We start from the raw sequence: 72,089 nt of genomic DNA on the forward strand, positions 1-72,089 counted from the left end.
GTAAACAGCACTTCTGTGCGTTCTACTTCCATCACAGTGTTCCAGAAGCGTTTGCACCAGAAGGGATATAGTTATGCTGGCCACGTGACCTGGAAAGCTGTTTGTGGACAAACGCTGGCTCCCTCGACCTAAAGCAAGATGAGTGCTGCACCCCATAGTCACCTTTGACTGGATTTAACCTTTACCTTTACCTATCTTGTTCTGGAGTTACCTGATATTGGGACAGTAAGTGTCAAAATGTTGATGGCCATGTATATATGTATATTTTTCTACCCAGAGAGATGGTTGCTGGGTAGGAAAGATGTAATGTGTGTTACAATCCTAAGGGCCCAAGCATCCTAAATAAAAATACTAATGAAATAACCCATGTTTTCTGGGGGCCAAGAAGCACTGTTCATCTGTGTGATAAGAGCTGACATGCCTGAAGATCCAGTGTTTTATATTTGAAAACATTGGATACAATGTTGAGCAGTGAAATCTTTTGTAATGTAACAACCAGCATTTTAGTTTATTTAATTAGATTAATTACTCTAAATCATCGATCGCCTCCAGCAGTATGTAGAATATTTAATTGGATCAATGGCTTTTTAGAAGTAATTGATTGCCTTTAGCAGTAATCTAGAATGGACTGTTCTAAGCTTCTCCACCTCCTGATCAGATTTTATTAAACTGTCCTCAATAAACCATAGGGCTGCACATTTTCTTTTGCCTTATTGTTCTAGTGCATAATGAATAAAGTCAACTTTTAAATAAACAAATTTTCCCTCACACTTTGACTATATGGGTCAATTTAATCAAATGCCTCATATCTCAAATTTTCAACTGCCATTCAGCTATTTCTTTCGCATAATTCTAGGCAACCTTTCAGGATGCCTAGATACGAGTAACTGCACATGACTAGAAAGGGAATAAACTTGCTCAATAGTTTATAGTAAGTATCCTGCAAGGACACAGATGGGATGTGTTAAAAAACTTCACTCCCTGTACAAAGATGTTTCAGAAGGCATTACAAGGAAATAAACAACTATCTGACTTTTAGAAGACATCTGAAGGAAGTTTTTATTATTATCATTAATTCTGTTGGGAGTCTCCCAGAGTGGCTGGGGAAACCCAGCCAGATGAACGGGGCATAAATAATAAATTATTATTAGTAGTAGTAGTAGTAGTAGTAGTATTTTTGTTGTTGTTGTTGTTGTTGTTGTTGTTGTTGTTGTTGTTGTTACACCTTTTCCCTATCCTGCTCTCCTGGCTATCCCCTTGATCATAACTATAAAGTACTGTAAGAACATAGGGATCTGACTTATTCAAAGGCAGGCTATTTGTTTATCTAGTTCAGCATTCTCTTCTTAGACCAGGGGGGAAATGTGGAATTTTGAGAGAGCGCTGTGGGGACCAGTGATAAAATGGCTGCCATGCAGGGTAAGGCATAACACAAAACCGATGCCATGGAGGTGTGGCATGACTCAAAATGGCTGCTAAATCCACAGAAGCAGAAAAAGAGATATGACCACAAAAGGTGAGGACATGCCCCTCTTCAGTCTGCCCAGTCCCAGTCGAAGGGGAAAAGGCACCTACACTGCTACCACCACACTGTCTCACAGAAAGAAGCTCTTTGCACCTCTCCGCTGTTCAGAAAAGAAGGGAGGGTAGCTGTCCAGTCCTGGCATCCAGTGAGTTGTGGGCATGTCTGAGGGAGCACGTTCAATGGGGAAAGGCCGAGCCAATGCAAACAGGACTGAGTACCAAGAGCAGACAGAGCAGGTTGTTTGAGGCTATTGGTGAATTCATGACACTAGCAAGATCTAAACCAGACTTCATGACTCACAGAATAGTCTCTATGTGGGCCAAACTAGACATGGTGCTCATCATGGGATTGTAAAACATACTTGTTTTTCTCCCTTTTTACTAAACAGCAGCCAAGAGGAGGAGAGGGGGGATCAGGTCTAAAATATAGTGGAGGGTGGCTAACACTTTGTACACATCCTATTTCAACCATCCCAATTGAAATTAGTGGATTTGTCTACATGGTGTGGGAATGCCTTGCAGACTAGCATAGTGCCTGGAGGCAGACAGGTCATGTATCCACAGCAGTGACCAGAGAAGCAGCGATGCAGACAGAAGAAATACCATGGTGCATCTGTAGCAGCACAACCAGATGCCTTCACCTGCCCCACCTGCAACAAAACATGTCTCTCTGATATTGGTCTCTACGGCCACAGCTGGTCCTATTACCTTCCAACATTTCGACTTCACCTCCAAAGGGGCATTTCTCTATTTTCTTGAGTCTCCTCCAGCACCATAATTCAAAAGCATCAATTCTTTGGCGATCAGCCTTCTTTATGGTCCAGCTCTCACTTCCATGCATCACTACTGGGAAAACCATAGCTTTAACTAAACAGACCTTTGTTGGCAAGGTGATGTCTCTCCTTATTAAGATGCTGTCTAGGTTTGTCATTGCTTTTCTCCCAAGAAGCAGGCGTCTTTTAATTTTGTGGCGAGCAGTATTCAGTGGGACTTTATTTATTTATTTTTAAAAAGGTAAAGGTAAAGGTACCCCTGCCCGTACGGGCCAGTCTTGACAGACTCTGGGGTTGTGCGCCCATCTCACTTAAGAGGCCAGGGGCCAGCGCTGTCCGAAGACACTTCCGGGTCACGTGGCCAGCGTGACATCGCTGCTCTGGCGAGCCAGAGCCGCACACGGAAACGCCGTTTACCTTCCCGCTGGTAAGCGGTCCCTATTTATCTACTTGCACCCGGAGGTGCTTTCGAACTGCTAGGTTGGCAGGCGCTGGGACCGAGCAGCGAGAGCGCACCCCGCCGCAGGGATTCGAACCGCCGACCTTTCAATCGGCAAGTCCTAGGTGCTGAGGCTTTAACCCACAGCGCCACCTGCGTCCCGTTTAAAAAGGTAGACACATACAATACAATTGTTAGGAAGAGAAAGTTTTCTATGCTTGACCTTAAGTGGCCGAAGGGTATGAGTGTAGCCTGTTCTTAATGGGCTCTTGGGGGTGGAGAAGGTTTCATCAGCTATTGTGAAACTTCACTGTCCTCCGAGCAACATTTGCCACTCCTGTTCTGTGAGTCAGAATGACAATTCAGTGCTGTGTTGGGAGTGAAATATTTATATAACTTTTCTAAAATTCCACCACTTTATACAATCCACTCTGTGATGTGATGTGGGTGAAAACAAGAAAATAATGGTTTGTTGTTGGGTGTGTTTTTTTTAAAATCAATACAGTGAACAGTTATAAAAAGTGTAACAAACACTCCTAAACTGCCAGAAGCCAACTCAAACGGGATCAATAAAATTCTTTGAAATGCCCATATAAATGAGTCATATTTGCCTGCTTTTTATTGGCTTTAACTGCAGCAGTAGTGGCAGGAGCTTGTTCTATGAGAAGGATTATAGCTTAGTGGTAGAGCATCTGCCTTGCAAGTAGAAGGTACCAGGTTCAATCCCTGGTATCTCCATAAAGGGCTGGGAGAGGTTCCTGCCTGGACAGCTGCTACCAATCAGTGCTGCTGGCATCTATCTATTTCAAGAGACAATGGAGTAAACCTCCGGGAGTGAAGTTAAACCACTGCGTTAGCAGCACTGAAGTGACTTCCCTGGGGCACAAGGCTGGACAAATGTGTGTGGAGGTCTTGGGTTGCCCATTTGACAAGACCACACTCTCAGCCTCACTGATGTGGTCCAACAACAACAACAACAATTTATTTATACCCCACCCATCTGGCTGGGTTTCCCCAGCCACTCTGGGCAGCTCCCAACAGAATATTTAAAGCATGATAAAACATCAAACATTAAAAACTTCCCTAAACAGGGTTGTCTTCAGATGTCTTCTAAAAGTCAAATAGTTGCTTATTTCCTTGACATCTGATGGGAGGACGTTCCACAGGGCGGGTGCCACTACCGAGAATGCCCTCTGCCTGGTTTCCTGTAACTTTGCTTCTCGCAGTGAGGGACCTGCCAGAAGGCCTTCGGAGCTGGACCTCAGTGTCTGGGCTGAACGATGGAGGTGGAGATGCTCCTTTGAGTATACTGGGCCGAAGCCATTTAGGGCTTTAAAGGTCAGCACCAACACTTTGAATTGTGCTCGGAAACGTACTGGGAGCCAATGTAGGTCTTTCAGGATTGGTGTTATATGGTCTCGGCGGCCGCTCCCAGTCACCAGTCTAGCTACCGTATTCTGGAAGTCTAGCTGCTGTAGTCCAAAGAAAAACAGAGCAATACATTTGGCACCAGCTTGGCTGCAGGAACTGCTGAAAGGAAGTGTATAAGACACCATCCAACTGTCCCGTGGACTCCACTCCATATTTGTGTAGGGTTTACTCCTTTGCCTTTTCTTCTCCCAGAGATGTCGCACAAGGCAATGGAGCTTTAGGACCAGAGTTTTCCTTCTCGTAAATGGACCACTTTTCCAGGCTGATGAACCCATCTGCCCCTCACTTCCCAGTACAGCATGTGCAGAAACCACCTTCTTGACTGTTGGACCCACTCTTTGTCTTGTCTGCTCAATCTGCCAGAGCCTCTCTTCGCATGCAGGGGAAGACCCTAACTCATTGAGGGTTTGAGACCGAAGCCGTTCCTGGGGTGTGGCCACAGTCACATGCTGACAGTTTCTAGGCGCCACAGGTAGACAAACTACCCCAGAAGGAGCATGACGTGTTCCCCACCACTACCCCTCCCCTAATGCCTATGTGCCATTCAGTGTAAACAACATGGACCTAGACGGACCAATGGTCTGACTCAGCAGGAGGCACCTTCCTAGGTTCCTAGAAGAGGAGCATGGGAACCGAAACTGATAATTCTGCTAGCTGACAAGAGCAGAGATAGATAGCTCTGTCTGTCTATCCTGTTTTTGCTTCTGGCATCCTGCCTTGGTTTCGCAACATTCCGGCATTCCACTCACCTCCCTTGGGCATTTTTCTTACTTTGAATAAGTGTGACCTCTTGCATACCTATTCAGCCCAGGTTCAGTTCTCCTGCTTGGTGTGAACATAATAATAACTTGCAACTGACATTTGTAGCCAGCATTGCCCGCTTTTGTATCTGAATTTAGCGTCTGAATAACTAAAAGGCTCGCTACCCTAGCTGGATAAATGAGACCATTCACTCAGCTCCGCTGCTTGCTTCCACTGCAGTGAATGCAAAACCCCTTTAAACATGTGCTTGTTTAAACAAACAGATAAGAAAGCCTTTTGAGGTTTTGGAGCTCATCAGCGGTCTCTCTCTCACACACAGACACACACCATTGGATGACTAATCCTTTCAGTGAATCTGAATCCCTTGTCACCTTGGGTGTCTCACTAAAGTGCATTGAAATAAGAAGGAATGTCAATAAGATAGCAAATGGTGCTCAAAAGGTTTCTGGCACATTGTCCCAAGTCATAATCTCCCCATTGTCCCCTTACCATAAGGAAGTCAAGTCGGCTGAATTACACCAGCATATGTGAGACATGGATCTAGGCCTCTGAAGGCCATCAGACCCTCAAGGCTGGTGCCTTTTGTTTGGAAATGTAAAACCCCAGACTACATTTGGTCATCAATGTTCATTTAACTAGATAAGGGTGATTACGGGTAAGAGGCTTAACTTTCTTCTGAAGATGTCAGTTGCCATTTGGCTACTTGTTTTTTTCCACTTAAGTCGGAAGCACCAGCCTCCCTGTATTGATTAGAACCAAGCTCAAAATATGAAGCAGACATAATTTCTAAACTACGTTTGCCCAAAAGTTTCAGTTTACCAGAATCTGATTTTCAGATTGCTACGATGTGGGGACAAAAATAATACAACAGAAGTTTCAAAGGATCTGTGTAAAAGAAAACAAGAAGCGGGTCTCATATTCCCCTGAAGTCATGCAGGTAGATTTAGACATATCCCTGAAGGAGATGAAATTTTCATAGAATTGTAGAGTTAAAAGGGACCACAAGGGTCATCTAGTCCAACCCCTTGCTTGAATATGTTGCCCATCATGAGGCTTTAATTCATGACACTGAGATCAAGAGTCTCATGTTCTATATTTTTGTCCCAGTTTGTAGTGTACTATGATTAGGGCAAAACAAAAAAAATTCCTTCCAGTAGCACCTTAAAGACCAACTAAGTCAGTTCTTGGTATGAGCTTTCGTGTGCATGCACACTTCTTCAGATACCTGTGTGCATGCACACGAAAGCTCATACCAAGAACTGACTTAGTTGGTCTTTAAGGTGCTACTGGAAGGATTTTTTTTTTGTTTTGACTATGGCAGACCAACACGGCTACCTATCTGTAACTGGAACTATGATTAGGGCAATAGATGTACCCGCCTCAGGCACAACCCAAACAGAGACACTAATTAGGGAGGGGTTTGTGATATATTTACAACCATTAAACTAAAACCGTGTAATGATTGGTTTTGATACTCTTCCCAAAACTGGTATTGGGAAATGGATGCAGACATTGCCCTTCTAGCTCACACAGTGGAGCAAAAATGTGCAATGACGCAGCCATTCTTATGTTACACACACGTTTTGATATGACGCTGTAAAAAAAAGCGATAGAACTGAACTTAGCAAATAACAATATTGCTTCCTTTGGAGGGAACCAATGCCTCTTGATCCCTTTCCTGAATTTGGCCCCAAATGCTTTGAAACTGAGCCAGTGGGTAAAGCTTAAATAATAATAAAAACCCCCATGGAACTGCACGACTCACTAAATCAGTGAGTGAGGTGAAGACAAACAGCTGTCAAAGGGCAGAAAACACAATCCTCGCACTTTAGAAATGGTTACCTTTTACAATGCAGCATTGTCTCTGGCCCCATATATGCCATTGTTTCCTTTGTGGCTTTCTGACATCTAACAAAGGGTCTGATAGTATGAATCCCCCCTCTGCAAGCTGTGAGGAACATGTAAAGTCATGTGGGCGACAGAGCAGCACTAACTCCCCTGGATCAGCCGCATGGGTCACACAAAGCCTGCCCTGGAGGAAAATTTCAAAAAGAGTTGGCAAAAAGCCCAAGCGGTTTGTTTCAATAGTGGTTCAGGGTTTCTTGGTGTGTTTTTTTAGTGTGGGTTTTTATTGGTTTTTCTATTAATTCCTCCCCCCCCCCCCCGTAAGGTTCACCTAGGTTTCAGCTTTAAAACCAGTTTTTCATGTTGTGAATCAGGCATGGAGCTAAGATGGCCGCATACTCTGCTTCGCAACAGACAGGCCTCTGTTTGAGAAGCGGTCATAAGACACTCCTCTGTCTGAAGGGCTGTGGATGTAGAAGATGGGAGTGCAAAAGCTCTGAAATGGCCTGTCAAAGTTAACATCTGAAAAGCAGGCTGAGCAGACACATAGACTACTTAAGAAGAGCCTGATGGATTGGGGTCAGCAAACATTTTCAGCAGGAGGCCGGTCCATTGTCCCTCAGACCTTGTGACTACATTTTGAAGAGGGGAGGGGGAAAGAACAAATTCCTATGCCCCACAAATAACCCAGAGATGCATTTTAAATAAAAGGACACATTCTACTCATGTAAAAACATGCTGGTTCCTGAACCGTCCATGGGCCGGATTTAGAAGGCTATTGGGCTGGATCCGCAACCCAGGTTTGCCTACCCATGGATTAAGCCAATGGCCCATCTTAGCTAGACTGGAGACTGGGAGCAGTCCCTGAGACCATATGACACTGGTCCTGAAGGATCTACACTGGCTCCCAGTACGTTTCCGAGCACAATTTAAAGCCCTGAACGGCCTTGGCCCTGTATACTTTGATATAGGGGTGGTTGGCTTTTGCTGCCCAACTCCCCAAGGGACTGAGTCCCCTAAGTCCATGATCGGTGAGAGATGAATGGATGGAGGCTGGAGTGAAAGCAAGGCAGTGTTAGAAACATCTATTTTAAGGGTTTGCAATTTGGCATTGAGAAGCTTCACACCCCCTCTACAAACAGTCAGAATTTACATCACACACAAGGTGGAGTTACTGTGGCTCAGGCAGGCCAAGTTGTGATTGCTATCTGCCTATCTGTTCACAGGCAAGGGGGATTAAGAAAGCAGAGGAAAATTTAGAGTCTTTAGGAGAGTCAAAATGGCTTTTGGATTGCTCTCCTGTACTATTTTAGATATGCGTATTATATATACTTATGTATGTGTGTTTACCTTATGCAATTATCAACATTTATTCTATATTTAAGGCCTTATAATTCATATAACAACCTGAAGGAGCGATTTCACCACCATCGTCCAACCCAAACACTGAGATCCAGTTCTGAGGGCCTTCTGGTGGCTCCCTCACTGCAAGATGTGAAGCTATAGGGAACCAGGCAGAAGGCCTTCTTGGTAGTGGCACCTGCCTTGTGAAACACCCTCCCTTCAGATGTCAAACATATAGACAGATGGGTAGCCACCATCATTTACTCCCTAGGGGTGGGAGAAGACCATCAGCACCTCCTATTAGCTAAGAGGTCCCTGTGGAGGTGACATGGGGGGCTACCGAGGTGATACATCCCTTGGAAGCTGGATCTGCCACCCCGTGGATCTTGCCGCCTGAGAAGGTTGCCTAATTTTGCCTTATGGGTGGGCCAGTCCTGTTCACACCACTTCCAAATGTGAGCACCAGTCCGAAAAGATTGCTGACCCCTGACCTAATGTTGCCTACCCTAAAAGTCAACAGAAGAACACAACCATTTCTGCAGGTTGCCTGTCAGCCATCTGTTGTACCTCATCCCCCCCCCCACCAATGCTGCAAATTGTCATCTAAATTACAATAATCATGAATCCATCAATTATTTTCTCAGCTCCAAGATTGTGAAACGGCAACATTTTCACTTTGCTTCAGAAGCAGTGGACTGGATGAGCAACCAGCTCCTCGTTCTTCAGTTTGTGAACCCGTCTGGCTCTCCAAAAAAACGTGGCATTATCTTAAATTGCACACATTCCAATTCTGTTATTATCTGTCATAATTATTTATTAAGCATGATATGCAGCAGTACGATCATACTTGTGTTCAGGGAGGTGGTACAACGCAGGCCAAGGCAGCTCGATAAGACACCTACGCACTTCATTTTCTTACTTGCTAATGGGAAATTACTCTGGGATTCTCATTTTGTATTAATATCCAGGGAACATTTAGAAAGAAAAGAAAAGAAAAAACCTACTTGCTGTTTAATTTTTGCTTTCAATTCTTTGATTGCTTCATGCTTGTTTGACTTCGTGGGCAGCAGCCGAACATTTCTTCCAGCTATATACTGGAGTGGGCAGGGAATTGTAATAAAAAGCTCAGTTTACTCAAAAAGGTGCCCCCAGCTCTATCCTGAACCATATAATTTGGGAACAAGGAGTGGTAGTTGTGCTTTGCAGGCAAGACCCTGTTAAATTTGGAATTCCAGATAACTGCAGGATATCTCTGGTTTTAGGCCAATTAGAGGCAGTCAGAATTTTTTTAATAAGAAGCAAACTTGCTTGGAGGGATGACTCCAGAGAGTTTAGGGGAGCAATGGGCTGGCATAGGTCATCATTAGGGCAGCAAGGATTTCATCCACACAATGGAGGCGCTAAATATACATTGGAACATAGGAAGGAAACTGCCTTATTATACAGAGTCAAACCATTGCTCCATCTAGTTCAGAACTGTCTATAGCGCTACACCAACTGTCCAGAATTTCAGCAGAGAACATTCCCAGCCCTTCCTGGAGATGTCAGGATTTGAACCTGAGACCTTCCACATGCAAGGCAGATGCTCTGCCACTGAGCTACAGTACAGCCCTTCTCCAAAATACCGAACAATTGGGGAGTGGGCAGGATAGTAGCAAGTATTTTCGCTACCTGGAGTCATCCTTGCTTGTTTGACAGCTTCAAACAGTCCTGCTACATGTAAAGCACACACACCTATCCCAAAGAATCCTGGGAACTGTAGTTTGTTTAAATGTTCCGGGAGGATTCTTGGGGAGGGTGTGTGTGCTTTAAATGGCCTCGGCCCAGTGTACCTGAAGGATATACACCTCCATCGTTCAGCCCGGACACTGAGGTCCAGCTCCGAGGGCCTTCTGGAGGTTCCCTCACTGCACGAAGTGAGGTTGCAGAGAACCAGACAGAAGGCCTTCTCGGTAGTGGCGCCCACCCTGTGGAACGCCCTCCCATTAGATGTCAAAGAGATAAACAAGTACAGTGGTACCTTGGGTTACATACGCTTCAGGTTACAGACTCCGCTAACCCAGAAATAGTACCTCAGGTTGAGAACTTTGCTTCAGGATGAGATCAGAAATCATGCTCTGGCAGCACAGCAGCAGCAGAAGGCCCCATTAGCTAAAGTGGTGCCTCAGGTTAAGAACAGTTTCAGCTTAGGAACAGACCTCCGGAACGAACTAAGTACTTAAACAGAGGTACCACTGTACCTGACATTTAGAAGACATCTGGAGACAGCCCTGTTTCAGGAAGTTTTTAATGTTTGGTGTTTTATCATGTTTTTAATATTCTGTTGGGAGCTGCCCAGGGTGACTGAGGAGACCTGGCCAGATGGGTGGGGTATAAATAAAAAATATATTATATTATTATTATTATTATTATTATTATTATTATTATTATTATTATTATTACTATTTGCACACCAGTCCCACTGCTGCTTGCTTTGCAGCATCTTGCTCTGCTTCACCCCTGCCCTTCCATCCATGCCCATTCCCAAACAGCTTTCTCTCCCCCCTCCACACACAACACACAGTTTAAAAGGCTATAGGGTTTTTAATTAGCCAAAGGTCTGAGAGAAGAGGAATGTTTTTGCCTGGCACCAAAAGATACCGAATGTAGCAAAGGCACCAGGCAAGCCTCCCAGGGGAGAGCATTCCACAGAAAGAGACTCGCCATAATAAATTTCCTGTTGGGTCAGATCCAAGGCCTATGTGGCCCAGCTTCCTGACTGTCACAGCGGTTACCCGAAGCACCCTGGGAAGCCCACAAGCCAAGCATGAGCGCAATAAGCCATGCTGTCCCTGAATGTATATAGCCATCATGACTAACAGCCAGTGATAACTTTGTCCTCCATGAAATTGCCTAATCCAGCTAGCGGCTGTCACCACATATTGTGGCAGCGAATTCCATAGTTCAAATATTCTATTGTGTTTGACCTGGTTTAGCCTCCACTGAAGTCTGAAACACACACTTACCTTGTGAGCTCTGAGCAAGAGAATTAAAAATGCTCCCGAGCGCATGTGTATCATATGACTGTGATACCACACCAGCACCAATGGTGTGGTATGGTGTGTCTAGTTTGGCTCTGAAGAGGATCTCAGAAAGAAGAACTTTGGCTTAATTTACACCAGCTTGCTTATTGCCAGATTCTTGTGCATAGGATTCCACCATAGAGCTCTCAAAGGGCAAAAGTTGCACTGAATCCTTTCGGGCTCATTGACTCCAGAATCGGCTGCCCCATATTTTAATCCCATACCTTCTCCCTGCCTGTTGACCAGTTATTAATCTTTGGAGAGAAAGTGCCATCTCTCCTGCAGAACAACAAGAACATTCCAGAGTACTGATTTCCTTTTAAAGGCAAGTATATCCATGGCAGGAAACGAGCGATCCTATATTATTTTTCATTTATTTATTTCCATGTCTGCATTACCAGTTCAAGACGGTGTGTGAATGACCGTGTCTGTGTCCATGTACAGAAATGGAAGCATTTCAACACTTTGTGCTTGAGTCTAAAGATCCTCAGCGGACCTACCTGCAAAACTACAAAACTTTCGCCTTTGATTTTAAATGCACCTACAAAGGATGGAGTCATGGAGCGAAAATAAGGGGTCCTAGTTTACAGAGAAGAGTGCTGTCTGATGAGCAACCAGGAGACAACCTTCTGCTTGAAGAACAGTCCAGCCCAACTCTAGTACAAAGGTAAAGTATTTTTATTCTTTGGCGATCACTCGTAGCCGAGTAAGGTTGTCTTTCATAAACACGGTTTTAACAATGAGTCCGTAAGTGACTGTGGAGGCCAATTCTGGATCCACACGTCCTTCCACAGTGGGGACACTGGTTTCCAGGTGGGAGTTGATCACGGTGTGGATTTGCCAAGTGTGCCTTCCTCTTAGCACGTTTCTCCCTTGCGTCCTGAGTTCGAGTGTCTTCAAAGCCCATGACACCTTTGGTAAAGGCTGTTCTCCAATTGGAGCGCTCGCAGGCAATTCCCAATTGTTGGTGTTTATACTACGTTTTTTAAAAAAAAAATGGCCTTGAGACAGTCTTTAAACCTCTTTTGTTGACCACCAGCATTACGCTTTCCATTTTTAAGTTCGGAATAGAGTAGTTGCTTTGGAAGATGGTAATCAGGCATCCACACAACATGACCAGTCCAATGAAGTTGATGTTGAAGAATCATTGCTTCAACACTGGTGATCTTTGCTTCTTCCAGTACACTGGTATTAGTTTGCCTGTCTTCCCAAGTGATGTGAAAGAGGAAAGCAAGAGGAACCTTGAAGAGTTTCATCATGAGTTATCACTCGAAGAGCAGACTGAAAAGGCACATGGGTTACCTGCTCATAATCTTCCCAACTGTGGTGAGATGTATTGCATTTCTATGTAAATTACAGCAATTCTTTCAAATGCTCATTCCATACGTACAGATTAGCCCATGGAAATCATATGCAAATCTGTGACCCCTTTTGCTCTTTGGGTGTGATGTGTTTCCCCTTTCTTGGTAATGCGTAAGTGGTCACCCTAGATGGAACACTTTCCCCCATCATAACACTATGAACATGATCTGAATGCCCTTATTTAAAAAGAGAAAAGTGTACTGCTAAATTTTAGCTATATTAGATAATTAAATTCTACCTAAAATAAAATAAAATAGGGGGCTTGAAGTCTTTAGGACAGACTCAAGCTTTGCCAACATATGTCCTTCAAAGGAAAATATAAAAATGAAAATCCTCCTTTCCCTCCCACCTCTATTTACTCGCCCAATTCTTATTTCATAATCTCAGCTACTGGACAGGATTAGCATAACGCATTAGCAGGAAAGCTATGTTAGAATTCTTTAACAGTCCATTATTAAGAACTGCGCAAGGGAAATTACAAGGGTAAAAAATGCTTTTATGCATGTTCATCACAAGCACCAGCCCTTTTAAAAGGCAAAGGATAATGACCTCCACAGCCTTAGTTCCTCAAAAGGTTAAAACAACATCCCAATGTGAATTCAGAAATAAACAGACAAATGCTGCGGAAAGGTAATTAACCAGGTGCTTTCTGGGAAGGCTATGTGCTGAAATATTCTCTTCTCTGATAAATGTGGATCAAACCCCCCACTCCCTTCTTTTTCACTCCAACACAGCAGTTGCATCCCTAGACAAATACAATTAATCTACTTTTTTTGCTCAGTCTGAACTGAAGCCATACTTAATGACTAAAGAAGGGAGGGGGGAGGCCTGTCAAACAGGATTATTCTAAAGGGTGGGTGTGGGGAGAGCTAAGTGGATTTAAAATTGGAACCTGTCATTTGCCTTCTGCAAGTCATTTTGGAACAGCAGAAAACCAGAATAGCTTTTGAGGAGAAACATAAAATCTAAGATGAATAGAGTGGGGGTGGAAGAACTGTGGAGGAACCAATTGGTATGTTAACAGAGAAAGGTTGGCAGAAAGCTTGGAAGGATGTGACAATGCAATTTTAAAGGTGTTTTTCAGCCGGGTCTTGGTGGAAGCCTGAAATGGATGGTGGGACCATAGAGGTCCTAGATCAGGGACCACATTGGACTACAATTCATGTTGTCCATTAGGAATGCTGACCATTGACATTGCTGGCTGGGGTTGATGGGACTGGAGGTTACCATGTGTTGTGTTTAGTAGCAGCCAGCAGAAAGCTATGAAAAGGGATGCTTCAAGATGGGAGGGCGGAGCTTCAGCAGCTTTACCCAAAGCCCCGTGGATCTCCCTCAACTATCCTTCCTTCCTCCCCGGTCTTCATTGTGGGCAGTGCAAGTTATGGTCATGGCAAAGGGGAAACAAGTCTTGTTACACCGAACTTTTTGCCTGCATAGACAAGCCCAATACAGTGGTACCTCGGGTTAAGTACTTAATTCGTTCCGGAGGTCCGCTCTTAACCTGAAACTGTTCTTAACCTGAAGCACCACTTTAGCTAATGGGACCTCCTGCTGCCGCCACGCCACCGGAGCACGATTTCAGTTCTCATCCTGAAGCAAAGTTCTTAACCTGAAGCACTATTTCTGGGTTAGCAGAGTCTATAACCTGAAGCAGATGTAACCTGAAGCGGATGTAACCCGAGGTACCACTGTAGTTCTGATGTAATATCCATGTCTTGTCCAGCTCACACTTTTGTGATTGCTATGCATACTGACACTGTCATGCCTAATATGCTCTGCCAAAATTCGTTGCTCTACACAGTAACTTATAAACAAAGGAGGTTAGCTTATCCATTGCTAGCCATTATGGCTATCTATGACCTCCAATGTCAGAGACAGTATAGCAGTTGCTAGAACTCACAAATGGAGCAAGTGCTATTGCTTGCACTCAGGTCCTCAGCTGTCTGGCCCCTGTAAGAACAGGTTGCAGGATTAGATGGACCTTAGGTCTGATCCAGAAGGGCTTTCTTAACGTTCATTGGATTTTTCCAAAAGTTTACAAATTAGTCAAATTAGTCACCAAGACTTTATTGCTTTTTAAGGAAGTGATCCTCTCTCTCTCTCTCTCTCTCTCTGATCTTTTGACTGATTTACACACACAACCACACACACACCCCTTGTGGTATTTCTGAACTATGATCTCCAAATCATTGGACTGATTTACAAACTACCAGTTATGATTCAGATACTAATGTCACATATGGGCTGCAACTCTATGCTCTCTGATTTCTTTTGGAACTTTCCATAGTAGTTAAGATTAATAAAAGGAGGAGGAAGAGGAGGAGGAGGGGAAGAAGAAGAAGAAGAAGAAGAAGAAGAAGAAGAAGAAGAAGAAGAAGAAGAAGAAGAAGAAGAGGCCACCTACAGCAAATCAAGGGTTGAAAGGTAAGTGATCAGCTGAAACATGTGTCTGAATAAATTTGAATGGATGCCTATATGAATCATGATAGGGAATAAAGGGGGTCCTATCGATTCAGCTGTTAAAACTCAGAAGAAAGTCACACAGTGCAAGAGGTCGTAAAACAAAAATTGATTTTTCCTCAATTTTACAGCACTGTTCTTGGAATTCAGAATAAAGATGACTCAAAATCTATGCAACACTAGGGATGGATAAACATATTTTAGTTCTGCAGCAGCTTCTCGTAAATTGTGCATCCAGTCTGCACAATTCTTTGTGGATTTTTCAAAAATGCACAAAAAATAGCATTTACATTTTATGTATTTTGTACACATTTTATATACATTGTACCTCTAAAACACACATTTCTGAATGCTTTTCAGTATACTTTTTTCTATAAAATATTTTTGGACATTTTTTGAACTGATGGTGGCACCCACCCTGGGAAACGCCCTCCCAACAAATGTCAAGGAAATAAACAACAACCTGATGGAACCTGGTCTCCATCTAGCCTTCCTTCATATGTAAGGGACAAGCCTGATGAATATGGAGAGCAGCTGGAAAATGATAAGTAGGGACGATGGAGGAGTATTCTTACCAGAAGTAGCCTTATCAGTGCTCTTTTTCAGGCAGAATTTGCCAGAACTGAGTTCTGGCACCTCTCAGGTGGGCACCATTGCCATTCTGAGAGAAGAAGGGAGGTGTTCATGGTGAGTTTTAGCACCTTTTTTTCTAGAAAAATATCAAAGCAAGTTCAGACATTGTGCTAAACCACAGAACACCTAACATCCAATGAACCTACCTCCGGTCTGCATTCTCTGCCCTCCTGTATCCTATTCTGTACAAAAGAGGAAAAGCTCAAAAGTGCCTGCTTTCAAATTTGAACTAACCAGAGTTTTCTGTTATGCCCCAACTCAGAGGACTCTGCTTAATTTAGCCTCTGGTTGAATCAAATCCTGGCTTGCTTGCTAGCTAGTGTTTAAAAAACAACAGGGTTCTCTGAGTCCAGGTGTAAAGAGGAGAAAAGAGAGAGCTTGAGAACGCCACATAATGCTATGTTTTGGTTTGGTGTATTATCCCAGTCAGGGACGCAGGTGGCGCTGTGGGTTAAAGCCTCAGCGACTAGGACTTGCCGATCGAAAGGTCGGCGGTTCGAATCCCTGCGGCGGGGTGCGCTCCTGCTGCTCAGTCCCAGCGCCTGCCAACCTAGCAGTTCGAAAGCACCTCCGGGTGCAAGTAGATAAATAGGGACCGCTTACCAGCGGGAAGGTAAACGGCGTTTCCGTGTGCGGTTCTGGCTCGCCAGAGCAGCAATGTCACGCTGGCCACGTGACCCGGAAGTGTCTCCGGACAGCGCTGGCCCCTGGCCTCTTAAGTGAGATGGGCGCACAACCCCAGAGTCTGTCAAGACTGGCCCGTACGGGCAGGGGTACCTTTACCTTTACCTTTTATTATCCCAGTCTCAGACCTGAGAACCTCTGAGGCTGAATGACAACTTCTTCCATTCTTTTGAGATTTGTGTTTTACTGCATTATTTGGCACCACTCTCACATCCTTTCATGCCTGCGCAACACCTTTCAATTGATTGAATTGTATAGCTGAGGCAAATCATGCTGTAAGATCCACAGAAAAATCCATTTTATATGCTTAGTTAAGCCTCACCAGTACTGCAAGCTATCATCATACAATTGATTTCGTCTCCCCTTCATCTTTCATTTTGTGCATGAATAAATCTTCATTATCTTCACTGGAAATTCAGGATTTCCTTTTATCGCTGCCTTTGAACAGTTTGTGTTCTCACATCAGTGAAGCCAGCATTTGGATAAAAGGCAGGTTTATGACCTCAACACCTGTCCCAGTAGAAAGACCAGATGGAGTGGGCCTGCTTTTTTCTCCTGAGTAACAACAACCATTTCTCGGTGCATAACTAGTGGGCAGGCACAAAGCAAAGTCAAGCCATGAAATCGTGAGCAACCAGAAGACCACCTGTCAACTGCACCACAGCAGTTGCAGATGTTAATTCCTCAAGATTTAATATCCCCCCTTTTATTGAATTTGGAGCACAACTGTTCATTTCTTTGACATGAAAGAATTTGAACATAATTTCCATATAGCTGTGAAGTGGAGGTATCCTATAGACAGACTCAGTTCCTTGTCATCTACTCCTCCACCAGATTACATTCAGGTGGCAACTGAGAGTTATTATTTTTAATCTTAACATTTGCATAACTGAACAAACATCTGGAAAATATTTTACTCTTATCTAAACAAAGGCAGCATTTCATTAGCTCTCAGAGGAAATGTAAGCTGCAGATACCGTGATAGAATCTGGAAGTGCTCTTTTGCAACTGAATAAAAAAAACCCACGAGTTATATCCTTTAAGACAACAATCCTATGTACGTATGCTTAGTTACTGGGTGAATAAGATCAATTGAAGTCAGTGGTATTTACATCTGACCAAGGATGAAGAAGATCACCTGTTTGAGGGAAAATGTTAAGACTTCCACAAAGTCTGCTGAACAAAGTTGTGATGTTGAGGTTGAATCCTGACAAGACAGATGTACTGTTTTGGGGGGACAGGGGGTGGGTGGAGGACTCCCTGGTCCTGAATGGGGTAACTGTGCCCCTGAAAGACCAGGTGCGCAGCCTGGGAGTCATTTTGGACTCACAGTTGTCCATGGAGGGACAGGACAATTCTGTGTCCAGGGCAGCTGTCTACTAGCTCCATCTGGTACGCAGGCTGAGACCCTATCTGCCCGTGGACTGTCTTGCCAGAGTGGTGCCTGCTCTGGTTATCTCCCACTTGGACAACTGAAATGCGCTCCAAGTGGGGCTGCCTTTGAAGGTGACCCAGAAACTACAACTAATCCAGAATGCGGCAGCTAGACTGGTGACTGGGAGTGGCCACCAAGACCACATAACACTGGTCCTGAAAGACCTACATTGGCTCCCAGTACGTTTCCAGGCACAATTCAAAGTGTTGGTGCTGACCTTTAAAGCCCTAAATGGCCTCAGCCCAGTATAGCTGAAGGAGCGTCTCCACTCCCATCGTTCAGCCCGGACAGGGTCTTCTGGCGGTTCCCCCACTGTGATAAGTGAGGTTACAGGGAAGTAGGCAGAGGGCCTTCTCGGTAGTGGTGCCCGCCCTGTGGAACGCCCTCCCATCAGATGTTAAGGAAATAAACAACTATCTGACTTTTAGAAGACATCTGAAGGCAGCCCTGTTTAGGGAAGTTACAGATAGGTAGCCGTGTTGGTCTGCCATAGTCAAAACAAAAAAAATTCCTTCCAGTAGCACCTTAAAGACCAACTAAGTCAGTTCTTGGTATGAGCTTTCGTGTGCATGCACACTTCTCAGTGTATCTGAAGAAGTGTGCATGCACACGAAAGCTCATACCAAGAACTGACTTAGTTGGTCTTTAAGGTGCTACTGGAAGGAATTTTTTCCTGTTTAGGGAAGTTTTTAATGTTTGGTTCTTTTATCATGTTTTTAATATTCTGTTGGGAGCTGCCCAGAGTGGCTAGGGAAACCCACCCAGATGGGTGGGGTATGAATATATTATTATTATTATTTCATAATGGTAGCAGAAAAAATTGTCCCATTATGCCAACAATATTAGGGTATCTCGAGTTAGACCATAGGTCCATCTCGCTCACAATCTAGCTATGTATCATCTACACAGACTGACAGTGCATTTCCAGGTTTTTCAAGTGCCTTCTGCATGCGAAATGTGCTCCGTCACTGAGCTGTGGTCCTTCCGCAAAGCCAGGCACCTCTAACTTACTGCCCTCTGGGTGTCTTGGACTACAGCTTCCTGAATACTGGCCATGCTAGCCAGGGACGATGGGAGTTGTAGTGCAGACATCCAGAAGGCCTCTACGTGGGGACTGCTGCCAGAAGCTTTCACTTGAATGACTATAACCTAGATTATTTCTGCTTCAATAGGAGATAATATAGTACATGTTGCCCTTTGCTGTCCTAGAAATCACACAAGAGAGTTGCAGACTATTCAAATAAATGAGGTTGTGTGCTCTTTGTCAAGCCTGACAATGACCTGGCATGAGTTGATCCATGTCGCAACTGCTGTGTGAAAGCATGTGTGTGTGCGAGCTAAAGGCTTTCTTATTTAAATGAAGCTACAGGGCCTGAAATGTGGCCACCTGATTATGCTGAACTTCCACCGCCTGCCATTCAAAGAAGTATGTGCTTCAGGGCATGCATTTACCTCCACAGGGAGTAGTTTCCCAATAAGTTCTGCATTGCACAACTGACTCAGTGCACTGCTGAGTTCTTTGCCCAGAGCGTTGCGTTATGACTTCTCTGTGAATTCTGAACCTAATAGGCTATATTAACTGATGTTGCAAGTTTTAGTCATATGAACTGATCGCTAGCTAGGAAGAGGATGCTGGTTGAGGCAGAACTGTTGTGGACTCCTTCTGACTCTTCATAGCAGGATTAACATTTGTGGCATATAAATAACATTACGTAACGTAACGTAACATAACGGTACCCCTGACCCTTAGGTCCAGTCACAGACAACTCTGGGGTTGCGGCACTCATCTTGCTCTATAGGCCGAGGGAGCTGGCATTTGTCCACAGACAGCTTCCAGGTCATGTGGCCAGCATGATTAAGCCGCTTCTGGCGAACCAGAGCAGCGCACGGAAACGCCGTTTACCTTACTGCCGGAGCAGTACCTATTTATCTACTTGCACTTTGACGTGCTTTCGAACTGCTAGGTGGACAGGAGCTGTCACCCCATCGCAGGGATTTGAACCGCCAACCTTCTGATTGGCAAGCCCTAGGCTCTGTGGTTTAGACCACAGTGCCACCCGTGCCCCAATATTAGAATAGAATAGAATAGAATAGAATAGAATAGAATAGAATAGAATAGAATAGAATGATAACGTAATTTGGGAGTTTATGTTGAAAAACTTAGAACATATGGAGGTGGGACAAGAATTTTTCAATGGCATAAAGGCAATCTATACTGAGCAGAGAGCAAAACTGATAGTAAATAATGTGACTACCGAAGATATAAAAATATCTAAAGGAACAAGACAAGGTTGCCCACTATCGCCATTGTTATTTATAACAGTTCTGGAAGTTCTCTTAAATGCAATTAGACATAATAACCAAATAAAAGGAGTAACAGTGGGGCTAAATGAGTATAAAGTTAAAGCCTTTGCCGATGATTTGGTAATGACTATGGAAGAACCAATAGAAAGTGTAAAGGAGGTACTGGAAGAGATGGAACAATTTGGAAAGCTGGCAGGATTCAGATTGAATAAGAATAAGACGAAAATGATTGCAAAAAATATGGAACAAAACATGATTGAATTAATGCAGCAACAAACTGAGATAGAGGTGGTGAAAAAGGTTAAATACTTGGGAATTTGGCTATCACCTAAGAATATTGATTTGTATCAAAACAATTATATCCCAGTTTGGAAGGGAATAAAGAAGGATCTGGAGGTGTGGGCCAGAATGAAATTATCATTCTGGGGAAGAATATCTACGGTAAAAATGACGGTGCTACCAAAGATGTTATTTTTATTTCAGACCATACCCATATTAAAGGGTATAGGAATTTTCAAAGAATGGCAAAAAGTGATTTCAAGGTATATCTGGCAGGGAAAGAAGCCTAGAATAAAATTTAAGTTATTAACAGATGTTAAAGAAAGAGGTGGCTTTGCCCTGCCAGATATGAGATTGTACTATGAGGCAGCATGTTTATGCTGGGTAAAAGAATGGATAAAGTTAGAAAATAATGAATTATTGGATCTTGAAGGCTTTGATAACAGATTTGGATGGCACGCGTATCTTTGGTGTGAAAAAAAGAGGGCTCACAAAGGATTTGGAAACCACATCTTCAGGGTTTCATTAATAGAGGTATGGGAAAGATATAAAAATATATTGGAACCAAAAGTCCCGCACTGGCTGTCCCCGTTGGAGGTAATTAGTGTTAAGAAAATTAATATGAGGAAAAAATGGGGTACATACGGTGAACTGGTGACTAATGAAGGAGGGAAATGGAGACTGAAGCCATATGAACAAGTTAAAGAGCATATATATGATTGGCTGCATTATTGCCAGGTAAACGAAATAATTAAAAAAGATTTGAAGGAAAAAGGTTATGCAGAAAAGGAATCAACTTTCCAAAAAGACACAATAAACAAGGAATATAAAACTCTGTCAAAAATGTATAAGATATTGCTGGAGTGGCATACTAAGGATGAAGTGGTTAAATCGGTAATGATACAGTGGGCAAAGGATTTTGGGTATAATATTCAATTTGAGGAAAGGGAAAAATTGTGGAAAGAGAATATAAAATTTACAGCATGTACGTTGCTGAAAGAGAATGTAATGAAAATGTTTTATAGATGCTATATGACTCCTGTAAAACTAGTAAAGATGTACAAGGTGGATAACAAATGTTGGAAATGTAAAGATAAAGAAGGGACGTTCTTTCATCAGTGGTGGGAGTGTAAAAAAGTAAAAAGTTTCTGGGAAATGATATATAATGAGATGAAAAAAATGTTAAGATATACCTTTGTGAAAAAGCCAGAAGCTTTTCTTTTAGGGATGGTAGGAAAGGACATAAGAAGAAAGGACTTTAAACTTTTCCAATATGCTGTAACGGCAGCCAGAATCCTGTTGGCCCAGAAGTGGAAACAAGAGGAGATACCGACGATAGAAGAATGGAGACTAAAATTGACAGACTATGCGGAACTGGATAAATTAACTGGGAAAATTAGATACACTAAAGACCAAAAGTTCATCGAGGACTGGGGAAAACTGGCGGATTATCTGAAAAATATATGTGGTATAAACACAACGTTAGTGGGATTTCAAGAGGCACTGTAAAAAAACAAATAAGTATTGTTTATTAAAAATAATGGGAGTAAGGAGGAATAATGGCAATATGAAAAAAGGGACTGCGTATTAAAGATATAAAAATGGATGACTATCAGAGACGCTGAAGGAAGTTCAAAACAGACATAATTTGTTGTATGTATAACTGGATGAAAATTAATAAAATTTATTTTTTTAAAAAAGGAATGGAATGGAATGGAATGGAATGGAAGACAGGAGTGCCTGGCGTGCTCTGGTCCATGGAGTCATGAGGAGTTGGACATGACTAAACGACTAAGCAACAACAATATAATAACATAACATAAAACATAAGATAACATAATATAATATATTTTGCCGTGGCAAAGCTTTCATTCACAGATATTATTCCACCATATACTAGCAGTGCTAAAACGTGAAGAAATCATATTTGTAACCAAGAACTGAACATCCTTCAAACGTCGGCAATCAGTTTACAGCTGCAACAGATTATTTGTCAGAATAATGCCAGAGTATCACTGTTCTCCGTTCATGTATCTGCAAAGTTCTACTTAGGTATTAATCATATGCAAACTGGTGACACAAACAGGGAGTGATCCCTGAGGGGAAAGGGAGAGGGAGGAATTAATGCTTGCCACACCGATGCAAACTGCAGCCATGGACTGTTGTTCCTTGTGTGTCGCTGTCCTGACCTCTGGATGAACCGCAGCATAGACAAGCCCAAGCAGCCAGGTACATTCATCGTTGATGTACCACTGACTGAAACTGCTGGCATGAACTGTGCAACTGAAAGGACTGCCTTTTACCAACGTATGGCAGGGGGAGAGTGAAAAAAGAATGGTACAGAGGCGAGTAACAAAGGGGTATGTCTCTGCCAATCCACACTGTGTCTCCAACTTGTGCTTGAAACAGGGTTCTGATCACAGGCTGAGTACCCACTACAGAGACATGAGTGCACTTAGAATCCCTCTTCAGGCCTCCATCCTGAATGCACGAAGGTTGGTGGTGGATGAGTCAGGGCTGGTATGTGTGGAGACACCGGGGAGGCCAGTCCGAGGCACTTCCTACCCCTACCTACCTTATTGCTTTCATGTATTCAGGCTGGTCAGCTGCATAGGGTTAATCATCTTAGTAGCAGCAGCAGTAATAATAATAATAATTTATTATTTATACCCTGCCCATCTGGCTGGGTTTCCCCAGCCACTCTGGGCGGCTTCAGCAAAATATTAAAATACAATAATTCATCAAGTATTGAAAGCTTCCCTAAACAGGGCTGCCTTCAGATGTCTTCTAAAAGTCAGATAGTTGTTTATTTCCTTGACATCTGATGGGAGCGCATTCCACAGGGTGGGTGCCACTACTGAGAAGGCCCTCTACCTGGTTCCCTGTAATCTCGCTTCTTGCAGTGAGGGAACCGCCAGAAGGCCCGCAGCGCTGGAGATCAGTGTCCGGGAAGAATGACAGGGTTGGAGATGCTCCCTCAGGTATACTGGGCCAAGGCCATTTAGGGCTTTAAAGGTCAGCACCAGCACTTTGAATTGTGCCCGGAAACGTACTGGGAGCCAATGTAGGTCTTTCAGGGCTGGTGTTATGTTGTTTTAGTGGCCACTCCCAGTCACCAGTCTAGCTGCCACATTCTGGATTAGTTGTAGTTTCCGGGTCACCTTCAAAGGTAGCCTCACGTAGAGCACATTGCAGTAGTCCAAGCGGGAGATAACCAGAGCATGCACCACTCTGGCAAGACAGTTCACTGGCAGGTAGGATTTCAGCCTGCGTACCAGATGGAGCTGGTAGACAGCTGCCCTGGACACAGAATTGACCTGCGCATCCATGGACAGCTGTGAGTCCAAAATGACTCCCAGGCTGCGCACCTGGTCCTTCAGAGGCACAATTACCCCATTCAGGACCATACCCACTGGCCCCCTGTATCCCCAAAACAGTACTTCTGTCTTGTCAGGATTCAACCTCAACCTGTTGGCAGCCAATCTGTTAGGTGGCAACCAGAAGCATACTAGCCTCTGTGCATTCTCAGAGTGCTCAAAGGGAGGTGTGGGATGGCATGTGCCAGCCCCAGCCCCCAATATCCCTATCCCTGCCAATTTCAGCCTGACATTTGGGAATAACTAAAGGGGGAATGTTTGCATGTTCAGCTCAGCATGATTCAAATCCTCCCTGCAAGAGCGATGACCTAGTGGCATTGGGCCTGGAAGCATGAAGCGGTCAAACATGAAGATTCCCCCCTTCAGATCTAAACACTCAATGCTCAAACATTTGAGGCTGCAGCCAGTGGTGATGGGGAGAGCTGTGCGTTCCTGCACACATTGGAGACAAATGCCAGAACAGGGCTCCTTGGTAAAGAGCTAATCCCATGGGAAATCATTGCTTTTAAATAAATGTATACACAGGGCGCTGCTAGTTCTGTATGTTTCCTAAAGTCTAAAAGGAAAGAAATGGTGATGGGGTTATGGAGGTGGCACCAGGTGAAGACTAATGATTTACTCTGTATGTCTGGGATAGAGTTTGAATAACACAAATGCTCACATTAGTCACATGGCATTTGGTGTGTGCAAATGCTTTTCTTGTTAAGAATCTAAGACCCATTGGGTTTCTTCTTATATTTTCAGCCTTGTTAGTCTGTTTCAGCAAACACAAAAAGAGTCTCATGGTACCGTAAATAGTAACAGACTCAATGTGGCATAAGCCTCTGTGGACAAGGGCCCACTTCGTGTTTTTGTACTTTGTATCAGCCTTTGTATAACAAGTAATTATACAAATTATCATTGGTTATTCATAAACAGGAAGCAAACAAGGCTCACTCACGTGAAAATAGCTGTTTGCGGTGGTCTAAAAATACCTTATCCTTTCATCTAACAGCTTTTTTAATGTATTAGATAAGTTTATCAACTGAGCAGCTGATGATAAGAACAGTTAAATTAAGGCTGCTGCCACTTCCTTCACCTCAACTCCAAGCTAGAGATCTAGCCAAGCCTAACAAATCTCACATAAAAGACTCCTCCTTTTCCTAAACTAAAAGTACTACCAAGAATTCACACCTCTAAGTCACTTGTTAATTATTATAAGGAAGAGCAAGAGGCAAACACCCAAAGGGCCCTCTCAGAGGTCCAGAATGTCCCAAAACACTTCCAGCTTTTGAAGCCCCTAGCAATCATAAAAATTAAAAATGTTGACACATGAAATAATAATAATAATAATAATAATAATAATAATAATAATAATAATAATAATAATAATATTTTTATTATTTATACCCCACTCACTCTGGGCGGCTTCCAACTGAATATTAAAAACAATACAGCGTCAGACAATATTTCATCAAATATTAAAAGCTTCCCTAAACAGGGCTGCCTTCAGTTGTATTTTAAAAGTAAAATAGTTGTTTATTGCCTTGACATCTGCTGGGAGGGCGTTCCACATAGCAGGTGCCACTACTGAGAAGTCCCTCTGCCTGGTTCCCTGCAACCTCACTTCTTGCAGTGAGGGAACCGCCGGAAGGCCCTCAGAGCTGGACCTCAGTGTCTGGGCTGGTTGATGGGGTGGAGACGCTCCTTCAGGTATACAGGACTCAGGCTGTTTAGGGCTTTGAAGGTCAACACCAACACTTTGAATTGTGCTTTGAAAACAAAACACGGTACCAAAAAACAAGAGTGAGACATAATTTGAATAGCAAATGTGTCACATTTTGGTCCAATATAAATGAAAACAGGTTGCAAAACATATCAAATGCCAACAAATTAACAAGTATTTACATTAGAGACCCCCTTTGAGCTTGAGACCCTAGGTCATCCTGCCTGCCCTCTCTGGTTGGCCTCCCTCTGAAAAAAATATGAAACTTATATGGATCCTAAGGGAAAGTTAATCCATTTTACTTCTTTCCACAAAACCTGGAAGGCTCTGGAAGGGCCCCTGTTCCTATTAATTTTATCTATTTATGAAAAGGGTAAAAATGACAGACAGACACACACACACACACACACACACACACACACATATATATATATATATATATATATATATATATATATAATGGGGAAACACAGGAAACAGCAAACCCATAAGCTCATAGCTTTACAAGGCTGTAAACCTATACATAACTTATAGCAGGGGTCAGCAAATTTTTCCAGCAGGGGGCCAGTCCACTGTCCCTCAGACCTTGTGGGGGGGCCAGACTATATTCTGAGGAGGAAAAAAAAAAGAATGAATTCCTATGCCTCACAAATAACCAAGAGATGCATTTTAAATAAAAGCACACATTCCACTCATGTAAAAACACGCTGATTCCCTGACTGTCAGCAGGCCAGATTTAGAAGCCGATTGGGCAGGATCCGGCCCCCGGGCCTTAGTTTGCCTACCCATAACTTATAGCATGAACTCAATGGAGCTTACTTCTGAGTAGACCTGCCTAGGTTTGCACTTTAAAACTGCTAATCTGTACAGTGCCACGAGCCTGTAGAAGAAACAGAAGAAAAATATCCTCTCCCAGAACCAATCTCTAATGTACTCATTTCGAAGATATCTATTGCACAATCAACAAAGCTGGAGGTCTAACCATCTCATCATTCTTCATACTAACACATATAATAGCAGCAAGCCGAGGGCGGGAGCAAACCATGCTTTTTGTGGAGAAACATGACACCTCGCCGAACTTTTAACAACCTTACCTCCATTGTCAGCGAGGGATTGTAAAAGTTGGAGAAAGATCTTGCTTGTTGGGTCTATACGCTCATTTAAAGTTTTAAAGCTTTGATTGTGTGGCAGCCACTGGGTGAGCCTTGTTAAGCTCAGAGAGGCAAAGTACAGCTTACTTTTGATCATCTCTGTTCTCTTCCCCCCTCTCCTTCAGATACTGGTTTCCTTGATTTTAGCTCAAGGGCATTTAGATGGGTGGAGTGTCACAAGGCAGGGCAGTGAGTAGAATATAAGCTCCAAATCAAATTGGTCAACAAAAGGGCCAGAAAAAGGAACGAAAAGCATAAAACATGCAAATGGTGCCTACTGTGGCATTTCTGTATTGCATTTCTTGCTGCTGTTGACTTGGTTGCTTGTGATTTAATCATACTTGGCGGGGGAGATTTTTCTTTCTTGCCACTTGTAAATATTTTGTTGGCATTTTCTTCCATATAGGCGAAATGGATTTGTGAATTGTGCAGAGTGTTTCTTTTCAGTTTCCCTATATTTATTTATTTTACAAGAATGTATAGATGGCAGCTGCAAAAAGGTAGCCTGCAACATACAGCTCAATTTCAAATCGGTATAGGAAGGTAATGAGATTTTTGCTGAATGTTTGTTTTGACATTTCTAGAACTGCTTTCAGGAAAGTAATGTAGAAAACTGCTACAAACGGCTATAAAGGTAAAGGTAAAGGTACCCCTGCCCGTACAGGCCAGTCTTGACAGACTCTGGGGTTGTGCGCCCATCTCACTCAAGAGGCCAGGGGCCAGCGCTGTCTGGAGACACTTCCGGGTCACGTGGCCAGCGTGACATCGCTGCTCTGGCGAGCCAGAGCCGCACACGGAAACGCCGTTTACCTTCCCGCTGGTAAGCGGTCCCTATTTATCTACTTGCACCCGGAGGTGCTTTCGAACTGCTAGGTTGGCAGGCGCTGGGACCAAGCAGCGGGAGCGCACCCCGCCGCAGGGATTCGACCTTTCAATCGGCAAGTCCTAGGCGCTGAGGCTTTAACCCACAGTGCCACCTGCGTCCTACAAACGGCTATAAAAACTAAAAAAACATATTATTGTGTGTGTGTGTTTTTAAAAAACCATGTTTCCTCATTGGATCAATGTGGAACAATATGCTTCAAATAGCATTTTAAAAAACCCCATTGTAATCCATTTATTCATAACGGGAGATTGTTTCCTCCTCTAATGTCACAGGTACAAACTTCTCTCTCTCTTTCCCCCCTCCCTCTCAGCCCCCCCCCAGCTGAATAAACTTACCCTATTTCACGAACTGTGAAACATTTTGTGACTATGAAACCATTGCAAACATGGATTAGAATATCCACTCTTTCCATAAGCACATGGTAACTAAAAGCATCCTTACACCACTGTTTCGTCAAACTTGTTATGAGCATAAAGGGACTGCTGAAATATTTTACAAGACAGTGAGACTGCATGTCAGTTAATTCCGAGTACGTTCCTAATATACAACAACGGATACATCAAAATAAGAAACCCAATTTGATATCACATAAACATGGCATCTAGTAATAGTTATCTAGTAGGATTTCCACTGGATGTTTTTGAAATATTAGCTTCAAATTCCTAAAGCAGATTTAGGCAATAAGTAAGCACAAGTTGGAACGTAAGAGTTAATTATAATGTGAAGTACACCATGATCTCTGCGGGATGAGGGGTTCCATATTTGTTCCTTGAGAATAAAGTTTACAGAGGACTGAAGGTGTTTGTGTGATTCAAGGTTCAATTTCTCATGCCAAGCATGAGATGGAAGGCTCACAGTATTAACGCTTCAAAAGACCCTGCTCCCCTCACATTTCTATGGGGCTCCGCAATGTCATAGCATGTGATTCATGACAGAGGTTTGATTCAAGTCAGGCCTCTGAGTCTCTTTCAGTCTCAGTTTCAAAATTGCCAGTCACTTTCATTGTCTTTCACACAGACAGACCCCTCACTGATGTCTCCTCCAGTCAGGTGGGGGGAAAGAAAGATATGCTCCTTCCAGAGGGATCTCTGGCCATCAGCTCCTGTGGAAACAAATTGCCTATATTTGACCAATTATTTAGTTAGGCAAAAGCCCTTCCTCTCAACAAGCTTGCCAGGCTAAGCTTCTTCAGCCAACATGGCCTCTCGAACAGCCCTTTCTTCACAACTGAACTGGGAAGAACATTCAGATTCACTCCCAAACACATTACAACATTTAGCATAAAACCAATGTTTACTTTTAGATATATTTCTAGTGCTCTGAACAATCTGTTGTATTTCCTCAAGGACTGGTGGTGATCAGAAAGAGAAGCAGCTGGCGTGACTCTTGTTCCAAGTGATGTCCATGCCAGTCCACATGAACGCAGCGAGGAAAAGGCCAGAGCTCAGCGACAGAGCATGTGTTTTGCACGCAGTAGGTCCCCGTTTCAGTCCCTGACATCTCAAGGTACAACTGGGAGAGACTCCATGTCTGAAACCTTGCAGAATGCGTAGACTAAGCTCCATGGACCAATGGCCTGACTCAGTATAAAGCAACTTCCTACACTTCAGTCATGAAACAGCCACACTGACACACCAGAACAGGCAAAGGCTCAGACTAAGAAGCAAAGTGCAAGTGTTGGCAGGAGACCCATGTATTTAAATGTGGGACTATCCCAATAACGTGTAAACATTGTAACTTCCTCCTAGCTATCCCAAAGAAGCAGGGAGGGAGGTTCTGTGGAAGAAAAGCTCAAGCAAAGGAAGGGAATGTGTGCCAGTTTTGCACCTTAATGACGCCATTCTTCTTGCTTTACACACGATTGGACGTCTGCCACAAGCCTAGATTGTCCAGAAGATATACAGAAGCCGTAAGCTGACACCAAATACAACAGGTAAAGGGCATGGTAGGGTTGTTGTTTAGTTGTTTAGTTGTGTCCAACCCTTCGTCACCCCAATGACCAGAGCACGCCAGGCACTCCTGTCTTCCACTGCCTCCCGCAGTTTGGTAGCTTTGAGAACACTGTCAAACCATCTCATCCTCTGTCGTTCCCTTCTCCTTGTGCCCTCCATCTTTCCCAACATCAGGGTCTTTCCCAGGGAGTCTTCTCATGAGGTAGCCAAAGTATTTGAGCCTCAGCTTCATGATCTGTCCTTCCAGTGAGCACTCAGGCCTGATTTCCTTAAGAATGGATAGGTTTGATCTTCTTGCAGTCCATGGGACTCTCAAGAGTCTCCTCCAGCACCATAATTCAAAAGCATCAACTCTTTGGCGATCAGCCTTCTTTATGGTCCAGCTCTCACTTCCACACATCATACCATACATGGTTGGATTAGCTGGGAACAAAGGCATTAGAGAATGACTAAGTAAACTGTGGCCAGGTAAGAGCTAAATCTGCAGTGCCTGGAGCTTAAATTCCTAATTTCTTCTACTTACCTTTCCATCTGACTACAAACACAAGTTGAAAGTGGGAGTTTATAATGCGACGAGAAGTATATCATGTTTGGAATTCCTCTATAGCACCCCTCCTCACCAAAAAAGTACCTGTTTACCCATGTATCATGGAAACGCACTAGAGAAGTAGGAAATGGGTGACTCAGCATTAATCAGCATTACTCATGCAGTATCTGGCAACTTCCTGGTCAGAAGAGAAACCGGCTCCTGCTGCAAACACAACAAAGTGCAGTAGTTTCATGTGAGTCATTTAACGATATACCATTTGGAAATGAAATGCTTTATGATTATCTCTGTGTTGAACAAACAGAATACATCTATTTAAATCCAGTCTCTTTGCAACAATGTTTGGTTTGCCTATATGCTCCTAGTCACCTAGGCGAACCAACTCTCATGGAGCATATTTGGGCCGATCTAACCACAGCATAATGTATGCTCTCACCCAGGGCTTTTTTCTAGAAAAAGAGGGGGTGGAACTTGAGATTTTTTTAAGGGGAGCACCCACCTTCACTTCTTTGCCCCCACCTCCAATTTCGGCAACACTGCTGCTGACCTCACCTCTGTTGTGCAGCCACAACTGCCACGTCAACACGATTGCCGTGGCAGCACAATAGTCGTGCTGCACAGCCCCAGGCGCTGTTCCACCCACTGGTACACAGCCCCAAACTAAAGAGCTGCCAGGAATGCACCTGAGAGGTGCCAGAACTCAGTTCCAGTGAGTTCTGGCTGAAAAAAAGCCCTGCACTCACAACTTCTTCCACCTCGCCCTTCCCTACTGAATGCAAATCCAAAAGCCACAATAAGGAAATACATGAATGAGGACCACAAAGCAGTGTCCATGCACTTAAGTTTTCTGAAGCCATATTAGAAAAAAAGGAAAGGATCCTTTTCCAAAAACCAGATGATGAACCAATTAAGCAAAGTATAAAAATCCTACAGACGCAATTCTCCATGATAATAAATGAAGAGATAGAATGGAAGATAAAATGGTTGAGACATAGAAACTTTGAGTTTGCAAATAAACCTGGTAAACTTCTGGCCTGGCAATTAAAGAAGAAAAAAGAAGATAGAATTATCAATAAAATTAAAATTGAAGACAAATGGATTCAAGAACCTAAGGAAATTAGTAAAAACTTTGCTAGTTTTTTCGGAAATCTATATAATGAAGGTCCAGAGACTCTGGAAAAAATAATTGATTATCTGGGCAAAAATAAACTACCAATAATACCTAAGGAAAAAACTGACATTTTGAACTCACCTGTCAGGGTTTCAGGGACAGAGAGCGAGGGGGAGGGGTCCCAGGGTGACGAGGAAGAGGACGACGATGACCCGAGGTTGTCAGTGAGTCCGTCAAGTGAATCCGAGGATTCCCAAAAGGGAGCCCCCCTGGTCAGGCCAAGGGGCAGTAGAGAGGGAAGCAGTCAGAAGCAGGGGAACGAAGAGGGAATCCCCAGTGGGGGCTGGAGATCGGGACCGGCCTCTCCGTCGGAACGGAGTGAAGGGGGTGGAGTTGCCAGTGTGTCAGAAAGAGCAGAACAGGGAGCAGAGAGGGGAAGGAGTTCGGAGCAGAACGTCCTGCCGGAAGGGGAGGAGTGTAGTACCGAGAGTAGCGTAACGGTCGAAAGGAAGGTCAGAGGCAACGTACGCGCGCCAAGTTCAAATGTGGAGGCGCGCGGAAATGAGGAGAGCCCTGAGGAGGAGCCTGGTCCCAAAGCACGAAGGAGGGGGGAGCAGGCGTCAGAAGACTCAGCCTCGGGGGAGTCCCGAAGGGAGGGAGCACAGGGGGGCAGGAAGACCCTGCGGAAAAGGAAGGAGAGGAAAAGGTGGAGCAGTACAAGCCTCTTAAGCTGGTGCAGGGGCGGGACTGACTCAGAGGGGACTTCAAACATCTAAGGGTAAAAGATGCTGAGCCACGGAGCTTGGATGTAACGACAGCAATGTTCTTCAATAAAACCTTTTGTATATAACTTGGACTGGATTTTGGTCTCTTGTGAGCTGGGACCTCGGGTGGCTTTGACAGTAAGTCCCCTCCCAAAGAACGCAAATTTTTTTTTTTGCAAAGCTCACAAACGGTGACAGCCATGAGTGCGGTGGATCAGCTGACAGCACTACGAACTACAGTTTCCGAACTCACTGCTGCAGTCCTTGCGTCTCAGAAGAAGCATGACGAAATGGAGAAGCGCTGCCAGGACCTGCAAACAAGGTGGGAGCGTGCAAACAGGGAAGGGTTCCCAGGGTCCAGATCAGAGGGCATTGGACTTGGAAGGCGGGGGGGCAGCCTAGTCACCCACTTCGATGGGAACCTGAAGCACTACCCCAGTTTCAGAGCAGACGTTTTGTATGCATTACACTTGCTTCGTCATGACTTTAAAGATGAGGAGGAGAAAGTGGGGTTTATTGTTTCTCACTTGCATGGGCCGGCCAGAGACTGGTTGCGCAATTTGTGGCGTGAAGATGGCCCTGCCCGCCGCGATTCTGATGAATTCATTAAAGCGATGGATGCCTGCTTCCAGTCAACCGTAGATTTGGATCTTGCACGCAGGGAGATATTTGGACTGCGGCAAGGCAAAGCCACTGTGCGTCAGTACCATTCCAGATTTTTTGCTTTACTGACTGCGTTACGCTGGGAGAAAGACTGCACACCTGTGAGGGATTTGTTCTGGGAGGGTCTCAGCGGTCCCATAAAGGACGAACTTGCCAGGGGAGACAGACCTCAGACCCTGGAGGAGGTGGTGCAGAGGGCTCTGGCGATTGGGATACGTCACGAGGGACGTCCTTGGCACAATGAGGAAGAACGTCAGGTGCGTCCACCAGCGAGGACGTCTTCTTTCATCCCCAGGGAGTTCAGTCAGTCACATCCCTCGCCGCTAGGGAGGCAGGGGGAGGAGCCGATGGAACTTGGTGGTGCTAAGGCTCAAGCAACAGCCAGAGCCCCAGTTTCCGGTGCAGTAAAGGCGAAGCCTCCTAGAGGGACCAGGAAGTGTTACATCTGCGACAGTGCACTGCACATGGCGAAAGAGTGCCCCCAGAGGCTCCAGAAGCACACTGCAGCTTTAGCGACGGTAGCTGCAGAAGTGATCCAGGAAGAGGAACCTCAGGGAAACGACAATGCCTGGCTGCAAGCAGGATTGCTGGGGCTCAGCCAGGCGAATCTGTAGAACAGTCCCCAGCGTCTTTGCAACCCACAGACCCTTTACCACCCAAGCCAGCGGTGCAGCTCACTGCAACACTTCAGTTGCCAAATGGGACCACCCTAGAAGTGCCCCTCACGATCGATTCGGGGAGCAACGCCGATTTCGTGGGGATGCAATTCGTCAAGCAGCATCGCATAGCGCTTCTGCCCGCCACAACGCCTCTGAACGTAGTCACGGTGGATGGCAGGAAATTGCTAGGAGGGCAAGTTGTGCAACAGACACCTCCCATGGTGATGCGGATAGGAGATCACCGAGAAGTCATTAGCTTCAATGTCACCCAACTGTCTGACACGCCTATAGTATTGGGCATGAGTTGGCTGGAGAGACACAGTCCTGCTGTAGCGTGGTACCAACGCCAGATCACCTTTTGTTCATCGTACTGTGCTCAAAATTGCATCCAGTCCTGCCAGGAGGAGGGGGCTGAGCAGCAGCTGCGACTTGGCATGGTGCAGGCAGTACCTAGCAAGTACGAAGGGTTCCTGGAGGTTTTCTGCGAGAAGGAAGCTGACCAGTTGCCGCCCCACAGACCTTATGATTGTGCCATCGACCTGGTGCCGGGGGCGCAGTTGCCGACTGCAAAACTGTATTCCATGTCTGAGGACGAGATGCAAGAGCTCAGGGAGTTCATAGAGCACAATTTGAAGCGTGGATTCATCCGGGAATCGAAAGCAGTGGGGGGCAGTCCTGTGTTCTTTGTAAAGAAGAAAGACACGCCCCAAAAAAGACTCATTGTGGATTATAGGTTCATAAACAGTATGACCAAGCCCAAGGCCTTCCCCATGCCCAAGATAGATGATCTCCTAGCAACCGTGAGGAAGGGGAAGATCTTCACCAAGTTGGATCTGCGTGGCGCGTATAACCTCATACGCATCCGGGAGGGCGATGAGTGGAAAACGGCCATGTTCACGCCTCTGGGCACGTATGAATACAGAGTTATGCCGTTTGGTCTCCAAAATGGATCTCACGTATTCCAAGCCTTTATGCATCACGTGCTAGCGGGACTCCTCTACAAGAAATGTGTGTGTTTCCTCGACGACATCCTGATCTTTTCGGAGACGGAAGAGGCCCACGAGAGGGACGTAAAGGAAGTCCTGCAAAGACTACGGGAGAACAGGCTCTACGCCAAGTTAGAGAAGTGCCAGTTTGATGTGACGGAGGTGGATTTCCTGGGCTACAAGCTGTCCGACAAGGGGCTGGCCATGGACAGCGTCAAGGTCCGCGCGGTGTTGGACTGGAAGAGCCCACGCAATCGGAAGGAAGTCCAGAGATTCGTCGGCTTCGCCAACTTCTACCGCAAATTCATCAGAGGTTTTGCAAAGGAGACAGCAGCGATCACGGACACTCTGAGTTCCAAGAAGAAGAGGTTCGTGTGGACGGAACAGGCGGAGCGCTCTTTTCGGAAGCTTAAAAGCCTTTTCGCCTCCGAGGAGCAGCTGCTGCACGTGGATCCAGGCAGGCCCATGCGAGTAGAGACCGACGCGTCAGACAGGGCGGTTGGAGCCGTGCTCCTGCAAGAAGATCCACATGGGAACTGGAGACCCGGTGCCTTTTACTCCCGAAAGCTCAGCAAGGCGGAGCAAAACTACACCATATGGGACAGAGAGCTGTTGGCCATTCACGCAGCGTTCAAAGCGTGGCGACACTTCCTCATAGGAGCCAAGCACACAGTACAGGTCCGCACGGATCACAAGAACCTAGAGTATTGGCGCACGGCGAAGCTCCAAAGCCAGAGACACATGCGCTGGGCGGAATTCTTCGCGGATTTCGACTTCCGGATAGAGTACATCCCCGGAGATTCCAACGTTATAGCCGATGCGCTATCCAGGAAACCGCAATATCTCGATGAAGCGACACCAGTAGCAGCCAGGCACATTTTCGCACCGCAGGCGTGGTCGTGCGCTGCCATCACAGTAGATCTGGACGCGGTGCGACGCGCGTTGCAAGTGGATCAGTTCGCACAGTCCAAAATGGGGGAGTTGCGCAGAGGTGTGCAGAGTGGCGAAGATTTCCAACTACGCGACGGGCTGCTAACTCGCAAAGGTGCCCTCTACGTGCCAAGCGACGAGCTTCGCGCAAAGGTTCTGCAGCAGTTGCACGACGCCCCCAGTGAGGGCCACTTCGGCAAGGAGAAGACAATAGAACTGGTGGCAAGGGACTTTTGGTGGCCTCGGATGCGTGGAGAGGTAGCGGATTACGTCGCCAGGTGTGACACTTGTCAAAGGTCCAAGCCAGTACACCAGAAGCCAGCGGGACTGTTGGAACCGCTGGAAACGCCACAGCAACCGTGGGAGAGGGTAGCCCTGGACTTCGTTACTGACCTGCCCAGCTCCAGAGGGAAAACGGCGGTACTGGTGGTTGTGGACCTGTTCACCAAGATGGCGCACTTCATTCCGTGCGCAAAGGTGGCGACGGCGGAACAGACTGCCAAACTCTTCATTGATCACGTGTTCAAGGTGCATGGGCTGCCGCAGTCCATCCTGTCCGACAGGGGGCGCCAGTTTGTTTCCAATTTTTGGCAGAAGCTTTTAGGTATCCTGAACGTCAAGATCAACCTTACGTCGGCGAGACACCCACAGACCAACGGCCAAGCTGAGAGGGTCAACGCGATCATGCAGCAGTACCTGAGATGTTACGCCAATCAGCGACCCGCAGCTTGGGTGGACTACCTGCCGATGGCAGAGTTTGCCTATAACAACACGAAGCACGCGTCCACGGGGGTGACGCCGTTCTTCGCGAACAACGGTCGTCATCCCAGAACCTTCCCGGGGTTCGGGGCACCGAGAGAGGGGGTGCCGCAAGAAGCCGACCAGTTTGCAGCGGAGCTGCAGGAGGTGCACGAAGAGTTGCGGAGACATTTGGAGCTGGCCAAGCAAGCATATAAGGTGCAGGCAGACAAAAACAGGAGAGCGGGGGAAGAGATCCAGGTGGGGGACTGGGTGTGGTTAGCGGCCCAAGCGATGCCAGCCAAGTCGTTGGCCAAGAAGAAGCTAGGGCACAGGCAGTTAGGGCCGTACCAGGTGGAGGCTAAGATCAACCCTGTAGCCTTTTGACTAGCCCTCCCCGAAGGTTCCAGAGTGCATCCGGTATTTCACAGGTCGGTGCTCACCCCCTACAAGGCACCGCACAGGTTTCAGGAGTCTGAAACAGTCCCGCAACTACACACTAAGTCACAGGAGAGGGAGAGGGCGCCTAGGGCCGAACCACTCAACGAGGTCACAGAAATCCTGGACTCGAGATGGGGGAAAGAGGGGGTAGAATACTTTCTAGCCACAGAGGGCACTCCAGCCAGTGCCAACGGTTGGGTGCCGGGCTACGCTTTAGACGAACCTCTTCTAAAAGACGAGTTCCATGCCCTTTTCCCGCATAGACCCATGCCAGCCGAGTACTTTGATGACTGGCTCTTTACGCCCACACTCTCAGACAGTACTTTCCGGGGTTTTTCTTCAGCCGAGGAGAGAACGCCAGAATCTAGCCCGCCCAGGGGATCGTGCTCAGGGGTGGACACAGAACCCTCTTATTGGTGGGACGAGCAACCAGAGGAGGACTGGCGCAAGAAATGGCTGACGGGACCTTGGCCGGCAGCACCAGACGAGGTACCAATGGAAGAGGGAGAAGAGAACACTTTGGGTCAAGAACCCGAATTCGAACACTCATACACCGAACTGCAAGCAGAGGAAATGGAGGTACACAACCTGTATCCTGCATCCACCTCCGAAGAGCTGCGGCTCCTACAACCTGCACCCGATGGGCAGGAGGGGGGAAGGGGGGGCTTCGAGGGGGGGATGGATGTCAGGGTTTCAGGGACAGAGAGCGAGGGGGAGGGGTCCCAGGGTGACGAGGAAGAGGACGACGATGACCCGAGGTTGTCAGTGAGTCCGTCAAGTGAATCCGAGGATTCCCAAAAGGGAGCCCCCCTGGTCAGGCCAAGGGGCAGTAGAGAGGGAAGCAGTCAGAAGCAGGGGAACGAAGAGGGAATCCCCAGTGGGGGCTGGAGATCGGGACCGGCCTCTCCGTCGGAACGGAGTGAAGGGGGTGGAGTTGCCAGTGTGTCAGAAAGAGCAGAACAGGGAGCAGAGAGGGGAAGGAGTTCGGAGCAGAACGTCCTGCCGGAAGGGGAGGAGTGTAGTACCGAGAGTAGCGTAACGGTCGAAAGGAAGGTCAGAGGCAACGTACGCGCGCCAAGTTCAAATGTGGAGGCGCGCGGAAATGAGGAGAGCCCTGAGGAGGAGCCTGGTCCCAAAGCACGAAGGAGGGGGGAGCAGGCGTCAGAAGACTCAGCCTCGGGGGAGTCCCGAAGGGAGGGAGCACAGGGGGGCAGGAAGACCCTGCGGAAAAGGAAGGAGAGGAAAAGGTGGAGCAGTACAAGCCTCTTAAGCTGGTGCAGGGGCGGGACTGACTCAGAGGGGACTTCAAACATCTAAGGGTAAAAGATGCTGAGCCACGGAGCTTGGATGTAACGACAACAATGTTCTTCAATAAAACCTTTTGTATATAACTTGGACTGGATTTTGGTCTCTTGTGAGCTGGGACCTCGGGTGGCTTTGACATCACCAATAACAGCTATGGAGGTGCAACAAGCTATACAGAGATCAAAATTAGGAAAGACACCGGGCCCAGATGGTCTTCCAGCTAATTACTATAAAAAGTTAGAACAAGCATTATTTCTTCCCATGAAAGACCTAATGAATAATATTCTGGCAAATGGAAAACTTCCGAAAACCTGGAAGGACAGCTTTATTACTCTTATCCATAAACAAGGAACAGAAGCCTCAAACATGGCCAATTACAGACCCATTGCACTGCTAAATAACGATTACAAGATATTTGCAGACATTCTTGCAAATAAATTAAAAATGGTGCTGAAAGAGATAATTCATAAAGATCAAACCGGATTTCTTCCCGGACGATTTATGCAATCCAATATTAGATGTGTGATTAATGTATTAGAATATTTGGATATTAAAATTGATAAACCAACAGCTATTATGTTGGTAGATGCTGAAAAAGCTTTTGATAACGTGTCCTGGAAGTTTATGAAAAAATTAATGGAAGAAATTGGACTGGGAGAAAATATTTGTAAAGGAATAAATGCCATCTACTCAGAACAATATGCAAAATTGATCATCAACGGAAGAATTACTGAGGAGTGCAAAATAAACAAGGGAACCAGACAGGGCTGCCCACTGTCTCCACTGATATTTATCTTGGTGATGGAAGTCTTGAACAATCAGATAAGAAGGGATCAGCTTGTTAAAGGCATCACTCTGGGAAACAAAACATATAAAATTAAAGCTTTCGCGGACGATCTACTTGTTATGACTGAAAACCCTAAAGAAAGTCTGAAAAGAGTGCTGGAACTGATTAAAGAATTTGGAGAAGTGGCAGGCTGTAAGCTGAACATAACAAAAACAAAAATGCTTGTTAAAAATGTAACTACAGAAGAAAAGGACGACTTAGAAAAAATATTGGGCTTGAAAATCTCTTCCAAAGCGAAATACTTGGGTATTTGGATCACCCCCAAGAACATAAACTTATTTCAGGATAATTACACCAAAACTTGGCTAGAGATTAGAAAAAACTTGGTAACCTGGAGTAAACTAAAATTAACATTTCTCGGTAGGATTTCCATTATAAAGATGAATGTGCTTCCAAAATTAATCTTTTTATTTCAAATGATTCCGATACTCGGTGAAGCAGGTTGTCTCAAGATATGGCAAAGAGAAATTTCCAAATTTTTGTGGGAAGGGAAGAAACCCAGGATTAAACACCTGATCTTAATAGACATAAAAGAGAGAGGAGGCTTTTCCCTACCCGACCTAAAACTTTATTATGAGGCAGCCTGTTTCACCTGGTTAAAAGATTGGTGCACATTGCAGGATCCGGACCTCCTGGACCTGGAAGGTTTTGACAACCGTTGGGGATGGCACGCCTACCTAATATATGGAAAAGCGAAAATTCATAAAAAATTTACCAACCATATAATAAGAAAGTCACTCTTTGCTGTATGGGAAAAATATAAAAACCTGATGGAGCCTAAAGTCCCGTGGTGGACTTCTCCAGTAGAAGCCATAACAGTAAAACAGAAAAATACTCAGGAAAGCTGGCCAACATATAAAATACTTCTAAAAAATGAAGATAACCAAATAAAATTAAAAAAATTTGAGGAAATAAGAGAACACATTTCAGACTGGTTCCAATACCATCAGTTATTTGAAAAATTTAAATCTGACAAACAAAAGGGGTTCTCAGTAGAAACTTCCCGATTCGAATCTGATTTTGTAAATTCTAAAAGAAAAACTCTTTCCAAAACTTACCGACTCCTCCTTGACTGGACAGTCAAGGAGGAGGAGGTAACAGTGGCAATGGTGAGGTGGTCCCAGGATTTTGGCCATTCAATAACCATGGCCCAATGGGAAAATTTATGGAAGATCAATTGGAAATTCACAAATTGTTACACGATTAGAGAGAACTTTCAAAAAATGCAACATTGATGATATCTAACACCATGGAAACTCTCAAAAATGTATAAAAATGTGTCAAGCAATTGTTGGAGATGTGGAGACTCAGGAACATTCTACCATATGTGGTGGACATGTAGGAAAATACAGGTATTCTGTGAGAGTATACATGCGGAACTGCAAAAAATGCTAAAGATCTCTTTCAATAAAAAACCAGAGGCCTACCTCCTGGGAATAACAGATTTGGATATTCCACAAAAGAGGAAGGGTATCTTTTTATATGCGACGGCGGCAGCAAGAGTTTTGATCGCAGCAAAATGGAAGAGTAATGAAATCCCCTCTATACAAGATTGGATCCAAAAGCTGACAGAATATGCCGAATTAGATGGTTTATCAGAAAAAATAAAGAATAAATCCAAACAGGAATTTGTTTCTAAATGGGAGGTTTTCAAAGAATATCTGAAAAATAAATATAGTAGTTTAAATTCTGTTGCAGCATTCGAGGAACTTCAGTAATAGTTGCTAGGTAGAGAGAAGAAATTAGATTTATTGAGAATAAGTTTAATTATGAAAAAATGTGTATTGGCAATAAGCAATTTGAACTTGAAATATGGAATAGACGGGAAGTTGGGTCTTTAGTGTTAAGACCAATAGATGTTTTATTGTTTGTCAAGAAAATTATGCGTCTATGGTTATTTTTGTAATTTGTGTGTAATTTGATACTTGTGGGGTTTTTTTGTGTGTGTGTGTTTTCTTGTTTTTTCTTGTTGTATAAATAAATATTTTTTTAAAATTAAAAAAAAAAAGTTTTCTGAAGCCATTTTTTCAGGATGGATGTTAAATCAACTGTAGCTCTGGGTATCCTGCATCAAGCAGAGGGTTGGACTATATAGCCAAGAAGGCCCCTACAACTCTTTGATTCTATTGCAAGTTCATTGACAGCTATCAAACAATAAATCTATTATCTGCTTCAGAATATCCAATGCTGGAAATTAATGATGGTTGGTTGTGTCACCAAAGGGAGTTTGCTGTAGGCATCTGACCAAGCATGGTGGAAGACCAAAGGCTGAAGTAGGTGGACTTTCACTCTGCTACTGCAAAGTTTACGGATGTCTGGAGAGCTTGCCGGACAAGATTTTGAGTTCAGCATGACCACTCTCGTAAACACCCAAACCCAGACTTCTGGGGGCTCTCAATCTTTGCTTGTGATGTAGAGTGGTGAGGGACATACATCCAATGGCAGGGATGGTCTGAAGCTTGGCTGCTTCAAAGTAATTTCCACCAACTGACATTTTCAACGTTGTATTAAATTAGGTGACTAGACAATAACAAGAAGTTCAGAGAAGCAAAAAAAAGGTAGAGCACTGTTATTGTAAGTAATGATAATTGGTGCAATCCTCAGCATGTTTACTCAGAAGTAAGAAAGGCCCATTGTTTTCAATGGTTCTCCTTCCCAGGTTAAGTGTGTCCAGGATTGCAGCAAAAGTTCTAGTTGCAAATATCACATACTACAGTATATAAATTGAAATAAGGGCAGGTTTTACATTACGTTATGGACTTATTCAAGAGTGTCCCTTTATATACTGTATAGTATATAACATTTGCATTATGACATTTGCATTATGCTGTGTTTTGGAGGTGCCTATGTGATTTAAAAGAAAAAAGAAAAAGAAAGCCTAGCTGTTTTTAGTCTTCATGATATTTCATAATTCTTTTTTTGGGGGAAGGGATATTATTACTTGATTGGCCATACTTCTGTTGCTGGATATTTTTCATTGCTTTTGGGGGCAGGGGCAAAGGAATGGTATAATGGGGCAGGACTGAGGGACCATGTGTACAGGATTGCTAACTTCCACCCCCCCCCAAAAAAAAACCAGGGTTCTGTGCTTTTAGGACAGCCACCCCCAACCTGGTGCTCTCAAGATGTTTTGCATTCCGAATACATTATATCTAGTCATACTGGCTGGGGTTGATGGGAAATGTAGTCCAAAACATTTGGTGGACACCAGGTTAGGGAAGGCTGCTTTAAAAACTTCTGGGAAGGCAGAAATCCAGGTGGTTAAGCTTTCAACTATTTACAGTGAGGCTGCCTATGAACTGCTGGACTTATAAAGGCTCATCTGTCCTTAATTAGCTCCCAGCTGGGGAGCATCACTCCAGCTGATTTTGAACCCTAGCAAAGTGATAAATTGAAAATCTCCCACAATGCCGAATGCCTTAACTAGCTCTGTTTTGACAGGGATGCTCTCAAGGGGATGGAAAGGGACTCAAACATCCACACTCCTTATTAGATAGTTAGCTCTCTCCTTCCCAGGTCCAATTCACACATTACCTCTTTAAGCTTTCGCTAAAGAGTCTGAAGACCAATTGTATTTCTTTCTTCGGAGAGTGCAACATAAAATTAAGGAAAGATAAAATTACAAGCAATGCTTAAATAGAGAGTAAATGCTGGCATGTGATATTAACATAATAATTAACTGTTCTAAGAAAGAAGAAGAAATGTCCATTGTCAGACTCACAGTCAACATGCATGCAGAGCCAGAAATGTTTTCCGGCTTTTAGCTGCAAGTCTAAGCAAAACCTACTATTATCTTGCAATCTCCTTGTTCCCATTGGCCAAAAAGAAGTCAGTCATCTTGAACTTTGGCCAGACCCATTTCTCTTCTAGATATGGGCTAAGGGATATTTTTTAACAGGTCAATAATGAAATGGGGCAATTGCACATGTGTACTGGGGACTTGTTTTCCTCTATGCAGCTCTCCCCACAAAGCCAGAAACATTGCTAATTATTATTGCTGTCGACTCTTAAGTGCCTAAAATGTTCTAAGCACTGGGACAAATATTACAAGATATTACAAGACAGCTGCTGCCAATCAAATAGACAAGATGCAAAAGCGAAAGAAATGGGGAGGGGAAAGGAAAGGAAAGCATGAAGGTAGGGATGAGGAAAAGCAAGTGCTGCAGTGCTGTTCCTTATGTAGGAAGCTGACAAATACTGAATCAGATGGTCGTTCTGTTTGCACTGCCTTTGGCTCTCCTGGGTTTGAGGCTGGGGCATTCCCAGCTCTACTGGGATGCTGCAGGTGAAGCCTGGGACTTTATGTATGTAAATCATCACTGGCTGATGAATGGGACTGGCTAGACTCTCCCTTGCCATGACGTTATTCCTGGAAAACAGGGAGTGCAGCCTCCCAGTGAGAGCCAGTGTGGTGTAGTGGTTAAGAGCGGTAGACTTGTAATCTGGTGAACCAGATTCGCGTCTCCGCTCCTCCACATTCAGCTGCTGGGTGACCTTTGGCTAGTCCCACTTCTTTGAAGTGTCTCAGCCCCACTCACCTCAGAGTGTTTGTTGTGAGAGGAAGGGAAAGGAGATTGTTAGCTGCTTCCTTCAGGTAGTGATAAAGCAGGATATCAAATCCAAACTCCTCCTCCTCCTCCTCCTCTTCTTCCCAGTGGTCCTAAGCCACCCTAAAGTTCACGGCAGAGGCCCAAGTGTGGCTCTACAATCCGGGGAACTGGTTGGAATGGTGTGGTTTTTTCATGCAGTGTTGAGACGAGGGAGCAAGCTCCTGTCTAACTGCTCCTTATTTGGTTGACTTACCTAAAGTTTATTGCACGCTAAACATAAGTGGAGTGAATAGAATGAACACGTGGCTGCCACTGGCTGTACATTCTGTGAAAAGCTCAAGCTGGCCTCTGCATGTACTGAAAAATGTGCATTTTACACAAATTAGGATGGAGCAAAATGGAGCAGCATGGTGTGGCATGGAATGCAATGAACCTATGGTCGAGAGTCCACAAGGTCCAAATGTGACCGAATCTGATATTCAACCCATCCCTACTCCAAGATGAATATATCAGCTAGCAAGACAGTAAAAGGAAAAAACAGCGTCCTAATGAGCAGGCTTGCCTTCCTTGAAAGCTCTACAATGTTGTTGGAATAGTGGGTTTCAAGCATAATGTATTATTATTCTGTCATTAGTAACCAGGGACTGATGGTAATAACTCAGTAGATGTGAACAGAATAAGGAGGGAATCCATTACAAGGGAGAAGATGCAGCTTGTTGCTATTGTGATCCCTTTTCCCTGTGCAGTAGCATTTACTCAGTGTATTTTTTACATTTATGCAATGCATTTTGCAAATCCCTTTATAGTGAGAGTATGAAAAGAGCAAAGGTTAGAAGGTGCAACAATAATGGGTGACTTCCTTCTTTCTGTCTTAAATGGAACGTCTGATTGACAAAGAGGAATAGTGTGCACAAATTATGGCAAACAGCCAGGGTTTCTTGTAATTCAAATTGCAGCCAGTCTGATTGTTATTAAAAAGGAAGAAACAGAAAATAATCTTATCACATGGTAGCTGCCCCATGTCAGACCCAAATGATTCATCTGTTATAATGCAGCTGAATGGAAAATAGATTTTTCTAAAATTGATTAAGGACTAGAGTCTGTAGGTCATTAACCTTTCCCATAAACCAATACATATTTTGGAGAACTTTGCATTATTTTGTCGGAGTGGAAAACTGCCTATGTTCTCCCTCTCCTAACTAAATAATACTCACAAGACGCCCGAATTGCAGATTAAGGGAGGTATACTCTAGCCTCAGCCATCAGCTAAAGCAGTGTTTCCCAACCTTGTGCCTCCAGATGTTTTTGGCCTACAACTCCCATCATCCCTAGCTAGCAAGACCAGTGGTCAGGGATGATGGGAGTTGTAGGCCAAAAACATCTGGAGGCACAAGGTTGGGAAACACTGAGCTAAAGCACCAAGGAACATTGGAGGCTGCAACCATTTACCTGGAAAGCACATCATGGCAAGGAGACCAACCTGGCCCCATCCATTGGCCAATGAAGGAGCAGCTGCTTTCCTCTCCCCTCCACATTCTTTTTTCCTTTCCTATCATGTTCCTTATTGAGAATGCCTGCCGGAAGGAGAAAACGAGGTGCAAAGAACCAGAAGACCACTATTGAGACTCACAATTCCTCTAAAACAAAGAATCGACAGAGAGCCAACGCCATCTGCACTGGCTCAGAAACAGAGCGGGTTGAGGAAACCGAGAAAACGGAGCAAATAGAACAAACAGTGAGTAATAACGTTGGAGGAACCTCACCCCCCTTTAAGGAGGATGTCAATGACCTGACCCCCCTCCTCCCAGAAAAAGCTAATCCGTCCAAGAGGGCAAGAGCAGGAGGGATTCCTCCCACTCCTAACGCTGACCCACCCATGCCTCTAGAACAAGATATCAGAGGAGCCTGCTTTCAACCGATTCTGGATACGCACCCCTACCAAGAGATTTGCATGTTGTCTACAGAAACTATGGTTCTGGTTCTCCAAAGACTGGATGAAATCCTCACCAGAATAGTTAACATTGAGAAACAATTGGATACTAGTTCCTCCCCTTTAAATGCCCAAGGGCTTAAAAAGATGATAAGAAATGACTCTGTTAACAACTCACCAACTCAAACTATGGATGAAGTGAGGTCCTGTCAAGTCTTGCAAACGAACCAGATAATGCTTGAGATTCACCAATACACTCATAGGTGGATGAACCGCAGACAAATTACTATGTCCTTGTCTCAGCTCCTGAATTACCATTACCGAAATGTAGATCTAGAAAATTTCCACTTCCTGCCTACCTTGAGAAACACCATGCGCCTATTTATGACCTTTAGGTCATCAACCCTCCCATATCGACTCATGGAGATAAAGGATACCCTATGGTGGTTCCATTCTCTCCGCCCAGTGAGGGTATTTAAGGACGAAACAAGGAGGCAATTGGTCCCTTGCATAGAGTCAAAGCTAATGCGGATAAAGGAAACCAAGCTCAACACTAGAAATACTAATTGCCCGAAGGAAGAAAAGAACTCTGTAAGCCTAGAATTGCAAGACCTGAAGAAGAGGCTAATGAGTATAAAGACTGAGATTTCTACCCAAAATATAAGGACAGTAGAGCCTAGAGCACAATATTTAAAGACGTCCAACAGCTCTTTATCCCATCGAAAGACATCAGTGCAACTCCCTGTTCCCTTTTCAAACGACACCAAATTAGATGAGGAATTTGGCGCCTCCGACATTTCCATGGCAACAACACATAAAGAACTCTATGTTGCTGACAATCTGGAGATATCCAGCACCAAATCTACATCTGGACCTTTGCCTAATGTTCCAAAAACTTATCAGAATGATCAGCCTTCTCTACTGTACTCCTGGCGAGACAGGATTGACAGATCTTCCGAATTTGAATCTGGCTCTTTGTTGGCCAGTGATCCACATTTTATAACACATACCTCATTAATACTTCCACAGCCACAGATAGAACCAATAATCCTCCAATTAACCCAGGAGGGAAAGGGGGATTGACAGTTAATGAAACACCATGGGACTGTCCCCCCCACTTGGGGTGCGGTTGGTTGGGTTTTATCTTCTAGGGATACTTACCCTATCAGACCTCCACCTCTTTCCCATACCATTTTGACCCATGAGTCCTGGCCCAAGGATGACTTGTTATTGAGGGGATGTTACCCATCTATTGGGGAGGTTAGTATGGGATCTGGGATTTCCACAATTGAAGGGCTAGGGAAGAATGGCGGTGGGGCTAGATATCTCTATCGGCGAAGGGTTTCGAGATGCAGTGATCCTCGTACCCCTTCCAATCTACGCCCCATCCCAAGGCATGAGGGTAGGAAGAGCAAGGATTACACACCTCCGACATTGGTGCTGTGCAATGCCAGGTCCATAGGCAACAAAACCGCCACCATGCGTGACTTTTTTGTCTCACAGGGGATTGACCTGGCTTGCGTGACGGAGACCTGGGTACAGGAAGGCGAAGTAGTCTCCCTACATGAGATAACACCCCCAGGTTTCTCTATCCTCCATCAATCGCGGACTGTGAGTCGGGGGGAGGAGTAGCGTTGTTATTCCGGGAGGATTGCTCTTTCAGAGCTCTGCCATCACCGGCGATCTCTGGCATTGAATGTGTTGGTCTCGTGTGGGGCACCAAGGAGAGCTTGGCTGTCTGGCTGGTGTACCGACCACCCAGCACACCTGCAGCCACCCTGTCAGACCTGCTGGAGGTGGTGGCAGGCTGGGCCTTGGAGTTCCCAAACCTACTGGTTTTGGGAGACTTCAATGTCCATGCCGATGCCGCTCCCTCCTCACAGGCTCTGGACCTAGTGACTTCCATGGCAACACTAGGGCTCTCCCAGGTTGTTTTGGGCCCTACCCATCAAGCAGGCCACACGCTGGATCTGATCTTTGGGGCTGGCATAGATGTGATCATGCTCCCTGCTGTGGAAGTGCCATGGTCTGATCACTACGCTCTGAAAGCCAAGATTGACTTCCCGCTCCTCCCTGGCTCGGGTGGCGAACCTATTTGGGCTCGTCCGCGAAAACTGATGGATCCTGATAGATTCCGACAAGCCTTGCGGAACCCTGCTCCTCCTGGCGACTCATTAGATGACCTTGTTGAGGACTGGAATAACCGGTTCTTGGCAGCCATTGATGAGATCGCACCTAAGCGCCCTCTGCGACCCCGTCGAAACCGGGCCCCTTGGTTTACTGAGGAGCTCCGGAAAATGAAGCGGGATCTCAGACGGCTAGAGCGAGTATGGCGACGGACTCGTGACGGAGCCTCAAGAACATCTTATAGGACGCTTATGAAAGCCTATGAGATGGCTATGAAAGCTGCTAAGAAATCTTACTTTGCAGCTTCCATTGCATCCGCTAGCTCTCGCCCGGCACAACTTTTTATAATAATTAGGTCAATAACGTCCTTAGGAGGACAATCAAATTTAAGCACAAATTTGACCCACAGCTGTGAGGCATTCGCGAGTTTTTTTTGCGGATAAAGTCCTATTGCTCCGCCGTGACCTCCCTGCCAATTTAGATACAGTGACTGAACTGGAGGCCCCTCGAATGACTTCAGGTCCAGTGTTGGACCATTTCGATCAGATACTCCCTACTGATGTGGATAGATTCCTCCAAGTTAGTAGGCCCACCACTTGCCTCCTTGATCCGTGCCCGTCTTGGCTGATTAGGGAGTGTCCAGATGTTGCGCAGACCCCTCTGGTTGAAATTATCAATTTGTCCCTTGACACGGGGACATTCCCAGGGGAACTGAAGGAGGCAGTGGTGTGTCCACTCTTAAAAAAAAACTTCATTAGATCCCTTAGACCTATCCAATTACCGCCCAGTTTCAAATCTTCCATACCTGGGTAAGGTAATTGAGAGAGCGGTTGCTGAGCAGCTTGGTAGGTTTCTGGAGGAAACATCGGCATTAGATCCATTTTAGTCCGGTTTCCGTCCTGGTTTTGGGACGGAGACGGCTCTGGTTGCCTTAACAGACGATCTCCGTAGACAACTGGATCGAGGCGGGTCAGGACTGCTGATCCTTTTAGATTTGTCAGCAGCCTTTGACATGGTCGATCATGATCTTCTGGACCACCGCCTCGCAGACGTGGGGATACAGGGCATAGCCTGTAACTGGTTGTGCTCTTTTATCTCTGGTCGGGGACAGAGGGTGGCACTAGGGAGGGAAATATTGTCGCGCCACTCCTTAGTGTGTGGAGTGCCGCAGGGCGCAATTCTCTCCCCGATGCTTTTTAACATCTTTATGCGCCCCCTTGCCCAGATTATCCGGAGCTTTGGGCTGGGCTGCCACCAATATGCTTATGACACTCAGCTTTATCTGCTGATGGATGGCCACACCGACTCGGCCCCAAACACATTGACCAGATGCTTGGAAGCTGTGGCTGGATGGTTTCGTGGGAGCCGATTGAAACTAAATCCTTCGAAGACAGAGGTCCTATGGCTAGGTCGGGATGGCATGGGGATGAGGGACCAACTCCCTTCTCTTGCAGGGGCCCAATTAGTGCCATTGCCTTCCGTTAAGAGTTTGGGTGTAATCCTTGACGCCTCCCTTTCCATGGAGGCGCAGGTTACAGCAACAGCCAAGGCGACATTTTTCCACCTTCGCCGCATCAAGCAGTTGCTCCCTTACCTTTCCCGCCCTGACTTGGCCACAGTGATCCATGCGACGGTCATCTCCAGGCTTGACTACTGTAATTCGCTCTATGCGGGGCTGCCCTTGAAGCTGTCCCAGAAACTCCAGCGGGTACAGAATGCTGCAGCGAGGCTCCTCACGGGGTCTCTGCCATGGGAGCATATTCACCCAGTGCTTTTCAAGCTGCACTGGCTCCCGGTGGAGTACAGGGTCAGATTTAAGGTGCTGCTTTTGACCTTTAAAGCCCTTCACGGCCTAGGACCCTCGTACCTCCGGGACCGCCTCTCCTGGTATGCCCCACGGAGAGCCTCAAGGTCCATAAATAACAACACCCTAGTGGTCCCGGGCCCTAAGGAAGTTAGATTGGCTTCGACCAGAGCCAGGGCCTTTTCAACTCTGGCTCCGGCCTGGTGGAACGCTCTGCCTCATGAGACCAGGGCCCTGCAGGATCTGATTTCTTTCCGCAGGGCCTGTAAGACAGAGTTGTTCCGCCTGGCCTTTGGCTTGGAGCCAGTTTGATTCCCTCCCTCCCCCCCCTCTCTCTCTCTCTTTTCCCCTTTTTTTCCTTCTCCTCCTGCGATGAGGCTACATTTTAATATTTTAATGTTCCATTATTTTAATTGTTGTGTTTTATTTTTGTTTTTAAGTTTGTAATCATTCATCTTGCTTTTATTATTGCTTGTAAGCCGCTCTGAGCCCGGCCTTGGCTGGGGAGGGCGGTATAAATAAATTATTATTATTATTATTATTATTATTATTATTATTATTATTATTATTATTATAATATTGTGAGTCTATGGGCAGGAGCTGCTTATGTTTTAATATATGTACAACACTTGGGAAATATTAGGCTCTAAGTGTTTAATGGTCTTATTATTAAAGTTTAGGTTTATTAAATTTATATCTTGCTCCTACTACAAAAGTTATCAAAATCTCAAAAGGAAGTTACCTGACCTTGACATCAATAATGATGATGATGTAAATACTCCTTGGCCCAATACTCTACGGTAGAATGCATGGTCACCTTCAGCAATATTATGTATGGATAATATTCATATTCGGTGTGCAAGTAAAGGGTACAAAGAGCATAGGATGGTGAATGTAAACTTGGAGTGGATGGCGCTGGATTGTGGGATAAATATTGTTTTTCTGTTCTAGACAACAGGGAATACAGTATTGCCTCCATTGACTGGCAGAGGCTGTTCTGGGTATCAGATGGGGACATTCCTAGACCTACCTGGAGATGCCAGGAACCAAACCTGGGACCTTCTGCATGCAAAACAGATGGCTTCATAAAGAAGGCTGATCGCTGAAGAATTGATGCTTTTGAACTGTGGTGCTGGAGAAGACTCTTGAGAGTCCCATGGTCTGCAAGAAGGTCAAACGTATCTATTATGAAGGAAATCAGCCCTGAGTGTTCACTGGAAGGACAGATCATGAAGCTGAGGCTCCAATACTTTGGCCACCTCATGAGAAGAGAAGACTCTCTGGAAAAGACCGGTGTTGGGAAAGATTGAGGGCACAAGGAGAAGGGGACGACAGAGGACAAGATGGTTAGACAGCGTTCTCGAAGCTACAAACATGAGTCTGACCAAACTGCGGGAGGCAGTGGAAGATAGGAGTGCCTGGCGTGCTCTGGTCCATGGGGTCACAAAGAGTCGGACACAACTAAACGACTAAACAACATCACTAAGCCAGAAGGAATGCTTAACTCTCCAGCTCAGTGCCACCAAAACTTGGGTCACCAGCTGTTTTTGAACTACAACTCCCATCATCCCTAGCTACCAGAACCAGTAGTCAGGGGTGATGGGAATTGCAGTCCAAAACCAGCTACAGAGCCCAAAGTTTGGGAAACACTGCTGCAGATGTTGGACCCCATCTCTCACCAGCCCCAGACAGCACACCCAGGGGCGATGGGAGTTGAACACCATCGGTAGGGTCACAGATTCTGCTCTGTTGCAGAATGTGAGCACTACCTAGGAATAAGGACCACTGAACTCTACCGGGCTCAGGCAGGAATAGGGACTGCCCTGCCGACAACTTGCTCAAACCTGCTCCTTGGAGTCAGCTAAGCCTACTTCCTGTAGCCCTCAAGGGCTTCTCTCGGGGTGCACCGAGGCTTCCGCTTCCCATTGACCCGGCTTGCTTTTTCTCCCCACCCCTCCACCCCCGCTTCTTTCTCTTCCCCGCCCCCAGCGCCGCCCACGCCGCTCATCCCCGTTTCCCACACTATCCGCCCAAACTTCTCGCGTTCGAGGGAAGCGCGGAGGAGGAGGAGGAGGAGGAGAACAAGGAGGCGCGCGCGGGGGAGGAGGCGGGGCGCGCCAGAAAGAAAGAAACAGCTGCTGCCGGGCCAATCCCCTTCCTCCAGAGCCCCATCCACGAGGCAGCCCGCCGCCTGGGCCAATGAGCCTGGGCCGCTCGGCGAGCAGCGGGCCTGCAGCCAATCCGGAGCGGAGGAAGCGGAGCGAACGGGGCGTGCGCGCGTGATGTGCCGTCCGCTTTGCCTCTCCTCCTCCTCCTCTCAGGTGGTTGGAAGGGGAGCGCCCCGGCGCCCAATGGGGTCGGCAGCCGAGGGAAGCGAGTGATTCACCGGAGGGCGTCGCGGGGCCGGCCGCTAGCAAAAGAAGGAAGAAGAAGGAGGAGGGATGGACCTGGCCAGCGGCGCCCCGAAGCAGCGCGCGGCGCGCGCCTCCTCGCCCAGCAGCTCTCCCCGCGGCCGGGACGCCACTGGAACCAGCGCGCACCGCCTCCGCGCCGCCCCGAGCAGCAGAAGCAGCCGCCGCTTCCCTTCTTCTTCCTCCGCCTCCTCGTCGTCGTGCTTCTGAGGCGCAGCTCTTGCCTTGCGAAAGCGGCTCGGAGCTCCCGCCGCCGCCGCCGCTCCTTCCCCTTCTGCCGGGGCGCGGGGGAAGGCGGGCGCCTTTGCCCCTTTCACCCGGCCGCCGCCGCCGCTGCGCCCCTCCAGTGCCTTCCCGCGAAGAGAGGAAAGGGCGCCTCCGTTTCCGTCGAGCCTGCCTGCCTGCCTCTCCCCTCCGTGCTTTCTTTCTTTCTCTTTCTTTCTGTCTCTCGGAGGGTGGGAGGGGAGCCGGAGAGCGCAGCAGCAGCAGCAGCAGGCGAGGGAAGGCGGCCGGCCGAGGCGCGCAGCCCGGCGCTGCTGCCGCCGCCGCCGCCGGCGCCCGAAGAGCCATGCGAGAATACAAAGTGGTCGTGCTGGGCTCGGGCGGGGTGGGCAAGTCGGCGCTCACCGTGCAGTTCGTGACGGGCTCGTTCATCGAGAAGTACGACCCCACCATCGAGGACTTCTACCGCAAGGAGATCGAGGTGGACTCTTCGCCCTCGGTGCTGGAGATCCTGGACACGGCCGGCACCGAGCAGTTCGCCTCCATGCGGGACCTGTACATCAAGAACGGGCAAGGCTTCATCTTGGTCTACAGCCTCGTCAACCAGCAGAGCTTCCAGGACATCAAGCCCATGAGGGACCAGATCATCCGGGTCAAGAGGTACGAGAAGGTGCCCATGATCCTGGTGGGCAACAAAGTGGACCTGGAGGGCGAGAGGGAGGTCTCGTTCGGGGAAGGCAAAGCCCTGGCCGAAGACTGGAGCTGCCCCTTCATGGAAACTTCAGCCAAAAACAAAGCCTCGGTGGACGAACTCTTTGCAGAGATCGTCCGGCAGATGAACTACGCTTCCCAACCCAACGGGGACGATCAATGCTGCTCTTCCTGCGTGATCCTCTGAAAGGAGGAGAGGACATCACGACTGTATTGCTTTCTATTGTTTTTTTTTGTTTTTTTCCTTTTTCCCCTTGAATTAAAAGGTTTACAACATCATCACACACACACACGCACAGCGGCTGTGGCAGCAATGTTGTCCTCCTGTGAAATTCCAGCTTTTGAAACAATTTTGCATTGCACCCGGATTCCTTCCAGGTTACGGCTTCTTATGCTATTGCTGCTGCTGGTGGTTATCAGTGTCATGGGTATGCATTGTCTCTCGTTAACATCTGGTGCAAAAAATATACCCCACCCACTCCCCCTTACACACACACACACACACACACATCCCCTTGGAAGTGTGGCGCTTCCAACATGTATATGCCATCCATATGATTGTTGCTTATTTCTTGTAAGTACCTCCTTGCAGAGAGGGCTGTATTGGCAACCAAGAACCAGTGGGGGAGTTTTTTTGTGTGTGTGCAGAGAGAAGTGGGGGAATTAGCCATTGCTTTTAACAAGAGATGAAGGGGAGCAGCAGCGAAGGAATGATTGTGTTCCTGGAGGGGAGAAGAGAAGGGAAAGACCCCTCCACTTGCCAGTCCGAACTCCGCCAGTGACTAGGAAACTTTTGGCTCTTGCGGATTTCTATGCAAAGTTGGAATATTTGTTAACAAGCCTATCCCATCTGGAGAAGTATTGCACGTGTACTGCTTGGGACTTTTAATAACACTGATGCCAATACGGTGTGCGAGGTGCCAGAGAAGTGTCTGCTGATTTAATTGTGAAATCTTCTATTTTTGTTTACCTGCTGTATCGAAAGGGAGGGAATGGAGAGCATTCATTTATTTGTCTTTTTGGTTGTTGTTTTTTTAAAAAAAGAAAATCGGCTGTGAAAACATTACAGATCTGCACAATTTTTAAGTTGTGTGTTTTGTGGGGTTTGGTTTGGGAAGGAGGGCGGGTGGGTGGGAGGGCTAGGAGATGGTTTAATTTAATTCGAGGGGGTGGGGGTTGGCAATAACCAATTTTGACAACTAGCTCTCTAAAGTACAAATACTTCCTAGAATGTGATGCAGGGCCAACAGCAGCCCTGTGTCTGTAGAGTGCCTTCAAAACAGCTGTTGCAGCCAGTGCCAACCTGTGGAGGTTCCAAGAATCCCATTATCTACTACTAAAAAAACCCCCTACTTAACCATTTCCTTTCTGTAATCATACAGAGCAAGCCAGAACAAAAGGGCCTATTATTAACAGAATTAATTTCTTCTTATTTTCCATTTGAGCCTTTTTTCAAGTTTAGTTTCCATTGCGTTCAGGGGTGTTTTTTTTAATTAAAAAAATTCAAGTTCACAGGTATTAGCAATTTTTTAAAAAATTTTTATTTTGTGTGTGTGTTCTCCTTGTAAAAGATATACCTTCAACCAGCAATGAAAAGAATTGTAATGTGATGTACCTGGAAAACAGAATCTCGATAACTGTAATTTTAAATCCTGGACAGACATTTAATAGATGTTTTATTCATTTAAGAAAAATCTTTTAATACAGTTGCCATTTTTTTACAAAAAGAAAAGTTTTGTGGGTTTTTATGTATTGTGATTAAATGTGCAATCCTAGTAGATTGCAAATGGTCAGACACAAATAACTGCCTAAAAGCTTTGTCAGCCTGTTGCTCTTCAAATGTGTTGGGCCAAAACTCCCATCAGCATAGCCTAGGGTCAGCAGTGTTGCAATCCAAAACATCTGGGGGGAGGGGCAGCACCAGGTTAGTGAAGCCTGGCCTAGTAACATGACTTGAGAAAAGGGATTTGCAGCCTGTGAGATTTGGTGTATACAGCTAATACTTTGAACTGATTTATAATGGTATTTTGAATCATCTAAATCAGTGCTCCTTGACCTGGGCTCCCTAGATGTGGGTGGACTCCATCCACAGCAAGCGTAGCCCAATGATCAAGCATGATGGGAGTCATAGTCTACCCACATCTGGTGTTTGAAGAGCACTACCCTAAATTATATGTGCAGGTATGCATCAATGTTTTAAATACATTGCACAGCTAGATACTCTTCTAATTTGTTGTTGTGCATCCCAATTTTTAGCAGGTTCACTACAAGTAAAGTTACATGGAGCTCAGAGAAGCTGCCATAAGATAAAAAATTAGGAATTACTTGCACTGTATTAATCATTAAAACATTTGGAATCCAGAGGCTGAAATCCTAAGGAAGGCCCACTGAATTCAGTGGTAACTTCTGTGTAAATGCAGTTAAGAATGCATTGCTCATCTTAAAACCCCTCATGTTTCCTGAATCCTCGAATGGGATGAAATGGTAATTTTGCCTCATTTGTGATCCAGCAATCAGTTAGCAGACTCATTTTGGAAGCTGAAAAATGTGTTTCATTAGAAGAGACTGAACTGCTTCTCTATTCACACATTCATGGCAACACTCATGTATGAGGATGCGTTTTGCAGTGTGTGAGAAATGGTAGTGGAGTTAGTGCCTGAATACCAATCCCTGCTGGCAGTTCAAGGCATTTATTTTTAACAAGAACAAAAGGTGGTAGGTGTTCTTTGAAGCAGGCGATGGAAGTGGATAAATTAAGGGTCAATGAATATTTAATTGGTTAATTGAACTAAAACTTACAGTAGTTTGTTAAGTCTAGTAAGTAAATGAGAGTTCTACAATCTGGAAGTGGGTGCCTGCTGTTTGATTTGAAAGCTCCCTGGTTTGCAGAGGGGTTGAACTGGGAAGCAGGAAAGAAATTATTCTTGTTTAGAAAACTTCTTGGTTTTGGTGGATTCTTTTATGTATCACATTTAGTGAATTTGCATTGTGCCATTCTACTATACCAGATCATATATAGCATGATTTTAGTATTTTTAAAAACCTTTAAATAAAGGGAAGTTCAAGTCACCTTCACACAGAACTTCACAGTGTAGCCTATCTCAAAAGATCATCTCCAGCTGTTTTTGGACTACGATTCCCATCATCCCTGACCACTAGCTAGGGATAATGGGAGTTGTAGTCCAAAAACAACCCATGTTTGGGAAACCGTGGTCTAGGTTAACCTTGCAATATGTCTCCTAATGTTAACACTGTTGGACTTACTAAAGCAGATTTAATTGCCTGGAAATGATAAATAATCAAACCCCACAAACTTAGTTGCACCTTTGGTGTAGCAGTCCAGCCTTGCAAATGTGGGTGGTGTTTAAGCACTGAAACCCTTTCATGGTCTTGGTCTAACTGAGCTTGAGGCAGTGTCTTAATTTTGGAGCACTTTTGGATAGTGATGCTTAGTTTTGCTTATTCAGAAGCCGGTTCTGTTGAGCTCTGTGAGACTTTCTTCAAAATAAAAATAGTTCTCTTTGGGGGTTTTTTTTAATTAAAAAAAATTCCTTTGCATTCGCTGTGCTTAAGCCAGAAAGGGCATACCATAAAATAACAAGTCTTTAGACTGCTCAGGTTTTGTGCTCATTTAGGTTCTCTCTAAAGGAAGTGACTATGATGCTCAGTTCAGAGTTCATCTTGTATCTGATTACTCTTTATATTAAAAGAAAACATAGTGCCATAGATTCAAGCCTGCTGATGTTTGCCAGAGAGGGATCCAAAAAAAGAGCATAATGGGCTATCAAATACTGAGGCAGTAATGAGAATGTGTGGGTTTTTTTTTCTTTCCTGAGTTGTGCATGTGTTTCCTAAAGAGTTTTTTTTTTAAAAGAAATTCCAGACCAACCTGACACATTAGTAAGCATTTTATTTGGGGAACTGTTCGAGAATAGTCACTTAAATGAGCTTGAAACCACAGGGGGCATAACAGGCCATAGACATAATTTTATCCTGACCAGAGTGTGGGGTATTGACCAGAGTGGAAGTACAGTATTTGTGGAACAGACTCTGGACCTGCCACATGCAATCAGTTTCCATAAAAAGTACAAAAGGAGGAGCTTTTGCAGCCTGGACGCTGTTCGTGTGCATGTTCCAAAGCCTTGCTGCAGGGAAGCCTTGGTGGGATTCTGAAAATAGCCTATCATTGCCCGTGGCTGGAATGGATCTATCCTGGATTCCACAATTCACTCTGGATTCTCTTCCAAGTTGCTCAAAGTCTGATCTTTGCTGTGCGAAAACCTCTGGAGCTGAACAGAACCAAATTCTCAGTTTGTTTCCTCTTGGCTAGCCCCACGCCCTGCGTTTATTATAACTGCAATGGCGCTTGTTCATGTATTTCCACCAGAGTTGTTCATGCAGGCAGCACACAACTGACATAATGATAATGTAATAGTTGTGAGGCCTTAGAGGAGGAGGAGGAAGTATATAGGCTATCAGTGCTCTTGGGACCTGGATAGTTTAATATAAGGAGAGGGGGGTTAACTGCTGCATCTGCTAAAGCAGAATTGCCAAAAACCATTCCTTCCTGGGAATTGCAGCCTTCTGCTTTAACTGCATTGTCAGAAGCATTTATCCAGCCTAGCATAATGGAAAGGAGAGTTAAACGCTGCCAAGGATGGAGGGGTTTCAGAATATAGCTTGTGTAATGCCCCATTTGCTACTCCTGCTCACTGAGATTTTCTCAGTTGCTCACCTTTTCCAATCCAGGCCTTGCTGGTCTTCCAATCATAGCCCAGGGCAGAGATTGCAAAACAGTGACGTTCATCTATATAAACATAAAAATGTATATTGGACCTGTTCGATGGAGTAAGACCGTGAACATTTTCAGCTCCATTTGCAATTTATAAGACAGATCTGCATTCTCCTATGCAAACAAGTGTTGGGCCAAAGACACTTGGTCTGTGGTGATGATCTGGTAATCTTTTACAATAAGCTGTTGTATTTTAGGAGTGTGTTGAACAGGATGGGGGCTCAGGTTAGATACTTGTGTTTTAGAGAGATCATGGGAATCCGGCAGGAAATCTTGAAAGCAGGAGTGGCCATTCTGTGGAATCTTAACAATTTTTAAATAGGGTAAAAGTATGGCAAGAATTTTGTGCACTTCCACTCATAAGGAAAGTAGCATTTCTTTTTAAGTGAAACTGGGAGCGGATGCTAGGACTTACTGCAGCCGTCTGCATTATATTCAGTTATGGAGGCCCCCCCCCCCCCGCCCTGAAAAAAAGTAAAATTAGCTTTTTGGGGAAGTGGATAGGGGAGTTGAGCAAAAAGCAGGTCACCTAATTTGCACAAGCAGAGGCTATTTCTGCTAAGGCAAAGCCACCATTGGTTGCAACCCATAATAGTTGTGTTTGATGTTGATGATTTAAAAATCCGTATAGATCTTCAGAGATTGTACGCCCCAAGGGTAGAACTGTGGGTGTCTTTATAGTCATCCTGTCTTTCTGAATTGTTGGAGACGAAAAAGAAACACTTAAGAGTAGCTGTACTTTGATGGACAATCTCCATTTATATCTGATTTCAACTTCAGATTGTATAAAGAATAGCTTAGGCAGGCAGGTCATTATCACTACAGCCTCGGTATTTGTTATGTTATGGAGATGGTATCTACTGGTACAGGAAGCGTGCTGGCTTGTGGGGGGTGGGTTGGTTCCTTCACTGAATGGAAAATCTTATCTGTGATCTCTGACTGAGCCGCTTGTATTCTTATAGGGGCTTCTCAGACATTTGGAACTGAAATACTCTCAGCACCACATTTCATGAAGACAACCTGTGCTGAAATATGTTCAGGTTTTATTTTTAGTCACTTGCCAAATTATTAAGGGTGGTACCTTGACTAAGACATATTCTGCATAGGCACACTGAAATTTATGGATTCTTGATAAACTTCAGCCAGCATTCAAAGCAATGAACTTTCCTACGACATTGCATTTTTTCTCTCATTCTTTTAAAGAACCAAACAGAATGTAGTGAAGAGGGATGGATGTGTCTGTTGCAGATTATGAAAGTGGCTTCAGGAATTTATACTTTGAGGCAGAAGTGAAACTCAGTTGAGGAGGTGTTTTCAGCTACTTAGTTTCATGCATTTTCTAGGGTGCTTTTAGAGTGTGAAAGGGCTTTGTAATCTGTCTGGTCATTCATCGTTCATAAACCCTCAAGGTAAGTCAAACAGCTCCACCATAAAGTTGCAAATTATAGGCTGATGGTATTACTCAGGCTGTGCCATTCCTGTACACACCTGGTAGTAAGTTCCATGGGACTCAAGTCAGACTTATTTTTGAGTAGACATGAGTAAGGATGTGCTCTCAGTGAGTTTGTGGCCAAGCAGGAGTTGAATTCAGTCTGACATGCTTTCTGCTATAATACTTGTTATTGAGCATAATTGTGTGTCAAGGGGTATTGCTTTGGGACAATATCGGGCAAAGTTATGCATTGCGCCATGAACCAGGAGCAAAATTGTTTATACTAATTTATACACTTGATACATCACTTTCTCCAAGGAACTCAGAACAGCTTTTTCATAGTTCCCAATTCACCCCTGTCTAGGGATGCATGAGGAATTTGGGTGTTGCAGTTTCCAACACAAACTGACCTGATATTCCCCTCCTGGACTACTGTGTAGATTGAGATGTAGCTATCTATTGGATTTCACACTTGGAAAACATCAGTAAAATACAGTTATAAATATATTTGTAAAGGTATTTTGAAAAGTTCAGAGATGGGTATTTTGAGAGAAATGTGCATTTAAAGGCAAAGTTATATTTTAAATCACGGCGGCCCAGTGTCTGGCCCAAGAGTCACATGCAACTCTCAATGCCTTTTTGGGTGGCTCCCAGCAACATTTGACGCCCATGCTGCTTTCCCAAAGCCAGGTAAGTGAGGTGCTGGGCTTTAGGAAGGAGGTGTGAGGGTTCTGCCAGTGTCCTGGAGTCCCCCCACCTTTCTAAAGCCTAGTTAAGGCTCTCCCACCTTTGGGAAGGAGGTGGGAGGGCCCTAGGACTCTGCTAGAGCCTCACACTTCCTTCCCAAAGTCCAGCATCTTGCTTAGGCAGCTCTGGGATGGCAGCCTGAGGGCTTGGGATGGGGCAAGTTCTGGCCTCACTCCCTGCGCAGCAAGGCAGTGTGCAGCCTGTAGGTTCTGTGTTGAAGTTCTCTTGCAGCTCACCTGGTACAAAAAGTTGGGCTTGCCCTATTGTAAATCATGGGTGTTTGCATCCAAGTGGCTTCCCGGGCCAGCCTCCTTTATTTCAGCAGTAAAGGTAAAGGGACCCCTGACCATTAGGTCCAGTTGTGGCCGACTCTGGGGTTGCGGTGCTCATCTTGCTTTATTGGCCAAGGGAGCCGGCGTACAGCTTCTGGGTCATGTGGCCAGCATGACTAAGCCGCTTCTGGCGAACCTGAGCAGCGCACGGAAACGCCGTTTACCTTCCCACCGGAGCGGTACCTATTTATCTACTTCTCCTCTGTAACATTTTCTAACCATAATTTTGGCACTCGTTTTGGGAATCACTCCTTGCTCTTTTTCACTTGATCAGGAAATCCAATACTGGGGCTGGGTGAAGGGGAAGAGATTGCAGAGTTAAGGCGGTGGGAAGGGTTAAGCATACCTCCTGCTTTTCCTTTGCAAATGGGATCCCAGATTGCCTGTTGGAAGCAAACATGGGCTTAGGAATCCTGTGTTTGCTACCAAATGTTTAGCTCCAACCCAAGCAAGCTTAATTTTAGGTGCCATATAAAATTAACTCAATTCTATCTAAACAACATTCAATTTCAATACCATTTTATTTTTAACAGGACAGCTTTTCCTTTTGTTCCATTGAATAACATGCCATTCACTGATTGGGAAAGTTATGTCTAAGTTGCTTTTCTTATCAAATTATGACCAGTTTAAATCCTTCTTTGTCATACACTTATCTTATAAGGAAGCATTCCCACCATTCAGACTTTGACAAAGATGTGTTGTAAGTAATAAGAGACATTTGAAATAGCCCTTAGCCCTGTTTGGGTCAACCAAATGTCCATGAGTCATAACAAGAAACCTACAGCTGATCTCTACTTGTACTGGGAAAGGAACAATAAATTCTTGGGTGTTTTATTGCAGTTTCTTGATGCGTATTGAGTAAGATTTCAAAGGAAAGTTGATAAATTTGTAAAGAAACATTTTCTCTTCTAAACTGTGTATGTTTGACCACGATATAATTTGTGCAGCTCTTTTCTAAGGGAATACCTTTTGCTCACATAGGCAGAAAATGTTTTTTCTCCATGCCCATCAGAGCTGGAGTAAGACATGCTGAGCCCTAGGCTATGTCAAAGTTAGGAAGCTGCAGAGTTTTTAGCAAAAAAAAAAAAGTGCATTAGTCTAACAGAAAAGCCAATGCAAACAGAAATAATAAAGTGTTGTAGTTGGATATAGACCAGTACAGAGGGGAGGATGTAAGCAAAAACTAAGAATCTAAATAAAATGTATTTATTTTTTAACCAGTTGTGTAAAACTTGAAATGTAGACTTTTTAATTTAGAAGCCCCTCATAATCTGAGGCCCTAAATTGTGGTTTACTTAACTTGTGCATAAATCTGACCTTGATACTTATTGGTGACTTGGACACAGTAGCAGATGGGACAGGCCATCTATAAGTCATTTGCTCTAGACTAGAGTATTCTGTAGCAAAGAACTTGTGGACTGTATTTGGAGCAACAGCTATAAACCTGTATAATCTGAGGAGAAAGGAACAGACAAGTTTTGTCTTTCTCATATCAGGCTTTGAATATATCAAGGGGACATTAGACCAAACATACAGAGTAAAAACTTCCTTAGAACCACACAGCCAATCAGGGTATGTGCTACCTCAGCAAAAATCATGCTACCCGGTTGTTCAGCAACACATCCACCCCCCTCCTGTCTAGTTGACTTTAAGACTAATAAAATTAACCCTTAAATTACAAACTGAATGATCCCTGATTTTGTACTTCCAACAGTTTGACAAACCTTTTTTTCTGGTAGAGTAAATGCTTAAGTAGGGACATGGATGGCGCTGTGGGTTAAACCACTGAGCCTAAGACTTGCCGATCAGAAGGTTGTCCATTCGAATCCCTGCAATGGGGTGAGCTCCCGTTGCTCGGTCCCTGCTCCTGCCAACCTAGCAGTTCAAAAGCACGTCAAAGTGCAAGTAGATAAATAGGCAGGAAGGTAAACGGCGTTTCTGTGTGCTGCTCTGGTTCTCCAGAAGCGGCTTAGTCATGCTGGCCACATGACACGGATGCTGTATGCCAGCTCCCTCGGCCAATAAAGTGAGATGAGCGCTGCAACCCCAGAGTCGGCCATGACTGGACCTAATGGTCAGGGGTCATAGAATCATACCTTTTTAAATGCTTAAGTAATGGGCTTTTAAAATGTGTAGGTGCAATGATAAGAACTGCTGGATTTCTCCTTGCTATGCGACTGTTGAAGTCACAGGAGACAGGAAAGAAAACTTGCAACTTTTTTCAAATGAATATATCTGCTGAAGAGTGCAGCAGTCAAGCCTAATTATTTAAATGTTAAGGAACTGATGCAGTGTAGTGTCCAAGAGACTGAGCTACAAATCAAAGGTCCCTGGTTCAAGTCCCACCTTGGACATTAATTCATTGGTGGTTACACTCTCTCAGCCTTATGGGGATAATATTACTGTCGTCTTGCCTTATGGTGTTGTCGTTAGGATTGCAATGATTCAATGTGTGTGAAATGCTTTCAGCACTTGAAAACACTGTACTGTATTAAGAATCACAGTGTTGTTAAAATAAGGAGAAGCCAGTATACTTTGATCTGCAGGATCCAATAATGCTCAGTTTGCTGTATTTGGAATGAAACTCTCCATGGCTTCTCCCTGATTTTAAATAAGAGAGGAACACTGAAAGAAAGTCACTTGGAAATATTGCTTCTGGTATAATTAGCCCATTGGTGGATATGAACTCTGCCGTGTAGACTAATAATGCACATTTGAAATGAGAGCACTAGGTATATATTTTGGATGCTAATTTTGTGTGGCTGTAACCTCTGATAACACTTTTGCAGGCAGCACTTTACAGATTTAATCCCCAAAGGGCCAACTAGCAATGTTGAGGGCAGATAGTTGAAAAACTGCCTAGCCAGTATTAGTGACAGGTGGAAGATTAATGCCTTCATAATGCCCACGAGTTAAGTTTCATATTTTGCAATCTAAGGCCGCTGCTGGAATGTATTAATACGGCTACTGTAGAAAAACATCTGAGTGGATTGAGAAAAGTTGTTTAACCAGGGCTTGGGTGCCCTTTTAAGCTTGGGGCATCTTTATTTGCAAGTGTGTAATCTGTCAGTAGGGACGCAGGTGGCGCTGTGGGTTAAAGCCTCAGCGCCTAGGACTGCCGATCGAAAGGTCGGCGGTTCGAATCCCTGCGGCGGGGTGCGCTCCCGCTGCTCGGTCCCAGCGCCTGCCAACCTAGCAGTTCGAAAGCACCTCCGGGTGCAAGTAGATAAATAGGGACCGCTTACCAGCGGGAAGGTAAACGGCGTTTCCGTGTGCGGCTCTGGCTCGCCAGAGCAGCGATGTCACGCTGGCCACGTGACCCGGAAGTGTCTCCGGACAGCGCTGGCCCCTGGCCTCTTGAGTGAGATGGGCGCACAACCCCAGAGTCTGTCAAGACTGGCCCGTACGGGCAGGGGTACCTTTACCTTTACTTAATCTGTCAGTAACAAACTCAATGAAGAGTAATCATGAAGTAGTTCACTCTTGGCCCCTGCAAATCTTCCTCATTTAAGCCATGCTGATGATATAATGAAGAAACGGGCACTGTTAAGGTTTGGGAATGTTGAGACTGGTACAGGAGGTGGTTCCTTGCTTCCCTTAACAAGGCTGCCCTTCCCTCTGTTTGTAGTATGATCACTTGCCCTCAGGCAATTCAGAGGTGAACCCCTCTTGCTCACCCTCTTCCTCTGCTTGCCCTAGTCTGTCTGGCCACACAGGAGAGACCTAAACAAATACAGTGGTACCTCAGGTTAAGAACTTACCGTAATTCGTTCTGGAGGTCCATTCTTAACCTGAAACTGTTCTTAACCTGAGGTACCACTTTAGCTAATGGGGCCTCCCGCTGCCGCCGCACCGCCGGAACATGATTTCTGTTCTCATCCTGAATCAAAGTTCTTAACCCAAGGTACTATTTCTGGGATAGCGGAGTCTGTAACCTGATGCGTCTGTAACCCGAGGTACCACTGTATAGTCTTCATGGAAGGGGAGCCACTGAAATCAGTGAGACTTGAGATGTTCATCACTTTCAGCGGGTCTTCTCTAAATATGACCAAGTCTAGGCCCTACTCTTTCTGTCACTGTTCCCTAGTTAACCCAGAACCATTGTAGATATCCCCTACTACTGTCGTGTTTTCTTTTTCTGGTCTGGATACCATTCCACTATATTGCAGGAGTATTATAGGCCATAATCTGGCACAGAGTTTGGCATGCTTAAACAGATCGGAATCACTGGTCTGAGAAGTATGCTTCCATGCTATGTTATAGCTGTTATAGCTGTTATCTGGACTTTTTGCATGTAGCCCATCGGCTGGACATCTCTGGAATAGTGGAAAATAAAAGATCACAGCTGAGAGAACATAGATACCTATGTGTCAGAGTGCAGCCACTGTGCACTGTAGATTATATAAAGGGAAGAGAATATTCCTGCAAGACGTTGGCAAATTAATGGCAAGTGTGCTTTTAAAGTTGAATGAACTAAATGAACATTTCAGCTCCTTAAAGGCATTGTGTATGTGTGTCTGTCTGTGTCTGTGTACTTACATGTGTTTTCCTGGCTTTTAGCAGATACCCTTGACTGCCATTTCTATTAGCATTCTGCTTCTGTAGCTATTTACACTAATCCTACCAAGCTTATCAACCAACAAAGTGTCCCTGGTCCAGATGCATTATCATCTGCCTGAAGGAAGCCCAATGCTTAGCTCTGTCTGTTTTCAGTTTAGCCTGTCTGAACTTTTTGTTATTTATGTGGCTAATCCTGTGAATGCTAAGATTTTCTGGCATGCTCTAGTAGCTGGAGGCAGCGGCTCCTGAGTTCTAATCCCAGGCTCTGCAGCTAACACTATAAGCTCCTTCCATTGTAACAGTTTAGCAAGGACAACGGTGTCTTGTGGCACCTGGAAGACTAAGGTTTTCTTACTGCATAAGCTTTTGTGAAGTGGTCTGTTGTCCAGGAGAGCATATACCACAATACATTTGTTAGCGAGATATCCAACAAAGTACTTATGCACAAGAATTTCCACTTGAACAATGGATCTTCCTCTCCCTGTGGACCTGCCCCCCCCACAACCCCCCCCAATCTACCCTGGAGGGTTGAGGAAAGCCCATAACAGATTTAGGAAGGGGCAAGGGGAAAGGAGGAGGCAGGTCCACAGGCACAGCCAAAGGTCCTTATTCTAGTGGAAGCATTTCATTGGATGCGGCTCACGACCCTTAGCTGTTTTTATTATGAGATCCTAGATCAAGGGAATCTTTGGTCCTCCAGATGTTGATGACTACAACTCCCATCAACCCATGCCATTGGCCATTGGCCATTTACCACGTTATCATAGCTCAAGTACATATTCCAGTCAGACAAAAGCAGCTGAGAAGCATGTAGAGCAGGACCATTGGAGGATGTAGGACCATTGGAGGATGTAGGACCAATGGAGGACCATTGGACAAGAGAGTCCAAAGAGCTAGATAAGGAGGCCCGGAGAGCCACTTTTGGGCCCCGGAACTGAGACTCCCCACTCCTGCTGAAGTAGATCCAAGAATTGAGACAGAAATTGGCAATTTCTATACATAAAATGATTGGTTGTTTTTAAATTTTATAACAAATTTTATATCACTGTAAACAAACTAAATTGGTCAATCAGGTTGCATATATGACCACCCAACGGAGAGCATGTGGACAATATATTATCCAAAATGCTAACTTTGACCACTGAGATACAAAGCTTTTGATCAAATACAAAACATAAAGGAAGAACAGCACCAAGCATCCATGCAGTGTTTTATGATACTTTCCAATAACCAACCTTTCCCAGAACAAGGAAGTGCTGGCATTTCCCCCCTATTCCTCAAATGGTATTGAGATTAAGTTGACATTGGTTTTTCTTACTGTCTTACAGGTAAAAACGATAGGAAACGTAAGAGGAGAAGTGATATTGTCAAGCTGAGATTGTAGCTAAATTAGGCAGGAGGCTTGTTCATGTTCTATGAAATCAAACCAGACAGAAGTACATTTGTCTTTCTTATTTTGTCCCTTGGATATCTTTAATTTATTTGTCAGTCTTTCCCAGACCAGTTTGTACCAGTTAGTTAGCATCATGCTAGCAAGGCCTTCCTAATGTCTAGTGATTGTGTGTCTAGCTCCTCGTAAGTTTTCTGCTGTGTAAATTTGAGTTGTTATTCAGGAATATATTCAGTAAGGGTAATTCTGGAGTGACAACCGCTGGTTGGTCCATTATGTTGCTGAGGGAATATTGATCTCCAAGAAATTTGTACCACAGGACACTCCCACCCGAAGTGTAGATAGGACAATTGCAAGCTTTCTGAGTGTTAAAATGTTTAAAATTCTAAATTTGTGGGTTTGATTGATAAAAGATGACTGGGCCTATACTTTAGGTATCACTTAAATGAGTTGACTCCCTCAGCTTACAGAACAGCGCTGTCTTCTACCTAATACTTAAAATGACATACATTTGAAAGGCAACTGAGAACCTTTGTAAAAGAGACTTTGTAAGTACAGGAACTAAAGATATGAAGTTTCTAGTAGAAAAGTTGATGATTTACACAAGAAATGTATGAAAACAGATTGCTTTCCCTTTTTTAAAAAAATAATTGCTACCTTTTCACAAAAAAAGAGGGAACTTACACTGCAATACATTAGGGTCAAGTTTCACCATTCCCTAGTTATTCTTATAGGGAAGCAATAAAATAGGATGAAATCTGCCCACAGGAAGTGTTAAAAAGCAAAGGAATTACAGGAAGGGGACCTGATGCTTTGATTCTAACATCCTTTTCTCCTTCCTGCAAAATCCTAAGCATCCTTTCAAATGTCCAAGGTGATGTTTGCCTCCTGTCTGACAAGAGCTGGGACATCTCTTTTCAATTTACACCTCTCCTCTTCTGATCTCCAGGAATGACAACTGTTAAGCACTCGTCTCCAGCTAAGGCCAAACACTACACCTCCCCCCCCCCCAACACACACTTTCAATGCCTTTTGCCTGAATATCTGTTTTCCTTTGAGGTGGTTTCAGGTGTTCTTTGTCTCCTCTTGCTCTGCAGACTGGAGTCCCATGCTGGCTGCACATCAGCTAAAGAGATGTGCTTTAAAACTGCAACTGGGATGCACACCACCATTTTACAACCTTGTGTGTTCAGATAACTCTGCTTTAGTCCCTTGGGGAAATTCAGTAGCGTACCTGTGCAATATATTTTAATGCTTTGTCACTGCTACATCTCTGCCTTGCCCTCCCATCTCTGCCTTGTTCTAAGGAAGGGAAAGAGGCCCTTTGTCAAAATGAGGCAGTCTGGGAAATCTGGCCTGTGAAGGTTCTTGCACCACCACTGCTGTTCTGAAGCGACGAGACATTCTCTCTCAAAATTGTATTAAATCACTGTTTGGAAGTTAATGTAGACTTCTAGGCAATTTTTAAACTTGAGTTTCTAGTCACCCTGGGAAAATGGGAGTGGAGACGTCACTTTTCTAGGCCACTTCTCAAATGCCTTTCTCTGAGGAAGGACCCCTTCTGGTGGGAAAGGTAAAGGGACCCCTGACCATTAGGTCCAGTCGTGGCCGACTCTGGGGTTGCAGCGCTCATCTCGCTTTCTTGGCCGAGGGAGCCGGTGTACTGCTTCTGGGTCATGTGGCCAGCATGACTAACTTGCTTCTGGTGAACCAGAGCAGCGCACAGAAACGCTGTTTACCTTCCCGCCGGAACGGTACCTATTTATCTACTTGCACTTTGACATGCTTTTGAACTGCTAGGTTGGCAGGAGCAGGGACTGAGCAACGGGAGCTCACCCCGTCGCTGGGATTCGAACTGCCGACCTTCTGATCAGCAAGTCCTAGGCTCTGTGGTTTAACCCACAGTGCCACCCCTGTCCCATTCTGGTGGTGGCAGTGATTTATTCAAGGAAGGGATGTTTCTCAGCCCCCTCAAGGTCTTAAGAATGTTGTGGGCATGCAATAAAAACAAGGGCAATTGTCACCAAGGGAGATGAGAGCCACCCACCCTCACCCTCACAAGCTGTTGCCTTTGGCCCTAACTTTCCCCCCTACAATTTTTATTTATTTATTTAAATCACCACATGCCACAGATATCCATTATACATGATGGGCAAAAGTCCAGTGCAAAGTGTAACCAACTTAACCCGCTGGAGCATCACAGATCCCCCCCCCATGTATTTGACAGAATATGTGTACTGCTTGATTGTACATAAAAGCACTAAGCAGTTTACAAAACGGTGGAGCGGAGAAATGGCCCAAAATACTGCATGCAGGACTCCTGTTGCATAGAAGCTTTGCCTTTGAGCCATGGGGAAGCCATTAAAATCTCAGTGATCAGCAGGGATGTAAGGAATCCAGCCGATCCTTAAGTTGTATCCTAGACCCAAGGTGTTAAGGACCTTGTAAATGAATACAAGAAATGTGAATTTTGCCAGTCACTGTGAACATCCCCTGCAAGTTTTAAAACCACCAGTCTGTAATGGCTTCTGTTGTCCTTCCTTCCCACAAACACCATTTCTGATTACGGACCTGTATAAAGTCTTTCCCCCATTGTCTGGGTGTAGCAAAATAGTCCGTTTGTATCTGGAATGCTTTGTGGCCTGTCGCTTTGCCACTGTTTACCTTTCAGGTATATGTAATGCAACCGCCATGCAGAGCCTAAAAATAAATAAATGTCTAGACGGAAGCATCAAAACCACAAGGACAGGTATTCCCGGCTTTGTGCGAGAAGGTGATGAGTCAAGTTTGCTGGGGGTGGAATGGGCAGTTGTGGGCAGATAACAATGAGAGAGAAGTACCTGGCGTTTTGATTTCTAACGTGAGTGATAAAAGAAGCAGTGGGGTTGTAAGGACACCTTCTCAGACTTTAAATGTCTGATATTAACATATTGATATTTAAAATTCCCACTACATTTTAGGGACTACAGTCAGATCCAAAAGAGCTCAGATTCTCCATTTGCACCCCCAAAGTGGGGTTATTACATGCTTATCAGAATCGAATATTAGGAGAGCCCTAATACAAAAAACTTAGGGGACACAGGTGGTGCTGTGGGTTAAACCAAAGAGCCTAGGACTTGCTGATCAGAAGGTCAGCGGTTCGAATCCCCGCGACGGGGTGAGCTCCCGTTGCTCAGTCCCTGCTCCTGCCAACCTAGCAGTTCAAAAGCACGTCAAAGTGCAAGTAGATAAATAGGTACTGCTTTGGCGGGAAGGTAAACGGCATTTCCATGTGCTGCTCTGGCTCACCAGAAGCGTCTTAGTCATGCTGGCCACATGACCTGGAAGCTGTACGCCGGCTCCCTCGGCCAATAATGCAAGATGAGCGCCGCAACCCCAGAGTTGGCCATGATTGGACCTAAAGGTCAGGGGTCCCTTTACCTTTACCTAGTACAAAAAACTTAACAAAACAGTTACACCAGGAGAAGGGGTGGGGGTGGGGAAAAACTTTTGCTGCAGACTGGTGGAGTTTTGTAACAGGCCATTCTGTAGCTTCAGTCTTTCAGAACTTATGGCTTGTCCAATTGATGCACTTATCTGAACTCACCTTTTACATGAAAAGACTTCTTTACAATGGCATCAATCGTCCTTTTTTCCTTGCTGCCACCTGTAAAAGAAATATATGTGCTTTAAATCTATGCTCTTGTTTTCTCTCTCGTCTCTACAGCTTTTTTTCTTTTTTACTAACTGAAAAATCTCAATAAATGCATTTTCAGAAAAAGAAAAATCACACATTGGGAATTGAAATCCTAATGCTATCATTTTCCCACTGACTTTTTTTTTAAGGCTGTTAATACTAAACCAGCTGTCAAATGTCAGGGGCAACTTGTCCCAGGGCTTTGTAAATTGCCTAATAAAAAAAGAAAAAGGAAACGAAAGTGAAAGTGAGCATGTAGAATACTTTACTCATCCTGCACAATGCATACACATGCACACAGAAGTTACCGTCTTGAGGGTCTTCATACAACATTATAATTTCATTGGTCTGCTTTTAGAAATGGTCAAATCAGCCCAGATATCATATGTGCTAAATCAGCTCCCTAGTAAATATCTTGTGTGTACATGTCCTCTAGGGAACTGTGGCTTATTTTCCTTCCTCTGTTGACACACACTGAATCATGATGTAGCTAAACATACAGAGAAGAATGCACTGAAGCCGTTTCCAGCAGTGCCTTAGCATCATTTCCAAGGTGGTGTCTTCTCTTTCCCTTATACTTTGTAAAATTAACTCTGAGCCACACAGTGACCTCTAGGCAGGCTTTGCATTAACAGCTATTACTTGCTGTCACTTGCTGCACGGCACACACCCAAGGAAGTGTTGCATTGCCGGTTGTGAAAGCTGTGTCGAAAGTCTAGCCCGAAATCCAAGTAATACAAAATGAAGTCATCTACTTGAACCCAATGCAAAGGAACATCACGCATTACTTTTCTGCTTAAAGATGGTTAAGATTGGCATCTCTGGGTTATTGGTGGGGCATAGGAATTTGTCCCCCCACCCAAAAAAAAATATAGTCCGCCCACTCCACAAGGTCTGAGGGACAGTGGACCGGCCCCCTGCTGAAAAAGTTTGCTGACCCCTGCTTTAGTCCATCAACACTGGAAGTTGAACAGACACAGCTCTGCTTCCCTTTTGTACTTTGCATGCTGATTGCAGCCTCTGGGCTTGATGAGGCAGGTGACCCTCACCTGTTCCAAACCTGCTTCAGCTGATGAATTGAAAACCCCCTTCCCAGACCTAAAAAGCCCCACCTGGCCAGCTAGTGAGGTGGGCTGTGGGCCCTTGGCTGCTTCTGCCTCCTAGAACAGTGTTTCCCAAACCTGGGTCCCCAGCTGTTTTTTTGGACTACAAATCCCATCATCCCTAGCTAGCAAGACCAGTGGTAAGGGATGATGGGAATTGTAGTCCAAAAACAGCTGGAGAACCAAGTTTGGGAAACATTGTCCGAGAGCATACCTCTGGCTGCTCCCTATGCCTCAGGGCCCCCTCTGGTTTCTGTGCACTGACACCCACCCCCATCCCCTGGCTACACCCCTTGCCAGGATCCTGTTCCTTCTCCCCGTTGTCCTTCTCCCCACGACACCTGCTCACACTGTGGTTTCATATCTGAGCCACCCCAATATCTGAGCCATTGCTCATTGGGGTTCAACTTTGCATGATTTCCTTTTTCATTTTGTAGTGCTTCCCATTTCTCTTTCATGAAACCACAGAAGTGCATGTAGCACTTCCCAAAGGTAGCCCTCAATCTGACAAACAAACATTACAGAGGTCTTGGGGGATTCTTGCAATTTGTTTCAATTACCATTGCAAAGTAGGCTACATATGGCACAGTAATGCACCATCTTGTGAAATACCTGACATAAAAGAAACTTTGTGCTGAAAATGTACAATGCCCAAGTTTTGGGTAGTGTTCTCTTGGCACTCTGCCTGCATCTGAAATAGCTCCATGCATATCAAATTGCTTTCCTATTAGATTGGGGAGTACAGAGGAACTCCTGACTGAAACTGTGAGCGTGTCTTGATAATGGTGTTTTAATAGAGTCAGTACGGACAGTGGAAATGAGGGTTAACTATGCAACAGACTCCGAGAACAGAAGTCCCTAATCACCAAGCTTGTGGATGATGGCACTGAAGCTCTGTGGCTATAGATACCTGTTTCAAGTTTGGAACACACACGTAGCTGGGCCTACGTCACAATAGCATCACAATAGGAATTTTGCTGCTGCATTTCACAATTTCTCAAAACCTAAAGAGAGGAGAAACGCTACGTAACCACATTGCTTAGCAAACAGACCTCTGCTTTGTGGGTCATCAGAGGGGTCTTGCCTCTGGGAATAAAACATTCCCAGTGTGTGAGTGTAGAGCAGAAGCTGCAGGATCTTGACCTCTCTGTGCCTCAGAAATATTTATTGTTCCATTTTTGTATTTTTATTATAGATCTCCTTGTGATTTTTGTGGAAATAGTTCAGTTTGGTTGTGTATTGTTTAATATTTTATTTATTGTTTATCGACTGCTTTTGTTATGTTGTATGTTCTGTTCTGTTCTGTTGCAGTTACATATTTTTTTCATGTTGTAAGCAGCCTTGAGCATGGTTTGAACTGTGGAAAGGCAGCATACAAATAAAGTATGTACTGTACATTTCCGTGTATAAGACTAGGTTATTTTACTTTAAAATAAGGTTAAAAATCTGGGGGTATCTTATACACGGATAGTGCATATGCCCATTTTCTAAATTTGGGGTTCCCAAAAGTGGGGAGCGTCTTATATATGGGAAAATGTGGTATATGTGTACATATATACCTGCCATACATTGCCGTGCCAGTTAGCTCAGTTGGCTAGAGTGTGGTGCTAATAACCCCAAGGTTGCGGGTTTGATCCCCATATGGATGCATATTCCTGCATTGCAGGGGTTTGGACCAGATCATCCATGGCATCCCTTCCAACTCTATGATTTATGTATGCATGTGTCCAGGCCAGACTGATGATAGTATACACATCTGTGGACCAGAGCTCATCTCTGTAACTGCAGTCCACAAGGCTTGTGCTGAAATACATTTGATAGGCACGCCACAACATTCTTTGCTGTCCCAGCCTTGCACAGCCATCTCATCTGGGAATCGTTCTTCATACTGTAATGATAAATT

At 45.0% G+C, this 72,089-nt stretch overlaps 1 protein-coding gene across 1 annotated transcript; it reads left to right on the top strand.

Moving 5' to 3' along the window:
- The first annotated feature begins 50,971 nt into the window (after positions 1–50,971).
- On the top strand, positions 50,972–53,240 carry RAP2B (RAP2B, member of RAS oncogene family). Its single transcript, XM_083740121.1, has one exon. It carries the CDS (start codon positions 51,790–51,792, stop codon positions 52,339–52,341), a length of 552 nt encoding a protein of 183 aa, XP_083596247.1. The 5' UTR covers positions 50,972–51,789; the 3' UTR covers positions 52,342–53,240.
- The last annotated feature ends 18,849 nt before the right edge of the window (positions 53,241–72,089 follow it).

The sequence above is a fragment of the Podarcis gaigeae genome (assembly GCF_964106915.1).
Source record: "Podarcis gaigeae genome assembly, chromosome: 5".
Taxonomy (NCBI): Eukaryota; Metazoa; Chordata; class Lepidosauria; order Squamata; family Lacertidae; genus Podarcis; species Podarcis gaigeae.

Bases quoted from the DNA above. Each gene is read 5' to 3' on its own strand.
- RAP2B (XM_083740121.1), top strand. From the start codon at position 51,790: ATGCGAGAATACAAAGTGGTCGTGCTGGGCTCGGGCGGGGTGGGCAAG.